We start from the raw sequence: 71540 nt of genomic DNA, 5'->3' as shown, positions 1-71540 counted from the left end.
GAACATATTTCATTTAAACTTCAATATACCAAGCGCCCATAGTTTGGTGCGCCTTTGCCGTGGTGCGAAGAAAGAGAAACACTGCTTTCTTTTTTCGCCATCGCCATTAACGTCGCTCTTGCCATTATTTCCACACGATCAACGTTGATACGCCGCAGACCCCAAAGCGCACACACCTCGAATGCGCAAAGCGTTGGACTGTTGGCCGGTGCTAAAGCTGAATGATCGCAATGCCGGCGCACGAAAGTGTGTTTAGATCATGAAGGTTTTCCGGCGTGGGGCGCCGGTCGCCCAAACTTACGCCGGCCAATCAACGTGCTTGTGCGAAGCATGTGTGTACGCCGTAAAAATAGACTGGCGTAAAAAGTTTTGCGCTTCGTTGGCCATGAAACCACATCGTTAAAACTGCACCATTAATGACAAAGGGTGGGGATGCTGAAGGAACGGATCTTGGACAGCCGCCATGTTGTCCGTGTTTCATCACCCCCTGTCGATAAGTAAGAAGTCACAAAGGCCACTGACAGTATTTACAACGTACCGTTTGGGGTTAGGAGGGTGAAGCGATGTTCGTATTCAATTCAATGTTCCGTGGTCCTTTTATGTCGGTTCGATTCTCTTCTCCGTCGGGCCGGGACGTGATCGGTAAGTGGCTGGGGATTTTATCGTGCATGTTGAGGTGCCCCCGCTGGCTGATGCTTTAATGCGGTGCCCTGGGGACGACGAGGGTCGCTTGGGGCAGGAAAATTTTCTGATTCATAGCTTCGTAAGATAAGACGGCTTTCTTTCTTTCCGCTCAATGGAGGATGTTGGTCAAACTATCCGCTTTCGGCAATCGCGTTTTCGGACGCAGCACGCACATTTCACCCCGGTGTTGAAAACAGCAGCCAATCTTAGTGCAGGCAGCCCAATTGGTAGCCGTTACGAGACGGCGGACTCGTTATTGATTTTATGTTATATTGAACAACCAAAGAATGGACCATAAAAATAAATAATTTCGTGCCTGACTTAACGCAAGCTTCCTTCGGTTTGTTTTTGGCGTGTCTCGTTTTCGGGGGAGGTATCCATTACGCACTTCCACCACGTTTTTTCTTGTCCGAAACCCCACGATGGTCGTTACGCGGGAGCCGGGAGCCCTCGTGCGCTGGGTGGAAGCGAAAAACAATAACATCTTGTTATGATGATCATTTGGACTTTGACTTTTGGAGCCTTACAAAGCGGCGGAAAACGCTGCCCGGGTCAGCTTACGACCGCGGGAGGCCAACGGGGATGTAAAACGAAGGGTAAACGCAGGAAAACGGGTGAATGGAGGGAAAAAGTTTTCCGGGCCGTGTTGCTTGGGGTTTAAGTTTTGCGAAACGCCATACCAAGAGCAGTTCGGGAGTACACAGCACCGAGACACGATTTGTCCATCCCAAAGGAGTAACTTTTTCATCAGGATTCTTTTTTCAACATCCATCCATGGAGCCGAGCAACAAGACATTTCGTCGTTCGAAGGGGGCCCGATCTGGCCTCTTTGCATCTTGTGTGCATCCGTCCCAGGACCGTCTGTCGCAGCGGGACGTGCAGCAGTTTAAGGTTGTTTTCTGCTGTGGCCAGTATTGTTTTTGGCAGCAGTCGCTCCAGGGGTATCCGTGTCCAGCAGTGGGCCCCGTGTTGAGTGAGCGCTGCAAAAGTGATTTGCAAATTAAATCTCAAGAAGCTCGAGGGCGGTTTTCGCGAAACCGATGCCGAAAACTTCACCGGTCTAATCGGGCTTTCGCTTACATCCTGCGGTACACAGCTCTTTTGTCAATCTTTGATGCAATCCAAAGCCTAGGGGTTACTGTTAGTTTATTTAGGATCTCGGAAGACAGACCAAAGATGTTTTAAGGATCCCTGCTTCTTGACACAACGGCCAATTCGCTTGTGACACAGTGTACCGTATAATAAAGGGTAAGCCATTTTGCCCCCTTTTTTCAGACACATATTTGCTGGAACTTTAGCGTTCTTTTTCCATTTTATTGCAGTGTTGAAGCGCGGTTTGCAATTGGTTTGGATTAGAAAATAAAACATAAAATATATTTGAAATCAATCATGTTGTATGTTGGAAAACAACATTCCGAAACTTGTTTTATTTTGGTGACATTTTGGAAAAAGTTTTAAATAGGTAACGTTTGCTCCGTTCTGGGAATCCGTTCATCTGATACCGGCTCTACTCTCGACGACGAGGAACAACGAGTATGGCGAAAAGCCAAACTAGAGGACGCTAGAAAACGAGGACGATGCATCAGTTTTGATGTGCATCGCAGATAAAGGGCCAGTGGACCGGATGAACCGGGCGTTGCACGGTGAACAATGCAAGACATTCACGGGATGCCCACCTGCATATGTTTAGCCACCAGCAGCATGATCGACACGCCAAGCCCAGCATCATCGCGGCAAGCACCGTGCATGATAGATTCGCCGGAAGCAATTGACTGGGAATTTATTGAATTTTATTATTATCCCGATGCAACGTGCCATCACTTTCCCGTAGCACGGTTCCCGCCCGGCACGGAGCGTTATGTTGGCTTCGGTGGACGCGCACCTGATGGCCGGCTGACTGCGTGCCTGGTTGGCTGTGTTATATATTTAAAATCTAATTATGCTCGTTAATTGCTAAGCCCAACTGCGATCCAATCCGATTCCGCACAGTCCGGGTGCGGATATTGGGGTTGGTAATCTCGACGGTCACCACTCGCATCGCGTCGCGCTTGGAGAGAAATGCAAAACATGCGCCTATTAGTAGCCGTGCCGCGTGAGGCTCATGAATGATGGTCCGAGGGCGAGAAGGTAACAGTCGCTCCGAAAACGAGTCGATTCGAATATTCTAGATTAATGCGAGGTTTATACTCTTCGGCACTGTTTTGTTGAAAGGGGAGGCGGTAGCGAACACGGGCGCCGCCAACAAGTGCAAAATGAGTTTTGTCAAATCGAATCCAATCAGTTGCAAACCGAATCATCATCACACGCAGTTTGATTGAATGTTTTGACAAAAAATTAAAATATTCACTCCACGGCGAGTCCTTTTGTGGTTTTCGGTCTGCATCAAATTAATGGTTCAACAACGCGGTACACACAATTCGCGTGTGAAGTTCACTTTAAACCAGGTCAACCCTTGGATGTCAAGGATTGGCACGAGCATCGTGGTGCCGATATCGATTCCCGGGCATCCCGTCAATATCCACCGTTTCCCCGCGAATCGTTTGGCGTTCAGGAAGTTCGCATAGTTTCCACGAAAGTATGCTAACGTACACCTTAAGCAAAACGAATGTTGCATCGTTAAGTCAAATGGCCGGCTTCGATGCGACCGGTGCGTTTGATTGGGTTTTAATCAATCACTTTGAAGCCGGCTCGAGCTCTTAAGTTGGTTGCTATGTGACTAGCAGAGCTCGATTTGGATTGTTGCGATGGAAACGAATGACTTTTGGAGTTTTTCTACTCAGTAGACTTAGTAAGCGTTGCGAATAGTACAAAGTTTTGCTACGGAAGAAAAAACGATGCAACGTTTGTAGGCTGATATCTAGGACATGGTAACATCCTGATGCGCCGGGGATCTGTCTTTTTTATTGCAGTACTTCCGGTTTCCAAACGGATGTATGCAACTCTATGACCGAAGTGTACCGATCATAGGCCGTCCGATTATTTTCGATTCCTATCAGTTGGTGGAAACCGTTACACACAGAACGTTCGGATGTAGCCCTCAACTGTCAATGGTATCGATTGAGTTTGGTACTGGAAGTTGGCCGTAGGATTCACCCCGTATTGAGATTGTCCTTTGGTGTCTATTGTCAAGGCAATCGCGGGATGGTGCGGCATAGTATATGGCATGGCTTGTCCGCAAAAAACCCAAAATCCTACAGGCATGCTTCCGTCCACCGGTTCCGTTATCGGGAAGCTCTCTGTTTCTACATGGACTAGGAAAAGTTGGGCTTTTTTGGCTGCTGATAAAGTTTTCATGGTAAGGTGACAAAACACATTGACGCCCGCTCGGTCCGTATTGTAACACCGGTTTCGCCGGGCTTCGGGCGCACAATGATTGATACGAGCTTTCCCATTGTTTGATGTTGAGAGAGCATATGATTTTAAGCTGGCCCTCGGAACGTCCGCGGTCGTTGTGCTGTTGGACTATAGTTGGTTGGAAGATTTACAATGAACTTTAGATTCTCTTTGCAAAGCCACACAGGGTTGTGGAACAACACCTAAGAAAAAACGTAATATTTTTAAAAGTCTAAATAAGAGGTTATTGCTTGCTTACTTCACGAGAGAACTACTTTTGAATAGTTCTTTTTAAACCATTTGTCGAATGCTTTTTCCCATTCCAGCGTTCCAGGAAAAAATGTTTACAATACCTTTCGTGAAATGCCGGTGAAGGGAACATCCCGTTATGGAATGAAGTAAGTGTCTGGCGGCAGAATGCTGAAAATGAAACAGAGGAGAATGTGTAAACATCGTTACGTTTGCAATTCACCGTTCCATTGCAGCTATCCTTTGATAGCACTTTTTTATCATAGATTCATTTGTCCGTTGGTGCCAGCAACTCTTCCCCGGCAGGATTGCATGAAGTCGTTTAGATCAAGCACATGTCGTGGTCCTTCGTTTTAGAACCCTCAAGTTTAGAAACGGGCCAATTGGACAGATGAATCAAAAAAAGTTGATAAAAATATTCAAGTTTTGGAAACTAAGGATTTGAAGTTTTTGATAATTGGATTGGATTTTTTATACTAAGATAATCATTGTCTCATTATGCTATATTACGCTTAACCGCTAAACCTCTTATTATGTCGATAGAATTAAGTATATAGATTTAATAAATACGGCTCACTCCGTTCTTTAAGAGTAAAAAAATGTATTACCAAATGGAATGTTAAAGCTAAAGCCGGTTTGTTTTGTAAAGATCGCGTTTTCCGTTTCCGGTTCGAACCTTTCAGTCCGGTTGAATGTTTAAAACCGGTGCATCAACTGACCGGAATTGATTGGCTCGGTCATGCGATCATTTGCATCAATTGTGTGCACTTCATAAAAGAAACATACAACATGGTTGAACACTAATGGCAACAATCAACGTCATAAAATGACGGCTGCTGATCAATATTTCCCATGCCGCGGAATGGCCATAGCGATTGTCAATTACACAAACACATTCCTCTAATGGTTCGCTTAACGAGGCCGCTGGGTTTTTCCACACATTTTTCACTCGTTGCTAGAATTGAATGATTTATATTGTAGGGAAAAGATTAAAAGTATAGTTTCCTTCAAAATTCAGGCCCCATCTGGACCCAACAAACAAACATTCTGGACCCATTTCATGATTAACCTTCTTCGCAACGCGTCGACAGTGGCCGACCGGGAATGGTACGAAGCAAATTATTATTAGTTTCTTTTGCTTATTCATGAGAAACGGGCGCGAAAGGTGTCCATAGAAAAAAAGCCTACGTTTCCCGAGTGTATGACGATGATAGTGCATAAGCAGCCCAGCTAGCCACGGAACTAATAAGAGCGCAGAGGCACAATGGCTCAGACAGTCAGCCAGCCAGCACTAGCCCAATTTGTCATGGATGAATCGTTGGTCAATAAAGCATGCCAGTCCCACGCGAACAACATTTAACTCACACGCCCACAACAGCACGTTCGTAATTTATTAATCGCTGCGCCAGGAACTGTAAATAGCGGGAAAACCCGCCAACCTTTCGGCGTTCCTCGGGCCAACCTGAACATCGTCGTAGTTTTGAATAATGGTTGTAATAATCTTCGTGATTGCTACTTCGCCAAGTGTAACACCAGCGCCAGGTTTTAGTGCGCCGTCACTCGATTCCGCACGATAAAGTTCGCACATCCGAATGGATGTGGTAATTGAATTTTGGCTATGCCGAATTTGCTCCCCAACCGTGAAGATCGTAGCACGCAATTAAGGGTCCTTGATGACACGACTTGATGCGATCGGTACACTCTTAAGCGTTTCCCCGAAATTAGCCAAACTTTATCGCAAGCTTCGCCATTTCTGGCCGATGATTGATTGCCGCTATAGGTTGGCCTGAGAGGAAATGGGTGCTGGCCACAGGACCAAAAGTTGGAAGGGTGTGTGTGATTGGTGTATCGGGTGGCCGGCCGAGAGGCTGCCCAAAGTGTAGCTAATTCACCGCGGCGCGCGCATATGAATATTTCAATCAGCAACTTTTTTCATCCCCCGAAAAGCTCTGGGTCACGTGCTTCGGCGGCGGCCTTTTAGCAAGTTTCTTACGAGAGAAGGGTCACAGCTCAGACTGCGGATACGGATGATTGGAATGAACGTTCCTGCACGGGATGGGCGGAACATGGGCGAAGCGGCCAGCAGCTTTCGAAGAGTTGTGAATTGGCAGTCCTCACTGTCGTTAGAAGGGGAGCTGTGGCCGGATATGAAAAATGGGTTTCTATTTGTATTTACATCTGAATTGTGTGTAAATTGAAGTTTTCCATCGATCCGGGGTGAGATGGGCTTATCCTTGTCGAGCCGTTGGCCTACGGCGCCGGCAGTGCCGGGGCGGGGCGGAGCGGGCCCTTTTGAGAATGGTGGCGATTATGGGATATCCAAGCGGGAGAAGGATAAAACCGATAAAAAGGGCGCACATGGAAATATGATGAATTGATGCTGGTTGTGTCATCATTTTTGGAGGGTTTAGAATTTCGATTCCCGCATATTCCCGCCGGCAGAGAGCGTGACGATGTTTTATCGATAAGTTAATTCACAATTCACGGCCAGACGGAGAGAAGGTTCGCAAAAGTTGCACAAAAATCGCGTGCGTTACGTGAGCAGGACATTTATGTCTTTCGTTGCAGTTCGACTATTTGAAAACTTGTACAGTATTGAAAGATTAACGTCCTAACAGAAATTCGTTTCACGCAAATGGACAGCCAACCGTATCAAGCCCTTCGGAGCCGATTTTCTTTGGGTTCAGGCGATCGAATATCGATTCGATCTTTGGCTCAACTTATTGGCCTTGTCGTTCACGTTCGGGCTGTATTTGCACGGAAAGCACCGATGATAAAACTGAATTCTTGCCGAGATTAGAAAAAAAACCACATCAGATAGAATAAAAGTAGCGAATCAGTTTCAACATGCTCCGGTGAGCACGGATCGAACCGGCACCGGCTTTTCCCGGGGAGGCACTCCAGATTGGTATAAAGTTCGGGCTACAAGTGCACTGTCGTCGTGCGTTTAGTTTCATGTTTGCAAAATCCGTTAGCGTAACTTCCGTTTCCCGGAAAAGTGTATTAGGAAAAGAAGCGACAGCAGAGGGATCCTGAGATTGCGCCTCTACCTGTCTGCAAGACGATTGCCAGTTTATGCATTTTTAAGACACTCGGAGAGCCACCGGCAAGGCCGACGAATGCCAACCATGTGGCTCAACACACGCTTCTTTCTGTCTCTAGATTGGCTCGCTTTCAAGATTCCGGTTTCGGGGCAGTGATTTAAATTTGAATATTTTATCAGAGAAAAAATCTTGGCCGATATTCAAGTTGGCCGTGCAGGAGTTGAATGTGTGTTCCACGTACGTGGTACGTTTGGGCTTTTGGTGGTGTGTGGAAAGAGCACATTTAAGTAAGCCATGCATTGTGCACTCGAAGCAGCGGAATTGAGGAGTTGTTTAGTTAAAGTTTCGTCTCTGGCTTAATGTTCAGGTGTTCCGAAAAACTCGCTAACTTCATCGGTAGCAGTTATTCCGCACTTACCGGTGAACAACATTGGCCAGTGAAGAATAATTAATTTCCTACGACCTGTTTTTGTTCCACCGTTCCACCATCCTAAAGTTTCAAGGTTTGCTTCGTTTCCCTAGCTCGGTGTTTCAATTTTTAACACTTGAGCGTTTGAGTTTGGCCACAGAGAAGTTTTTGTTCGTGGCCAGCGCGGCGGCACTCGTTAGTGAAGTTTATCACGCTTTTTATCGAGGAAAGAATACATTTTCTTACCGTTAATGGTGGTTTGATGATGAAATTAAAGAGCAGCAACGATATTATGGAAACGAATGCAACCGCGGTGCAGGCACGGCGTTCCGGGATTCCGGAACAAGTTAATATCCATACAATGGCTCTCAGCGGACAAAAAAGACGGTTTGGATCCGTTCCAGAATCCCCCGGATGGCTATCGGTAATCTGGTGGCCGGACCATGTCAAAGGCTGGCTCGTCTGGCGCCCATCAGTTATGAGCAACAACGCAAAGTAGCACGGAGCGGCGGCGGCAAAGTAGGCCCCGACGCCGCGGAGCCAAATGGAGTGTAATTTTGCACGCTCATTTGTGAGTTCCACTGTAATCTTGCACCATTTCCCTTTTGGGCGTGTGTTTTTCTCGGCCAAATTCGGTTCAAGATGCGCACCAGCCGGGCATTCGGATGGGATCGGTCCGGAATATCCTCATCCACTCTAATTACGCCAAACGAAGACCCAGGGAGCAACTGTTTGAGATATGATGCCGAACCAAAAACCACGATTTACGTAAAAAATGGCCACTATGTGGTTCTGCGCCAGAACTGGGTACGATTTTTTGCCGCGTCTTGTTTGTAATGATAACAGGAAGTGGTGTGTGGTGAAGTGTTTGAAAAAGTGAAACTTCTTCTTCTACTTTCAGGACGTTAGAGCGAACTGAAGAATAATGAACCCAACCGTCCTCTTCGTAACTGTTTTCAGCGCACATTTCTGGGTGAATCTTAGCTACGGGCAGCTTTAATTGTGAAGACCACGAGTACGATGGAGTCGCCCAGTACTTTAAAGCGAGACCGATGGAGTCCCCCGGTGCTCCACGGCGTCGTCCCAGAGTTCATCTTCAAATCGGTACCGTAGCCGTTCCTTTGTGACTGTGCAACGCATCGAAAGAATGCTCCGTAAGCCGGTGGCATTAAAACACTCCAACCGAAGCCGTGCTCTCCCCGAAGGGGTTTCGTTTTAAGCTGGACGTGGACCCGGCCGTGGCCGCCAGCGGCGTTGTTAATATCGATGACGGGAGCGCCGGCGAAGAAGACAAAGTTTGAAGAAAACAGTATCGCTTTCGATGCGTTATGATAAGAGGATCACATTTGCATACTGCGAGGCCATTTTCGAGCTTCGGGCGTAGACGGTGTGCGTAGAACAAGGAGCGAAGCGTGAGTTGTTTATCACACGCAGGATAAGCAAAGGAATATGCACCACTCGTGTCGGTAAAGTTTACGCTCGCGATACTTTAGGAGCCCCGCGGGCTAAAAGAATTTAGAAAAATGACCGAGTTGCGAATGCTCTGTGTCGTAAGGAACGCCAAGGTTTGCAAATCGACAGGTCAGGCCAATCGGCAGCTAAGTTAGTTAGCTTTAGAAAATAAATTGAAGGTCCTTGCCGCCGGGATGCCGCAGGACCCGCGGGCTGGGTGTAATCTATTTTCAAAAATACCAAGCAATATTGTAGCGGATCTCATTAATTTCCAAACCCATTAACGGTGGAGCCCTTCTTTGCCAATTACATCTTGAAATATGCGCGCTTTGCGTTGGGACGCCCGGAAACTCCGGGCCCAACTCCGGGCCGGACCGGAGTTTGCATATATTTACTGACCGGCTTAGTTCCGCAACGAATTCGCTGCCCTCGCCGGTTGCGGGTGCTCGGGGAGCGTGTCCAGTTCCAGGAGGGATTTTGCATAGCCCTTATTTGGACCCATTTCGCCCGTGGACCGCGTTCTACGTACCGAAGTATGATGAACCGAAAAAAAGGGGGCTAACAAAAGAAATGTACAACGTGCGCGCTCCAACGGGGCGCGTGGGAAAAAGGGGCAAACAAACGTCAGAACGAATGATAAACGAAACCGCAAAACCGTAAAAAATGAATAAAAGATGTTGGATTTTCCGTGCCATAACTTTCGGGGGCCGCGCGTGGTGTTGAATTCCACGCTCTCGGCCACAACCGGCGCTCGGCGCGCGCGATGAGCAACGACTTGATTTTAAAAAGCCAGGATTGATGATAGGGTGCAAAAACCAGCATGGCGCAGCGGATGGCGCATCATCCCTGGGTTTGCAACCGCTGTCCCGGGAGTCCCCCCGGGGCGGGGAGCGACTTGGGCGAGATGGGCAAAACAGATTAAACCAAGTCCAGTTCCGTCACGTAACCGGGTGGTTCCGGAAGTGTGGCCATACGAGAGTCATTAGTAGGTGACCACGAAGTCAGCGATGGCATTACCTGGCACCGTTTGTTTCGGTCTTTTCGGTGAATCCGTTGCGACCGTTGCATCGTTCGGTTCGTTAATTAAATATTGTCCGTGGCTTGCAGTGGCTCAAATTTTTCATTTCTATTATTAAGTGCGACTCCGGTCGGTTCCCGCTGTGCAGCATAACGACTCGACGGGCCAGTGCAGTATGGCACCACACGGGCCTCACATGAGGCGGGTGTGGATTTGTTACCTCGTAGCACCGGTGGCCCAGCTGCACGACACACGCCGTGCAGGCGTGATGCGAAAAATGTAATATTTAATGAGATTTTCACTTTTCAATTTGAAGGAAAAATATTACGAAGATATATCAAACACCGGGCCGTAACGAAGCCGTAGCCGGTCGCCCGGCCCGACAGGCTACCCGGTTAATGGCAGGCGGATGCTTCGTCGTAATGATGGTGGCTCTCGCCTAGCGTGTGCAGGGATATGAAAAGAAAATATTAATCAAATCAGACGAGTCAGATAGACTTGCCAGGAGGTGAGAGTTTCTCCATCGTTTGCGTTTTGTTCTAAAAATACTAATTCACAATTTTCTAAAGAATCTATCTCTATTTTCCCGTTTTCAGCGGCAACGATCAGCTCGAACCGATTTATAGTATGTTGATTTCGGTTTTCGATAGTTTTCAGGATGCAAATGGGTCACGCAAAGATTCCCGGTAGAACTGGTAATGACGGATGGGATTAAGAGCAGGACAATAATGCTTCGGATGCCTGCCCTGCACTATTTCAAATGCTTGACTTCGGCGGTGTAATTAATTGCAAGCATGACTGTTGCAGAATACGAATACGGCGGGACCGACCGACACCAACTATTGGGGCTGGATGCAATAATCAGTCGAAATCTTTTTGGCATTATCCGGCGGTAATATTACTGCGGGCAAAATTGAATCACTCCAAACTGCGCGCTTGCCAGCCCCGGTCCTTCATTATTCTTTAACACCATTTTAATTACATTTTCGAATCGCGCAACGAAGTAAAAGTTCGATCTCCGACCGTATTCCGAACGTTCGACATGGGCCAGAGAGTGATAAAAGCCAACCCCGGGTGATTTTATGCGAAATTGCAAAATATGCTTCGATGTCAGATGAGCGGAAGTCGCCGACGGATGTTCATTAATGCGCGGAGATCTGGTCCGGTCTGCGACAGTGACATTGTAGAAAAGACGCGCAGCATGAAGCTTACAAAATGATGAGTTTACCGGTTCCTCTTTCTGCGGCTCTGAAATTCCTGGTAAATTGGCGACTGGAAAAAAAGTGCAGCAGGTCCTCGTGAATCAGGCGAGGGTCAGGTCTTGGAAGGACAGGTTCGTCGTAATCAAGAGCGAATCAGGCGGGTATCAGGTTTGGGGAGCGTAAACGGATCAACGGTTGGGCAATTTTACGATAATTTTTTATTTTTAGGCTCAAGACAGTTACTCTACAACCCTTTGTCGGATGCTATAGGGTGTTTCAACTTTCTATTTTAACTTCCTATCTAAATAATGCCTGAAGAGAAGAAGCAAGACTTCATCCAGTGTCATCATCGCACTCGTGATAGATTTTAACGTTATCGAGAATGTTATCAGCATCGTAAGATGGAGTTTCTAATGCGATTGGTTGACGAGCACGAGGCTTGCGTCTTCATCCTGGGCGCATGGTTGCCACACGGCACATACCAACTTGCAACAAGGTGCATCAATAAACGGACCTTCCAAGGCATCGTAAGCTCAAGAAGGCAGATTACGACCGGAGCTTCTGTGACGACGGATTGCCGATGTTCGTCGAACACGGAATAGTTTGATTTGTCCCGGCTCACTTGCTAGTGCTAGTGTGCCGTTTTGGCATGGTAAAATTAATTCAATTTGTTACCTCTGAGTCTGATCCCGCGGCGATTCTGCATTAGGCGCAAGGCAAAGGGCAGCAAAGCAATAACATCGTGCGTTTACATCGATTTAATTAGTATTAATGATCGTACGGATGTTGTTGTCGCCGCCGCCGGACGAGGGCAATATGCGTGACCATAATCTGATACTGTGCACAAGTGCGCAAAGTGGGCTGTGGTGGCCTTTGAACCGGCCATTGGCGAACAGAGCAAAGGTAGGACGAACGGAGCTTTGATCTTTGCGCGGCTATAAACGGCTATGGCTGTGACGCTCTTTACACATCAGCAGTTTCATTCATAAACATCATTCGCTGCATGGATCACGACTCCTCGTTCATCGGAAATCCAACTAAAGGACATCGAAGCAGTGAAAGAATGCAACCGGTTTTTGAGGTCATTAAAATCAAATTCCAAGCCCAAGGAGAAGGATTGCGTGCCGCATACTAAATCATAAGTCCACAAAAGAACGATCCGAATCCGACTGATGAGGCTGACTCTGATTGGCCAAATTGAGAAAAGATGGACCCCGTGAGAAAGAAATGCAATTAGGCGAAAGGAGAAAGAAAATCAGATACACACAAATGCTTCACACATTTTACAGCCTCGATGTTTATGGCTGCAAATGGGGAGGACCCTCAAAAAAGGGGTCAATTTAATTATCGAAGAAAGGATGCATCAGTTCACCAGCTTGGTTGGGTGTGGCTTTTTCGTTCATCTGCCGGAGCGGGTCTTATCGGCCGAAGCCCCGTTTCCCCGTTTGTGTCTGGGTTAATTTCGATAATGGCCGTTATAGGTCCTGTTCGGTGACTGAATGAAAATTAGGCCCCAGAGAGGGCCGGTCAGCGTGCCGACCCTAGTCCTGCCGGGCCGTGGTTTGTGCCGACAATGGCCATCGGTTGCCAGTAACGTCGTTTGCTGTATGGTGTGTGTGTCTGTTGACCACCGTTGTCTTTGTTTACGCGAAAGCAAACACGTAGCGACGGTCGCGCACATGTTCTAATCTTGTTATCAATGCGAATACTAATGCAGTGACAAGGTCGTAAACAGTTATGCTGCGTAACGGGACGGAATAATCTGACGCACAAATATTCACCGCCATATTATACACATGCCACGCGCACTCGGTGTGTGGCACTCTATTGCTTCGTACCTTCGCCCACCGAACGTGCCCAAGGTCCGTAGTTTATTTTTGCCCACGGGCGGGTCCCACGTGGACGGGGAATGGCTTGTTTGCGAAATTGCGGACAGACATCATGGCGCCGTGGCTTAGTTGGTTAAAGCGCCTGTCTAGTAAACAGGAGATCGTGAGTTCGAATCTCGCCGGAGCCTTCAGAAGCTTTCTACTACTACGGAGAGAGAAACTAATGAAGTTTTTTACCACCACAGACACTCACACGCTCTACTATCCTCGGCAAGGTTTCTGTGTTTACGTTTATGAGAGGAAAATTTAAATTTAAATGAGGGAAATGATAGTCGAATTATGTCGATATGAAATGAGTTTCCCTCTCGCGCCCCCTTTGGCCGTGCTTCCCATTTGCGGACGACCCAATGTTTTTGGGGGATAAAAATAAACTCACATTGCGCGCTTTCGCCGAGTGCCGGGTGCACTGCCATTGCCGACAAGAGTACGCATTGATTAAGAAACTAATTAGGTATCCGGCTGCGGAACGATAAATCGTACCCGAAACACGGAATGGTTCGTTCGTGGCCGGGTCGTTGTTTGTTTTGATGTCGTTAGCGACCTCTGCCGGAGTGCCGGAGTGCCGTACGTGCCAACGAAACGTTGCACGTCTTCGATAACAAAATGGCTGTCGTCGTCATCGTCGCGCGGCGTGGTCGGTCTTCCGCAGGGTAATTCACGGAAGCTGGCCGTTATTTATGAAAGTGGTGGCGTATATTGTGGCCGGAACATCGGGTGCTGCCCCTCGGGTGTCATAGTCAGCCTTCGCGTTCGCGGCATGGCGGGACAATTTATGCAGACGAACGGACAATACACGGACGTACCGGGCGCGGACTTTACATTCATCAAATGGTTCATGGTTCTGGCTGTCCCGGAACGAGGGACGCAGGGTCCGTGCGGTCGAATATTATTGGTATTTGGTCAGTGATGAATGATAATCTGGGTTCGTCGTAATTTATGAAGTGTGACCAGTGCCGCTGTAACGATATAGTTCGTTCGGCTTAGACCGTTTTGGATAGGATTGAGAAATTATTAAAAGCGCCCACGTTTCACCCCACACAGATCCGATCGGATATACAGAAGCTGTTATTGTACACGGTAATGTTATTGAAAGTATCAGGTTGTGAAGGCACCGCCACGTTACTGGGGCACATAAACATCAAAGAAATGCGCCGGACGGGATGTCGAGCGAGAGGCGGCGCTTTTTAGGAGCTTCCACCAAATGGCAGCTGTTGTCGGTGGCTTTACGGTACACAGACGCCCTCAGCCGCCGCATGACACGCGTGTGTTTTTAATCATACGCCATGTTGTGGGAATTGAAACAGAACGCGCAACAGACGTATGAAATGCAACACCCCACATCAGCGCTGCAATTAAACGATGTTGCCACTTGCTCCTGGAGGCGCCCCGGAATGGGCGTACGTGTGACGTACGTGACGGGCAGGAAACCTCGTTATATCACGCGGGACGATTATTGAGCCAGGGACGGTGGCCAGCTTAGTTGCGGTTGGCCGTAGAGAGTGCGATAACAGTCGAAGGCCGAAGAGAAGCGGAGCCGAAATAGCTCAGTTGGGAGAGCGTTAGACTGAAGATCTAAAGGTCCCCGGTTCAATCCCGGGTTTCGGCAAATTCTAATGTCCTTTTTTTACACGCAAAAACTCATGCTGGCGAGGAAAAATAATTCTTATGCTCTCCTTTGTAACGAATGGCGCACTCTCTAAGAAGGGCGCATTAAATGGAGATTAAACGACAAACTTGAAATGGACTTGGTGGAATGGAGTAGTTCCCCGAGAATAAATCTTTCGCGAGTTTGCGAGTGGAAAATTACAATCGTTTGGAAAGTAGTTAAGTGCTTAACGTGTATAGAAAGTTCTTATCCGCAGTCCAAAGGTTTGAGAGCCACCCGCCCATCGATAAGGTGCTTGTGTTTTTGCGTGCAGGAAGTTTTTCATTAAACGTAGAACGATATAGGTTCTGGTTGAATGGATCCGAATATCGCCCAACTTCTGCTAGAAATGCTGCTGAGAGAGAAAGGATATTTTGTGCAGCGATGGGAATAAGTAGAAATAAATTATCCATTTTCTTTACCCTTCACCGGTTGTGGTTTGCGCTGGCTGGCTGGCGGTTGTGAATGAAGTGGCGCTTTCGGGTGCGATAGTGGTGACGGCGGTGGCTCCGGGTTTAATAACATACGATGCACTCTGCCCAGCCCTGGTAGGAACCGTGGGCTCGCCACGTGTTGGGGGTCGAAACGATGATGACGAAAAAAGCCGGTGGCCCTATGTGGCCCGCTCTGGTTTGGGATATAATAACGATGTTTTCCGTGCTCTTAATAACTATATTTTTAGTTTCGAGCTCGGTGCTCGGATGGCGAAGTTTTTCCCGGCAGCACTTTCGGCCCCCGTTGCAGCGGACGTTACCAGAGTGCATCTGCACCAGTGAGTTCCTGTGCGCTACACGAAGCATTGTGCAAAGTGTTAATAGGAAAAATCAAATGAGTTTCCGTCGCTCCTTTTCGCGCCGGAGTCCTTTTTTTCGTAAAGTGACCACGGCCGTCGCCCGAGGAAACCATTTCCAGATCGATTATCGTGCGTTCCATCGTTTGTGCCGGCGGCCTTTTGGCCGATTGGCCGAGGCAGCGGAGAAAGAGCATTAAATGTCTATTACAGGAAAGCTGAAACCATTGCCCCGCAATCGCTTCTTCGCCTGGATTGCGTGAACGTTCCGAGAAACGCCTCGGGCAGCAGATCGTTGGTGTCATCAATTATCCCGATTCCCGATGCAATGGCCGTAAAACGATAGGGGGAAAAACAACGGTGGTAAACCCGAAGCGATTTGTGCGGGATTTTCGACTGCAGTGCCTCCGAGGGCGGGGGCATTCACAAGCTTTCGCAGGCATTTCTTGGATGCATCTTGAAAGGCTTATTACGATCGAATGGCTTTCGGTGGACGCGCCCCATCCGGTGGCATTGGCTTCATAAGACCCGGCCCTTACTAAGTGCACGATTCCTGTGCGCCAAAATATTCTTTATCCGTAATGGAACCGAACATGGAATGTACGTAAAAGGGGCTCGGAGGTTTGGAACAGCTCCAATAATCGACCATAAATCGTGTTAAAGGGGGTCTCCTTGGGGCCAACACACTACTGCGGGCCAAAAAGTTTGGAACTTGTTAAAAGGGTGATTTTGGAAAAGGGAAATGGAATCTCTCAGAAAACAGGAAAAAAGGTTTATTTTTCTCTCCCCGACGGGGAATCGAACCCCGGTCTCCCGCGTGACAGGCGGGGATACTTACCACTATACTATCGAGGACTTAGCGTTTTCGGTCGCGATTACTGTAGTGTCTCAGTGCACGTGTTTTAATAATAGATTTCAGGCCGACTGGATGAAATACTTAATTTACTTGCAGGACTTCAATTCGGTTCCACCAACCGTTGTAGTAAACATTAGTTTACAGCCCTCCATTTTTGTAGTGATGCTAGTTCTGGTTGATGCGACTCCTAGAAGGACGAAAACCCGTTCCAAACATATGTTACCGAGAGGCAGAGGTGGTTACAGATACTGCGCAAGTGTTCGTATTACAATTTAAAACTTCGTCGGTTCCTTGGATCGCCCGTCTGTCGGATGTGAAATTCACCGCATCGCTTCGCATATCGGGTAATAGACGGCAGAATTCGCTGGGGTCAACTATGACCAATATGCGCTTGTTAGACATGACCCCCTGCACCAACGTGGCGGCCGGAGGCGACAGGTTCGTGGCGGGGCATGATTATTTAAGTGCCGGATGCCGATGCATAGACTGCACATTTTTCTTTCGCTTCCTGTCTCCGCCGCCTTTCGGGTCCTGACACTCGTTTAAGGCCGTTACACGAGCACGAGAGCAACGTTGCAGAGGTTGAGTGGCCTGGTTCGATTCAATATAGCACCACTTGGGTGATTCCCGTGAACAACAGCTTAGGCGATAGGTAACTGATATACGAAGCTATTGGTTTTCGCTTGCCACCTGCAGTCACGAGACATGGAAAGTTTTTCCGCTTTTGGGAGGCCCCCGTGTGTGCCCACCCACTCGGCAGCACTGCAGAGCCTGCAGGGTGTACGTGCGAAGCTGTGACACAAGCAAAAATGTGACAAACTCAACGATTCGAAGGAAATAAATGGATGGTACTTAAGAGGGTGCAACTCTGTGCAAACGAGTTCTTACAATGTGTCGTGCGCCCCGTGGCCGATGAGGGGCAGGTGGATGAAAAAACTGGTCATTTGCAAGGGATGTCGCCGTGCTTCGGAAGCGATTTGTGAACAGATTCCGTGTAACCGAAGCTCACCCGGACCGGGATAGAAGAGAGTGCCAAACGGTACGGAACATTGCAATCATCCACCAGCTTGCAGGAGTAACACTCGACAAAGCTTCAAGCAGAGCCGAGAATTTGTAGTAACTTACGGGGTCAAATCACGGTGCACTGTCGCGCGATGATGGGTGGAATTGGATTTTGAGTTCCTTTCGCAGTTAACGCACGAATGGGTGACGTTTGTAATATTTTAACGCTAACAAACGCCAGCAGCAATTGATTGATGCTCCGACCCAGGCCGTACCAGGTTGGGAACCGGTCGTGAAAGTTACAACATAAAGTTCGCCATACTCGGAATGCGGGTCAGTATGTGGGTCAATAAAGATTAAAAGGTTGCGCGGTAATTATAAGTTTGTTGGCATCGGTGTCCGCGTTTAGATCCCGAACCGGTGCATTCGGGGGGCGCCAGGTTTCAGGTTGTTCCAGGCGAAACGGTTTGGCATTAGCCGCTCGTTGGCCGACTATTGTTGGCTTGTGGCCAACCGTTAGGGTGGCAAACGGAAAAGTAAACAACCGCCACCGCCAGGATACATCGAGCGGACGGAGGCAGATTATAGGATTAATTTAAATTCGATTATCCCGTCCGCTAGTTAAGGTATTCGAAAGCGAAACGGGTAGTAACATTTATCTTAAACGAAAGATTTGAAGGCCTTTTTCATGTTTTTAAAAATTACTTCCGAAAAGAAGCTTTAGCAGTCTGTCTGTTGCCCTTCACCCATCAGTGGGTAGTGGTCTCCATCTGTTAAAGTCCGGAATCCGGTTTGTTTTACTTATCAATCGATGGAACGATTCATGCCAGCTCGATCCCGGCCATGTCCTGAGGGCCTCATGTCTTCGCGACTGACGAGGGGTAAATTATAACGAGACCCTGGGCAGGTAAACGAAGGAAAAAATTGGTTTAATGAAGCATCCTGAATCGGTGTGCAGCGGAATTTTAATCAAAACCTCGTAACGTAACGAGAATCGATAGACCCTTTTTGCGGGTGGGAAGATGCCGTGATCACGGCAGACTGACCGGTTCCCGCGGCGAATGTGCGTGCAAACAAGTGTACTTTGAAGAGCCGAGAGAACTCATTCCTCAGCCAGAAAGGATCACGCATAAAAAAAGATCTCGGCACTTTTCCAGGCACTGTTTGACGGTTTCGCTCAGCTTCGCTCTAGTTCTTGGCCGGTTTCCGAAGCCGGTACGGTAAATAATGATAGAGAAACAAGACGTGGGGATGATCAAACGCGCAGTGCGTAACTTTTTGTAACATTTCCCCGGCGGCCCCTGTGGCGCAGCGCCCTTTCATTTCTGCTGGTGCAAAATGACGAAGGAAATTAATTTTAATTTCATAGGTTCGTGAGGGCTGAGGAGGGTAAATTTCCCCCGTAGAGAAATTACCATTAAGAACAGAGGCGTGTTGCCGCATACCGGTTCCGGCGGACAGTCCCACGTCCCACGCGGGTTTAACGCTTCTCGCCGAAGTGGCTCCGAAAGGGGTTGGATCGAAAGTAATTCAATTCGCTGACTCTCCTCGGCAATTTAACTACGCTACTTCGGGATGGTGGTCGTTGCTGTCCCAGAGCTCCGTCGTCCGTCGCAATGACCGGCACTGGAAAAGTAGCCCCGTTCCGGAGCTCCAAATAGCATACGGAGCACGGTTTAATTCGACACGCTGTGTGGCTGTGTGAAAGCTCAAATGTATCGGGCGAGGCATTCGGCCGGAAAACTAGGCCTCCGATTGGCAGACAAAGAAGATCTCGGCCACTCGTTGCCCACATGGCAATGGAGCACACGGCTCGACGGACACACGTTCCGAGCCGAGTATGCAAATCGAGTCCCTCAGCTAGACAGTCCTGTCCCGGGGTCCACCGGGGATACGGAAAACAAAGCAGACGATAAAGCGCGCCGGAGGAAGAGACAGACAGCGCGACAGGAAGAGAAGTAAGTGGCCTACGGAACCGAATGATGAACTTCGCGACGCAGGATTGTGGCAGACCGACGTATTCCCGGCGGTACTTCCCGGTGCTCCTCGTCCATCGTCGGAGTTTAGGGTTGAGTTTGGGTTCCTTCATGGTCGGCGTAGGTAGGGGCCTTCATTCTGACAACTTTTCTGCTGGGACTCGTGGTCCGCTGGTCAGCACCCAGGCACCCGGATCTGCTGGCAAGTCACACACGGCTCCGTTGGGTCGACGTTGTTCCGGTGAATTGCGGGCATCTCGCTGGGGAACGCCAGAAGCAAATTCAGTCACCAACGGCGCACGGGTTTCGGCCGTTTAAAGGGAGTGGCTTTCGAAGGTGCCACTTTCAAGCTGACTCCCCTATCCGGCCGGCCAACGAGACAGACGATGGTCACGCTACGATAACCCGGCTGGCTATCGAGAAGCGGACTACGATCCGCCTTCGTAACCGCAGAACACGATTCGCCTCGCCACGAAAGTTATACAATTATTTTGGGCGTTATTGAAATGAAACTTTTGACGGACTCCTTCCGTCTAAATCCGTATATTAAATATGCCTCGCGGTCTATTGTTATGTGGGTTTTGTAAATAAATGTGTTATTTAGGCGAGCGGATTCTGTGGTGCCCGGATAACTCTTGCGCTTTTCATTGACAACCGGACGGAATATTTTCGGCCAAGCACTCGCTGGGAGCGCTATTGTTGCAATGCGTCCCCAGCACGTACCTGCGCACGTAGTTGGCTCTATTTTATGCACAGATGCAGCCCGGGGAAAAAAAGGATTCTCCAGAAAAAAGGGGCCCGGGAGAAAAATAAGCGGTCCGCAGCTGAAAAGCTGACATCTGCAAAAACAGAGCCGGTGCAAATGCAAAATAAATTCAGCCCCATAAGAATGGCTAGCGGCCATTTTGATCTTTCGTAAGCAAAAAGATTTGGTTATGCATCACGCTTTTTACCGAAACCGAAACGTGTGCATGGCGGATTGGACTTTTTTTTTGGACTCGCATCTGAGCATCGTCGTGAAGCTCTGCTCCCGACAAACTTATTGACCGAATCGGGATCGGGAAGGCCGAAAAAAGGCCGAAATTCGGGCAGCAAGGAAACCGCATCACGGATCAGCACTTTTGGAACGGTCTAGGCGCTGGATTTGTTGTCATCAGTAGTTCTTGTGGTGCCGAACCGGTAGTCCGTATCGTCTCCGAGATTGGTTTATTATCTGGAAAGTTCAATCCGTTCCTAAAATCATCCGATTTTAAGTGAACAAACCCTGAAGACAACATTCTGAATCAGCGAACCAGCAGTCCGCACATGAGTATGTTGCCGGATTTCTGGCGAACACCAGTTCCAGGACCATCTGTCTCCTCTGCCTGACGACTTCCCCGAGCACGGCACGGAACGGTGGAAGCAATCGAGCACGTAAGCCGATCCAAGGAAACCATGTTTTCAGCACCATTTAACACGATAAAAGACGCCATTGTGACCGGTGGAAGTAACGGTGGCAGTAAGTGCGCCGAGAATATGCCTTTCCGTGGCGTCCATGCTTTTGACACTTTTCGTGCTTCCCAATCCCTTACGACGTTACAGGTCGGAAGTGCGTGTTCCTTGACCCGATAATGCCAGGTTAGTCGGTGCGTGGTACGAAAGCAATTCCGAAAATTCGGTGTGAAAGAGCGATTAATCATAACTAAATTATGCGTGACAGCGATCGAGGGGACATTAGTTGGTCTAAGGTGAACATTCGTCGGTTAATTTAAATTATCGTGATGTTCAGCACAGTCGATTGCTATCAATTATATGCCATCGTTAAACGGACATGAAAACTAGATTGGCTCAAAGGTGAAATGGATTTTAGGTTTTATTCGCTCCGCGCCAATTTTCGTGGTAAGTCCGCATTTTGGTGCAGCCGCATGAACCGCTGAATGTACAAGATTATTAAATTGCACCGACAGCCACGCACGGCGGGTCTTAATGGCATTATCTTGGCGCATACCGGTGGCGGCGATTGCGCCCGGATCAGTTCCGGTTCCGGAGTGAATGAGTGTTTCCTAGATAAACCAGAGCCACCAAATGCGCGAATTTAGTGTACTTTGTCGCTGCGCTCCACTCCACTAGCGGCACATGTAAATGGAGTAGCGGTGGGCGTCGGTGGTGAAAGCGCTTGAAATCGATTAAAGTAATTTATTTGGAAATTAATTAAAATTCAGCGCGCTCGCTTCCAATCCGCGAACTATTCACACGCCAATTCGCACTGTTCCGGCGTGAAACCCGGTGCGCCGTTATCGGGCAGGATGGTCGACCATCCTGGTGCTCCCCTAGGGAATGGGGTTTGCGGTGTCCACAAGCGAACGGGCAGCATGTGGTGGCTGGCCAGTGTCGGGGTGATTTCGTTACGCCGGGCGTGGGCTAACTCACTTCCACGTTGGATGATAAAACGAAATAAAACCCACAAAGACCTCCCGTGGGGACCAAGTGGTACCACTCAGTCCAGTGTCGGTAATAACCCGTGGCCGGTTGCCCCGGTTGGGAAGATGGTGCGGATTTGCTGCGGATCCGGTGCACATGGCCAGACCGTTTGGCGATGTAAATTGCTGACCATGGACAGCAATTTGGTTGTTTTTTGGTTCCCGAATTTGCTCCACTCGGTTCCGGGTTCCCTCCGGACACTCCGTTTATTGGATAAACGTTCCGGGTCTTAGCACTGTCCGCATGTCCGCTCGCTCGCTCTCTAGTAATGGGTTAGTCAAACTCCACGCACCGTGTTCCGGCGATGGTTTTCGATCCGAATGATCCGTAGCGTGGCGTGGCTCGTTGTGCTAATGTTTGCATTTTTTGTACCTGCAAATCGAATTATGCAAATCGCTAAATGGGGCCAGTGCATGTTCGAACGTGAAGTGTGGTTAAGAATGGGTGTTCTGACGCTTGCGAGGGCCATGTTCCGGGGGGGCGCCATGAATCGAATGTTTCGGGGGCGCCATGAAGTCTGGGAGGCTGCGTTCCCGGGGGGAGATCCATACTAAAATCATAGAAATATTAAATGATTCAGTGTTAATCAAATTCAACCCGCGGTATTGCTGCGGTTTTCATAGTTATCGAAATCCCTACCAGGGAATGGCTAGGTAAACAACGCTATCGACGAGTATTGTTTCGCAACCGCGACAATCCACGGTGGACTTGCCAGTCAGCCATAGTAATAATTAAACTCCTGTCTGAGTTAAAGTTACGGTGTCATTCCGTTCCGCTCGGGCGACATCAATCGAAATCCACGCGATGTCAAATTATTGCAAAACTTTAAATATACATGGCACCGGGAAGTGCGATATTGTTGAAATCCGTAACCACATTGTTGATCCTGCTCGAAATCTATGGACGCGTTGGTACATGGGAACTGAGTGTGGCTTTCGATTGTTGTTAGTAAACAAAACGGGTCATGACCACGAAAACCACCGGAAAGATAATTGATGCCATTGTTGAACCTTTGGTGTGAAAATCGATATCGTGTTTTGGGTGACACGAGGCGTACGGTGGTCCACAGGTCGGCAGGTCTAGAAACAACATATTGATCGACTCATTAAACCGCCACATCAACCGGGAGCATGTAAATAAACCGCCCAACGATGACGTTTGCGGTTGTTAGGCATCTCGTTGCTAGGTTACTGATTAGATTGACTACGCTGATTGATTCGGCAAACAGATATGAGATTTCGCGACGGTTTTTGCAACGGTCACATGATGACCGGGAGTTGTAGCTTATGTGAAGTAAAAGTATAAGGATATTCCGTTGATTTTAGCGCCATTTTATTTTGTGTGTAACTTTTGCGGCTTGGGATGACATCTGCTACTACATCCGGGTTGTTACGGCTCGCACTTGATACCGTCGACGTTCGGTCGGTCGGAGATAAATTCTCCCTGATCGAGGACTAGCTTGAGCGAACCAAGGAGATCGACCAAATCGTAGCACCGCACCAAATTGTTCTGGATGCCGAAGCTTTGGAGACTTTTGTTTCGCGTCAGTTGCTTCGCGTTGACGTACGTTATTTTGTTTCCGTGCAGCAGTAACGTTTTCAGGTACTTGAGCGGTACAAACACCAGGAAGTTCATCTCCTTGATCTCGTTGTACGATAGGTCGATCTCATCGATCAGGTCATACTTGCGCATCGAGAACGTGCCAAATTCCACGTGCCCTATGAGGTTGTGGCGAAGGTTTACAAAGTTGAGCGACTGGAGCTCGGCAAAAATGCCGATCGGTAGCTCGGTGACCAGATTGTGCGACAAATCTAGCGAAGTGAGCGAAGCGAGATCGTCGAAGATGTTGCGTGGCATGCCGTCGAATGAGAAGTTCATGCGGGACATTTCGAGGCTGTACAGATACGGCAGGTTGTGTAGGAAATCGAAATTCTTCAACTGTACGTTGCCAGAAATGATCAGCGTGCGCAGGTTCGTCTGGTTGTCGAACGCATAAGGACCGACACCGAGCAGCTTGTTGTTTTGAAGGTCGATCTTTGAGGCGTGCATGAATGCGTTGTTCTCGATGATGCTGATGCTGTTGTTCGACAGGTTAAACTTTATCTCCAGGCCGTTGATAGCGAAGGCTCCTGCAGCAATTTTTGCTATCGAATTACGGCTCAAATCGAGCGATTCGAGGCTTGTGAGATGCGCAAACATGCCCACCGGCACCGTTGTGATGCGATTGTCGCTCATGTCTAGCCTATTCAATTGTGTCATCTTCGAGAACGTTTGGATGTCGATCAAGTCCAGCTCGAGCTTCATCTCGGACATGTCCAGCTGCCTGAGCCCAGTAAGTGACCGAAGGAAGGCGAAGTCTTTGAGCGTTGGGTTGCCCTTTAGAGTGAGCTCGTGGAGCTCCTCGGGCCACTCGAAAGCTTTCGGAGATATTTCGCGCAAACGGTTGAAGGAAACGTCGAGGCCGTTGATCGTGCTGAAGGTGTTTTCTTCGATGCGCACCAGATTGATGGCATTCGCTTTCACTTGGCGGATGTACGGAATCGGCGGCAGCGTGTGAATGTGGCTATCGAAAAACTCAATCCAATCTTGATACCCTTCGTTCCGAATCTCCTTGAAGCGATCCTCGTCGGTGGCGTAGATGTTTTTGAGCAAACACTTGCCATCGACAGCTTCGCACGTTAACCGGATGATGGCCGGTTCCGATGCTGGCAGCAAAGATGCAGCCAGCACAACGATGATGGGCGCAAAACACGCGAACCACACTCGACACATGTTGCGGATGTACTGAGTATTCTGTGGAATGGCTTTGGAAGAAGATTACGAGACCGGTTTCAATCGCGCTCGTTATCAGCAACCGAGAACGTAAACCATCGGACGGCTCTCTTACTAGAAAGTGGGCTATATTTTGAAGTGATAACACCTTTGAGGCGCGTATATTATGTAAAATAGAATAATGGGAATGCAAAACGAAAAGAAAAGTCAATTGTTTATTATTAATTTTCATTGTTTGTTTTTTATTTCTTACTTCTCGACTCGGCTCTAATGTTTGTGGTTCACATCTGAATTACAAAGTAACTTTCCTTTGGGATTTGTGTTCTGCTCGGCTCGGCTAGCGATCTGACCGCTCAGCATTACTGATACTCTTATATTGCCAGTTTGCCGGTAGATTACTTTTATGTTTGTCCAACACTCGTGCAAACTCGGGTTTGAACAAACGTTTCAACTTTTTCGTTTTGGGACTGCGACTTTCATATTTGAAAGTATCTGTTTCCGTGGTTCCAGCCAACGTACTGTTTCCTATCGTTATCGTGAACTTTTTACTCTTGATCCGTGTATCGGAATGATCCGTGTATTTTGTTTCGTCTGTCCATTCAGATCACATGTTGGTATTGGACGTAAGACATTTAAAAAATGTCCATCGACTGCCCGTTACCAGTGGCGTCCTTGCGTTCCTGTTCATTCGCTCTGGTCTCCAAATGAGTTTTCTTCGAGTTTTTATTTGGTTCGCTTCGAGTTTTATTTGCGAGCTCAACTGCTTCTTGAGCAACACGGGATTGAAAACATGGCGAAATGGGATTTCTTCGTAGCGTCGTAGGTTGCTAGGCAACCGTTGGGGTAGTCACGATCGATTGCGTTGACAACGGTGTTTTTTCTGGGTTGACAGAGATTGTAGAGAATTTTATGTATAACAATGACAGAAACTCTGTCCGTTTCAGAGTTTGTTCCTGGTTTGTGCATTATTCGCGATTGCTACGCGATTGGTTTCGAACTTTCTCTCTCCCGGCCTCTATTCTCCTGTGTCCGATTTTTGCCGCTCCGCGCTTCATTACCGTTGTTTTCGATTTTGTTATAATTTATTACCAACTTTCTTGAACAGCGCCCGAATAGTATGCGTTCCATAAATTTCCGAGCGAATAACCATCCGCTTTGTCGAACCGGTTCGACATTGGCAACCGCACCCAGCAATCCCATGGTATGCAGTGGCGAATGCGTTTGATTTTTCCGCGCCATGGACCGCGCCTTATTTTTAATTTATTATACAAAGTTAAAACCCGGACCGAAAGCAAACATAAAACAAAAACTTTCGTTTTCAACTATCGTTCCAGCGCACCAACCAGCCAACCGAGCTCGGTGCTCGATGCGCCATGGAGCACGTCCGTTGGGGCGGCAATTGTTGCGGCATTTCGTAAGTAATAGTTGAAACACTAAATGTTTGCCGTTGGCCAGCACCGTGCCCACGCCGGGCCGATAATTTGTTCGCCTTTCGAAGGGAGAGGCGTATCGACGAAGCATGCGACGCCTCGTGATTCACAACGCTTCCCATTATTTGATATGTCAACAATTGTTCAATAGACAAACATGGTTGAGATAGTTTTGCTGTTCTTAACCGTGCTTTCTTCGCAATAAAGTAAACTTATCTGGTCTTTGCTTTCGAAACAACGGTAGACGAAATCGCGTCATGTAAAAACTTTTAATTACACCATAACGGCCAGTTCTTAATTCGTTTTGCATGTTCGATGTGAACCGGAAACAGTACAAATTTGTCTATCTTAGGTTTGTCATTCGTTTTAACCAAATTGCTCCGCATCACAGTACACTACCGCAATACTGGTTTCAATCAACCGAAAGTAGTGTACTAAATCAGTTACGTTTATTTACATATTTTGTCATCTAAGCGATATTTATATACACATGGTGGTTCTGTACAAATTAGATAATTGAAATAACTAACCCGCCCGCCCGTTTTCCTTCCGTGGCCGTTCTCATTTTTGCAGTGTAAAAGAGGCGAGCCCGGAAGTGAACTATTTGGGCTCCTCTTTGGTGACGCATTTTGCAAGATGATATTTAAACAACTCTTGGCCAAACAATTAGTTATAAAACGAAAAGTTATGTAGTGAAGTTATGTAGCATGGTGAAGGATTGTAACACTTTGGACGCATTAATATTAGATTAGATGATTGAATATCTAGACTTTCTATATCAAACAAATATACACAAAAAAGGCACATGAAATGAATGAAACAACTGAAAATCTGCTTTAGTTAATTTAGATACAAATCTACATTCTATTTCGCATTTTCCACATTCAAATTGGTGACAACCAAGAAGAAATAGATTACAAAAAAGGATTCGAAAGTACTGTGTGAAAACAAGCCACACACAACGACAGTGGCCAGTACAGTCTGGTTGGCCTATCAGTCTTTATCATAAACAGTAACTAAGGCTGTTAACAAAACGTTGCACACGTCCTATCTGAATTCAAACGGACAACTCATTTGAATATTGTGTCGGATCAGAGTCAGATCCCGATGATACGACTCCAGTCGCTGTAGTCGAAAGTTTCGGTATCGAGTTCGGGGCCCGGAAAGCAGTGTGCAACAGTGTGTACACGGGGGCGGCGGTACGGTTTCCGGTGCCATGATCCGACTTCAATCAATTCCAAACACTTTCCCGGCAGGGTTCAAAATTAAGGTTAGCAGATAATCCAGATAATCCTCCTGCCACCGGAGTTCGGAGTCGGAGAGTGGGGCCACAGACAGTTTGTTGTTTGCGTGCATTGTGAAAAACATGTTTGGTTCCAAGTTACTTAAACGATGTACGATGTTGGCTTCATTTGTTGCTTCAGACGTCAGGGCAAAGGGCAGGGAGTGTTTGATGTTTGATGTTGCCAGCGTCGGTTAAATTCGATATTCCTTAATGCTCGTCGTCGTAACGTTACGCCACTCACATGCACCGGCCGCGTCCTTCGGGCTACTTCGGGCACGATGAAAAACTCGCTGTGAGCCGAAGCATTACTATGTCAGCCGAAAATCCTTCCATCGGATGCTGTGGTGGTAGAAGAGCAGAATCGTCGACAGGACGAACGCCACCAGGCTGGGCCCGGAGAGGATGGTCGAGATGCCGTGATGCATTGCCGCGGGGTGTTCTCCTGGAACGAAGGGGAAGGGGACACACCCGGGGGGGGGACTTTTCACTAGCCAGAAGCACGCACGACGATGCAATGGGACCGCGAAGCCACATGCAGACCGACTGGGAACCGTGTACACTTACCATTTAGTATGTGCACCCGCACGGATGCCGGATTGGCGTTCGACGGCTCGCAGGTGTACTGGCCCGAGTCGCTGGCGATGGCCTTCTGCACCAACAGACGGCTGGTCGTCAGGATGCCCTTTTCGGTGACGAGCGAAATGCCTCCCCGGGGCGAGTCGAAATTAATGTCCTGCGTTGGAGAGCGAAAAGGGCGAAAAGGGGCACGCAGATCGAGTTGACAATTGGCTTACGCTCCGGCGGCTCCTTGGAGCGCAAATTACGTGGCCAATCCACGCAGGACTTCTTTCGGGGGGCGGCGGCGCCGCTGAGCTTACTTACATCACGATTGTGCTTCCACACGACGGCCGGCGGTGGCTCGGGGGAATACTTAACGATGCAGGTGAGATTGATCGTTGAGCCTTTATTGATAAATAAATCAGGGCCACCGTTAATCTCTGTCACTGGTTCTTGAAGGAATAAATGTTGGCCATCGAAGGCAGCGTGTTTGGTGTGTACCAATGGAGTCCCCAATGTCGTCCATCAACCGAAGCGAATCGATGAGTTTGAAGGTTTGAAAAACCGGTGGGACCATCACAAGCAGGCGACGACAGAAAGGTGTGAATGAGAGAAGGGAGGGAGAGAAACAAGATGGCTTATTAAGTTATTTGTTCGATCGCAGCAACAAATGCATGGGGGTTATGTGTCAGGAGGTCGAGTCGATCGAAGATGGCGTCGGTCAAACACCTTTACCTTCTTCAGAAGTTGCGCCATTGTTACTTTACTTTTACTTATAAGTTATTCCAGTGATCCAATTTTACAATCTAAATCCAGTTATAGCAGTGAGTAATGAAATGTCGTTTATGATCTTCCAATTTGCTTGTGTGTTTAACAAACCGAGGGCAATCAATGGACGTGAACAATGTTTTGCGCATTAATTTTATTAATTCAAGCACTCGCCATGAAAACCCCTCTGGAAGTTTATTGCACGATGCACGATGGTCTTTATCATAAAACTGTGGACCACAGCTCGATGAATTGCTTATTTGTAGATTGTTTATAAAAATTAATAACTCACTCAACGTCATTCCGATAGCAATAAAGCTCCCGTGCGTTCGTTCCATGGAAAATATTGCGATTCCGCAACATCGAAAGGGCATTTTATGTGTCACCATATAAGAGCTTCACGCAGCGTGCAGAGAATTATGGCATTAAAATCAAAGATGATAAAAACTCCCATTCACTCTGCCCAATCGGCAGGAATTGTTGGCAACATATTTATGGGCGAAGATCTTGCTGCCGCCGCCGCATGTCGACGACATAATTTCGCTCCGCAAACATACGGCCATTTCGTAGGTTTTGTCGGTGGAGAGTGAAAAGCAGTTAAAGTTTATTTCTCCTCCTGACCCCGATGGGCCAGCCAGCAAATCGTGAATCGTGCGGTGCGGTTGAAGCGCGCCCATAAAAGCAACAGTACGGACCGCACCGTCCGTGTACCATATCAATGTGATGTTTGGCGTGTGCTTGGATTTACTCCGGAAAGACACACGGGGGACATGGCAATAATGGCAGGTCGGAACGTTCTCTCCGCTTCGCCACCGAATAGTGTGTGGCGGGACAGAGACGGACGCAGCAGGACGAAAATACACCCAATCCCCGTGGGCACGAATACGAGAACTGTCAGCTGCTCATAATATTGTACATGTTCTACATATTTCATAACATCCGGAAGCCTCCGTTACCGCAGCGCGCCCGGGTTCCGGTTTCCGGTAAACTGATTTGTCGATGGCGAGCCCTACCGGAGCCGGAGCAGCCGGAGATTCTGCAGGCGGAGAAAATCTTTCCTTTCGCTTTGGCCGACTGACGGTGATGTTGCAACCGGCGGACAGAGGAACGCATTAGAAGGAATGCTTTTAATGTTTTGCTTTTTACCATTCCGCTCGGAGCGGCGGAAGATCATAAGAATCCGGCATTCCGGCTCTCGGATGAAATCAGAGAACCACCGTCTTGTGTGCCAGTCTCGCAACGCCAACGCGGACCGGTCTCGATTTCTCTATTTGTTCACCAAACAGGGGCGCGCCCGGCAGTTTGCAGGCAATTGATTATGATTTTTTCTCCAACTTTGCTCGATTCCTCAGAAATGGCTGCAAACTTCAACGAAGCGCCCGCCCGCCAAGGGCTTTGTAATTTTGTTCATTTTAATTTTAACGAAACTTCTCAGCTTACTACGACTGGTCGGGTGTTTCGACTTTTTGGAGTGCCCATCCAACGCTTGCTGGGGATGTCGCGGTTCTCAGCCGATTTGTTGCCAGAGCAAGCGCATTTCGAAGCCAGCGAACTGGCAAGTGATAGTGACGTGGCCGAAGTTTTACTTGCCGTCGAGAAGTGGCTGCCAGCGTCACACTCGAGTGGCCCTTCGGTGCCAAAAGTATCGGAATCGTGCGCCAAAGTTGGAATTAAAGTTGGTGGCTCACGGCGGGGCCAAAGGGCCAGTAATTGGAATTTCTCTCCGATTCGGGCTTCGGCAGCGTCTGGTGTGTCGTAGTCTCGCCGCAACATGCCAGCCGGCCGGCCGGCCATATCACGTAATACTCACCCACTATCGTGAGATAGACAAAGTGTCCGATCGGTGGTGTGGTCGATATTTGACACTCGTAGGTGCCGGAATCCTTGCGCTGGGCGTACCGTATCCGGAGTGTCCACTCTTCCGTGTGCGGCGAGTGCATGGCTTCGAAGCGCTGGTCGCTGGTGTAGGTGTAGCGCCCGACCGTCAGCAGGTGAATGTCCCGGTGCCGCACCCAGGAAACCTGGAAAAAGGGAACATCGAAGGGAGCGGATAAAAACAAACTCACCGAAGGAACCAGCGGGTTGCTTCGATGTGAAGCAGGACGCGAATCGGTTGCGTTAAATCGGTGCCTCTCGCAATCGCAGACTGCTTAGATGTTGAGGTTAAACCACGGAACAAAGCATTGGCCCGCGGGTTACAAAAAGTCGGAATGAGCCCAACACGAACGGTAAAAAGCAGCCAAAAAGTGGCTTGAATTCAAAATACAACTTTGCAGTGATTGCATAGTTTGCTAAACTTTTTCTCTGCTCTCTTTCTCGTAGCGCATGATGGATTTGGCAAATCGGCGGTCCGTTCGGGGGAAGTTTCGATTTGTCCTTCTTTTTCTGCAGTCAAATGGCCACATAGTTATTTTTCAATTTCACCGTATGCAGTTCTGAAGTTGGCTTTCGTTTACACTAATGGCCAATGGGTGTCGCCGCTGCATACGGGTTTCAGTTCTGCTGGCGACAGCTCGAGATTGGAACGAGATTCTGAACCGGGGAAAATAACCGGTTCGGCATCGATGGAATTCGGTTGAAAACATGTTGCTAAATAATTTGAACGGATTGAACTTTTGAATGAGTTGAAACGAAAAAATAAATAAGCTCCTTTAGAAAGTTGCTCCTCGAGCCAAACATTGTTCTTTATCAGCTTTTGAGATAATTGGATGTTCCACCGTACGGGTACGCTCTGGCGCACTTTTGTGTTTCACACACAAAGACGAAAACATTGCCGTATTTTCTGATCCGTTATCCGTTCCGAACTCATTCCCCCGGCGGGCGCCTGTTTCCGGTGTTCCGGTTCATGTGTTGCGGAGGTGTAATGTACCGTCGTCGTGCTACCGCCGCCGCCAAGGTGTAATGCAAATGGCTGGGCGCGGTTTTGGGCGCCACACACTCGTGGAAATCTCGGTATCACGTCGTTATTTTCCGTAGCACCGCATTCGCCCGCCGCGGTTGTTACGCGGCTCCTCGTCGTAGGGACAGTAAGCTATTTTTCCTCATTACCCGTACGTTAGACGATGAATTATGGTAAAATGAACCGAGTAGCGTGGCCTTACGGTAGGGCCAACCCTTCCCGCAAGTGTGAAAGCTGCACCATTAGGAATGGCAATCATAATAATAACAATGATAATAAGAGGGTAATTTCTGTGGGTGCGGGTTTTTTCCTGTTTTTCCGGAGTTCGCCACTTGAGCGGCGCTTCCTTCCGATGGTTGGCTTAGGATGTCGTTGCGGGATCATGAAAAGTGTAAAAGTGATGCTTTCAACAGCACGCCGGAACAATGGGGCTGAGTGGTCTGCTTCCGTGTGCGCACAGAAAACCCTTCTGGCGGACAGGTTCAAAATGTCACGCTCGTGAGTACGGGTTGCTTTCTTTTTCGAAACTCTGTTAAGAGTGGAAATATGCTCAAAGTTTAGTTCCAATTGTTTCAAGTCGCTCGGTACACATTATGTGCCTAGGACTAGCATTACATGCTTCACTGCTTTGCTGGCCGCTTCAGATTTTATCTGTCTGTTTGTCATCCAACACAATCAAGACACGATACTCGACCGGCCGTACCCAAATCTAACCCTAGCATTAACCCATTAGAACAGATTTAACAGCGGCTTTCCGTTGGATGGCCACTGGGCGGCGTGTAATTATCGTCTGCCCTTAGCCTTTTGCCTTCTGCTCGGCGCAGGACGGCGAGGTCGAAAAAAGTTTGACAGGAAATTGGGGCTTTACTCAACTCCGGGGCCGTTGCCGTTGGCAGAAGTCATCATCATCGGACGGTCGGCGCACGGTCAGTTGTAATCCGGAAATCGAAGCACCGATATGGCGCTAATTAGGTCAGGTTTTGCGAGGCTCCAATTCTAGCAAATCCTAAACACAGGAAATACAGTCCCAGTTTTTTGTGTCCCCGTGTGCCGTGAGTCCGTTTTTCTGTCGCAGACGATGGTTAACGATTGGTGTCGCAAACGGGACACGATGCCACCGGGCGCTTACCGTGCGATTGCCGAGGTTTTTCACCTTGCAGTTCAGCAGAACCGTTTTGCCGACCAGTCCCGTGATGTTGGTAGGAACGGTTGTATCAAAATAAGGCCCAGTTCCCGGCGTTGGCCACTCCTGGAGGAATTCAGTGCGAAACTTTCTCGAACCACCAGCTCCTAGTTCACCTGTGCGAGAGAGGGAGAAAAAGAAGAGCAGAGGAATTCTTTAGCATGGCCTTCAGGGTGTGGGAAAATGGTACGGAAAAACGAGATGACGCCCGCGGAAATGCGCCGGAAAAACGGGCCTATCCGCGAGGGAAGAATTTGTGTAATATTCGCCCGCGCGAAGGTGGGTGATGTTAACAAATTGAAACATTCAACATTTTTCCACAACACGCACGCACCCCGCAGCTTCATATGGCCGGGGAAGGGCCATTTCGAGTGCTCTGGCATTCCCCGAGTGGCGTGTCTGGCTTATGTCGATAATTCTGCGAGAAGTGGAATTTAAATATTAACAAGTGCCGGCGTGTCCCGTGAGAATGCCAGACGCACACGGGAAACATGCCAAATTCACATACGGCCCAGCCACACACCTTGACGGTGGCACGCACCTCTTGAGAGAAGTCATCTTTCGAGGACACAGCACAAGTGGAAGTTGTCCGTCGAATCCCGGGCCCGGGCCGGGGAAAAGTTTCGCCCCTTACAAACATCTTGGCGCGACAGTTTCAAGCGCTTCTGAATGGCCTAGCGTGTGTGGGGGGCGCCGGTTTTAATTCCATGTCGGTCGTTGACGCTCTAAAATGTTGCAAAATTTTACATAATCGTTCCGCCGCCGGATTGTGTGTCGACTCAGGAACACAAAGGCGGAACACTGCCACACGAAAAGGACATTTAAAACTCTGCTGAAAAACGGTTTTGGAATCGCATTTAGGAATCAAGTAAATGGCACGGGAAGAGAATTGTTCTTGTAAGTTTATTTGGAAGTTAATTTTCGGAGACAGGTTTGTTTCGCGGGGCGAGGGTTTCCGGTGGCGTGTTAGGCATTTTCAGAAGCATGTAAGACGATGCCGTGCCCCGGGGCATCCGCATCTTTGCGGGGTGTGAAGGCGTTACAGCCATTGCTGAGATTCGGTTGGTTGTGTCGAGAATGCTGAACCTGACCGAACGAAGACGGTGCACTCGAGAACGGACGAAACGAAGGATATCAAGCCGAAGGATGGAAAATGGCCCGAGAGATTTTACGGGTCACTTACGGCGCGCTGTTCTATCAATCCCGGGATCGAAAAGGTCGCCTAGTTGCATTCCGTGGCTAGCGCCGTGGAATGATTGATCTGATTTGGCCAACCCATTTACCCCAGCCACCGGGACCGCCTCTGCCCCATCGATCGGCTCGGGTTCCACATTTTTTTACGAAAAGGAATAGGCTAAAGTGGGCCGTAAGTGAAAAGAGCGAGTAATGGCTAAATGAAAATGTTTGTTATAATTATCATGCGCAACCCGGCGGGAGGTCACGGGGCGAGGGGGCCGTCCATCCATCATCGTGCACGATAAGCTCCCTTCCAGGCTACGCCACGCTTGACGGGCCACAGCCCTGTTCCGGTGTTGAGTCACGAGATTAACATTAAATGAATGAACCGCCCGGCCGCCGCCACCCGTCGGGATTAAATCCTGATAAAGTTCGGAAAAACCGGAAAGTGAAGGCCGGAGCCGGGGTTGCGTGGCCCTTTAAGGTACTCGGAGCCGTTGGGCAGGGGTCACCACCGTGACGCGGGGCGAATGTGAACAGTAATTGGAAAATCTCCCGGCATGTGGCGCGGACGTTGGCCGCCGTGAATTTGAATTTCAGGTCCCGCCCCGCCGCTTATTGGATCGTTGGCGGCGGGTTGGGATTGTTTTTATTTATTTTATTTAAATCCCCCGCCACACGCCACCCCGGGAACCCCGGTGTGAGGGTTGAAAGGATTTGCTCCCCAATCTATCTGGGCCGGGAAATCGGAAATCTGTATCTTAACCCGGGTGCCGGGTTTTGATGTACAACGTCCCACCCAAACAGGGCTGGTGAGTAGTTTTTTATCCATTCGGTCAAAGTTTATCGGACCGGTAACGGGTAACGGGTAACGGGTGACATTTCGGCATTTTAAATCTCGCGCATGTTTTGGGCATCGGATCGGAGGCTTACATTGCATGTGATTAAAATTGCATCCAACGGCCCCGCCCGGGACTAGGCCGCGAGGCGGAGCTTTTCCTTTTGACAATGTTCCGTTAATGGGGTCCGCGAAAGGCATTATGGAATATTTACATAAATTCAATTTCGTCGGCAATTTAAAATTCGTTTGCTTTTACGTGCTCTGCTCTCGTGCTTCGATCACTTTACAGTGGTTTAAGTCTTTTTTATCAATTGATTAAAAGAGAAGCCGATTTATTATTCGTCACCCAACTTTGTAGTTGTACCAGGGAAAAGGGTGGACATGGCGTCAGACTGAATTCCTTTTGACAGCTCAGATAAAACGTTTCATTTTACAAAATCTGCCCTAGATGTGCTCGTGCTGGGATCGTGCTGGATATCATGGTTCTATCCCTGAACTGGCCGGTTATGTTCGCGTGACGCAACGAAAAGGAAACCTCTTATGAAACGGGAGCTCCGAAAGCGGCTCCGAAGTCACCGCGTTGCAACGACGGATAAAATTGAAAAGGAAATAAGCCACATTGTGGTGTTTCCTGTTTGGGGCTGCCTCGGCCACAACACAGAGTCAGTTGGGCACGAGGATGACAGCTCGAGAACACGACAACGGGTTGGAAGAACAGTTTATATAGCGACACGGCCGCTGACCTTTGCAGGAAATGAGAAAAGGGAAATCTCTATAATCTCTCGTATGACGATTGAAAGCTGTTATAATAAGGTTTTTGCCAGACAGCGTTTGGACCTATGAAAGAGTGTAAACAGTCTGTCAAACAGTACTCTGTTTGAGTTGTTTCACATAAAACTTTTTATTTAATTAAAATAAGTGCTCGTCATGTTGTTTAGTTTGTCAGGAAACAGAATAAACATCTGTTTCTAATAATTCTGTTGAACACTAATTTGCTGTCTGCTTATCATCAGCAACGCGTCTTTCAACGGTCCAACCTTCAGTTACACGAAGCTCATCATCTTAAATTAGGTTAGCGTGTCTTAGCCTCAGAGGCGCGGAACTCACCGCTGCAGCAGATTATGTTTTTTAATGTCCATGTTAACAAACAACGTAAAGTGAAAAATTCCAAGGAAGCAGGTTTGGAATGTGACCCAGTACGGCTTAGTCCTATCGGGCAACACCGGGTGTCGTAGTGCGGAGAAGGTAATAAAATATTTGTGACATAAATTCGTCGACATTTATTATTCAATGGCGCTGGCGCTGCGCTGCGTTACGCTAAGACAGACAGAAGTGAGGCGAAGCTGATGAGTTGCCTCAAAATGCCTGTCGAGAAGCTGTTGGATTTTTGCCCTTGCCCTTCGGGAACGGTAATCTGTGTTTCATGCTTGACGAATTTCCTGGTCTTGCTGGGATTTCATCGCAGTAAGCTGTCGAGAGGATTGCTTTCTTTCGCTCGGTCGCCACCGCTTTCAAAAACTACATGTCGCTCTGATAACACCGACTATTCGAAACGTGCCACTGACACCGAAGGCGATTTTGTCCGGGGTCGGTTGACATGCACCGTAAAGCGAAAGGGCTGCACTGCCGAACGACTTTCTTCGAGCTATAGTGCGACCAAGTGGGACCTTTCATTCCGCTCGAGCCGGTCCTTTGATGTGTGTCGCCCGATACGGGGAAAAGTACCTGCAGCATCCGGATCCGTCGTCGTCATCTTTTTCGGAGAGCGCATTATGTCGGTCCGTTTGCTATTTTCCGCATCACTGCGAGTTCAGCGCGCGAGTTCGAACACGAGAAAAAAAGTGTTTTTGAAAGGTGACATTAATTGATTTATGTGACAGGCCATTTCCGTTGCACATGTCGCTCTCTCCGGCTGCGAAGCCCGAACTCATCGATTACGGCATTACTACGGCGCGCGCCATGCGGTGCAAGGAAGAAACATCCGGCTTCCGGATGCGATCTGAAGTGCAGCCAACAACGGACAGCTGCTCCTCCGGTGAAGCGGCGACGGGGACGGGACGAACATCTATCAATCGATTTGGGGTGATTTCGACAGATGATTTGGATAGCCGTCCGTGCGTGCGTGATTTTCTATCGACGTCGGATTGAATTTATTGCATTTCACTAATGGATCCACCAGCCTTGCCGGTCTATTGAACGCCCACAAAGCCTTTCTACGAAGAAAGGAAACAAGGTTTGTTGACGGGGACGAGCAAAAAGTTATGACGACGACCTCCGCCGAGCGTTGATCGTCTTGCGGGAGGGCGTACGAAAGTGATAATAAAATGTTTCCCAGGATCATGTCAACGAGCCGAGCCTGAGTGCTTAAGACCGCCAAACAGTTGGAAGCCGAGGAAAGTGGAAAACCCCTCGGTCGGGGTTTTCCTCGAAACCGAAGGAGTTGCCCGGCGGCATCCTCCCATTCACACGATCCATTTAACTCTCGCCAACCAAACTGATACTCTAATGGTGGTCGCGTGAGCAAACACGATGTGTCTTTCTGTGGCTCGACGGCAAGTTCTGCTCCTTTTTTTTTCGTTCACCGGAAAAGAAAATACCGGGGGCTACACATGTCTTCAGATGCCCGCCTCTCTTCGCAGTGGCCATATGTACACAGAGTTTAAAAGTATCACGACTGTTTCGGAGGTTTGCTTTGGTTAAACCGCCACCGCGGGGTTGGGTTTTGAAGCTCCGTTCAATTTTCTCAGATCAAAGTGACCCCAAGTTTTGCACGAAAATCCATTAGAAACCCATTTAGAGGGTCACTATGCCCGGGCGCGTCCTAAAGCGGCATTAGTTTGGCCGCTGGTGGCCGAATTTGCGTTGATCCTTCCGAAGGAGGGCCTGCTCGTGGTAGGATCACGGGCTTTGGACAGCCAGGAAGGGTCAGAGACAATCAAATTACACTTGAGGGGCCAAAGGCACACCGGCAAGCCGACTAAGCCGACGTGCGTTTCGCGTGCGTTTCTGCGGCGTTCTCGGGTGAAGTTTCTGCTCGAATGGCATTTTTAATGGCGGGTAGCACGTCACACACTCAGAATAAACGATACGGCAATAATCATAATCATATACAAATTCGCCCCGATCCCCCATAAACTGTCGGGTCGGGTCGGGTTGCCGGAGAAGTGCCCGTGGGGGCTTTTTGGGAACCGTTGCGACACCTTGGTTTCACGCTGGCTTAGGCAGAGCACCCGAATTGGCGTCGATTTGAACGCGTCGACCGGGATGACCCTCGAAATACGGAGGTCGAGCTCCGCGCCTTTGTATCGCGAGTATCGCGCCTTTGGCAGACATGGAGGCGCCTGGTCGGGGGTGGCATTCGGTGCAAAGAAAACGGAAGATAATTATTAGGGGCGCAGGTAGAGAGACCCAATTTTAAACTGTTTTACGGCGCTCATTATACATTCCGCATTGCTGAGTGCGGGGTTTTTTGGTCCGAAATTTAGAATGTGTTTAATTTTTACGACGTTGTTTACTGAAACAACACCGGAAAGTTTGTGTGGCAATCAGTTCGGTCGGTTATTGGCAGCCGGAATCGAAGGGTCGAGTTTCGTTTGAGTTGACCTAAGGAGATAATCACCTAAAATAACCCTCAACTCTTTGCTAACAATTGGGCATTTAGTGAAAAAGGCTCCCTCTAGCGGTCGATTCAACAGTTACGGAATGAAGTCAAAATAGTAAATCAAATGTAATACGGGAAACGTTAAGGAGATAGTATCAATATTTCAAAGTGCATGCCGACATGGCCGAACCGAACCACCGTGTGGTTCTGGAAGACAAAGTTTATTACTTATTGCACACTGAAATGCAGTGCTCCGTTACTTATGACTTGGAAGCGGGTTTCAATTAACTTTCCCGCACCGAGCGATGGTATCACGATACGAGGAGATGCATCCGTTTTGATAGCAGATAACGGACAGCCTCAGCCTCAGCCGTGAAAGCGATTCCAAGAAGGATGGCCACTATTCGACGGAAAATTTATTAAACCCGCGCCATTGGGGAGCGATTTGCGTTTTGAGTGGTTTAGCCTGTGTTTAATTAGTTTCCAAAATTTATGGTTTTGCAACGATTCACAGGAAACGGCGGCTGACAGCCTTTCCGACGTCAGTTTACTGTCATAAAAGGGCTGGACGTCGACAAATTGACAGTTTGATATTTGACGCTTGCTTTGATGATTGAACTTTTGCTGCAGCTTTTCTTTTGTGATGTTGAGTTCAAATTAAATTGAGAAGGGTAAAATATTGAACCTCAGATTCTCTTTAAATTGAATCGTTAAAACTCCCAAATGAGTTAGAGAAAGTCACCGACATTGACGAACTAGAAGTTATCGGCGATGCCGGTCAATACCTGTAATAGATTGTATCACCACCGCCGCCACAGGTTGTAAAACATTCTGTTTGTCTGTCCTGTTTTCAACATTTCCAATCAAACTGTATTTACATATCACCTGGCAACAGCGGAACTCGAATCGAATGAAAGCGGCAAATTTATCACCCGGATCCCGGTACGGGTGTGCAAAATATAATAAACCAAAACACGTAGCCATAAAGCCCGGTGCCGGACGTATCCATAGCATGCTTTGCCGGACCCTCGTACTTCGTGACAATTTTACATACGGCGCTGATGTGGGTTTGGGTTCCCAACCACTTCGTAACGAACCACACGCCGCTACGGTAACGATGCACTCAGCTCGAATCGACGAGAATCGAGGAGTTTTCGAGGAAAATAAAAAGCAAACGAAAGAAACTTTGTCGGTGTCCCGAAATTTATGTTCCAAACAATTTCAAATTGATGTCGTCCCATGTTGTTACAGAGCATCACCCTTCGAGCAATCCTGGCCGACCTTTGACGACACGGGGCGTATAAGCATGAAATTATTAGGAAAAACGAAACAAAAATCATCTCCCTTTGCGACGTTTCGAGGGACCTGCTTGCGATAAAACGTATCCATGCGAGGAGTGTCGTGCGTGCTGTAAGAAACCCCCCGACCAAGGTCCTTTCTTTTTTGCTATTCGATCGAGCGAAAAAAAGCGAACGGGATCCAAATTCATTCTGCTCACTGGGACGGTGCGAAGAACTCGGATGATTTTATTTCTCCGGCCCGAGCGTCCCAGGTTCGAACCGTTCACTTATACTTCTCACTCAGACTTCTCTCAGACACAACTCGGAGGAGGTACATGTCACCTTCTGAGAAGCGAGCGATGTCGATGGTAGCCGTTTGATAAATTGCGTAATTTCGGGAGTGAGTCGAGTTTATTACGTTTATGTCTGAGACATTTTCATCGTGTCCCTTCGCTGGCGATGGGTTGGAACAGTGGTGGAGGTTCGAGGTCGAATGGAAGGCGATGGTTCATTGCGCAAGAAAAATACTTATCCCCAGCAGAACGGAGAGAAGTCATACAAGAGAAGAGATTTGGACCAACCGACCGATGGCACAAACGTCGGAAAGATGTTTTATCTCTATCAATTTTGTTTGCCCCGATGGAAGGACGTTGTTGTGTACACGTTGCTTTCCCGTTTGCTTTGGCCCTGGCCCTAACAATACAGGATATATTCCTGGATTCGGTATCGGAAATGCGGGACACTTTTTGGTGGCAAACATTCGGGAGGAAGAAACATCCGTCCGTCCGTCCGAGAAAAGAGCAACTGAACAGCAAGGCGGAAGCGGATCCGATATTGGCCGTATTTTTAGAGAAGGTTACTGCGAAGCTTTTACTTACCGCTTGGCTCCGCTTGGCTTCCCGCGTGACCAAACGGGTCCCTAGGGAGCTGCCGGTTCGAAGCCTGGTCTTAGTTAGTGAGTGGATGCCTCGATTTTTATGAGGCCCACTTTCGTCAGCTTCGACGAACGCGCGAGGGTGCGCGCCAAAAGGTTGATCGAGGTCGGTGCCTTCGATTAGAGGTGAGTCCTTGAATCGGAAGGCCTTCGCGACAGGCCGGCTTACCGCACGGATTTACTTATGAAAAGTCCCACAAACAGACAGAGCGATTGTCAACTTTATCATAAACGCTGCTCGTAATCATAATGGTTTTATTGGCGGCGGGAATTTGTTTGATTGGCGCTTAGTGGCGCTAGATTGACAGAATTAACAACGGGATAAGCTTATGAATGCTTGATGCGGTATAAATTGTGACGCTTAACCGAGGCATTGTTAAACACAATAGGATAACCAACCAGCAGGGTTGAAGTTCGCTTCATCTTTTAACAATTATAAAATCCAATTAGCCGCCACCGCCGCCGCCATTTTAATTCTATTGTTGTTTGCTGATTAGTTTAACGGCCAAACTCAACCGGAACCGGAGTTAGCGACCGTGGATAAAAACAACAATGTGATATGATTCGATTTTTTAATTAAAATGTTTTGCACAAAGCGAGCTTAGCGGTAGGTTTACCTGGTCTGGTTTGCATTTTTTGTGAGACGATTGTCGCCACTTTTCGCGCCGCTTCACAGGAAGTACGCAAAATTGCTGGCCATTGCAAACGATTTTATAACAACAAATACCACGCACGGTGTGTGTGTGTGTGGTTTGGAAAATATTTTATTCCTCACGACCCGACACCCCGTCTGAAGTTGATGAGGGAAGCGATGAATTTTATGTATTTTTTCCTGCACCCGAAACGTGGTTTTTTGCTGCCCCATCGTCAGTGGCACTCTATGGATTGATGTGGTTTTGTGGCGCAAGTGGTCATTTGCTCGTGCTTCGTCCTTCGTGGTGAACCCACAATGCTTCGAGCGATGTTCTATTGTCCGGGCGTTGCGAGCATGAAAACAGGAGCGGCAAAGTGCTTTCAATGCTTTAAATTCCGATTGAAAATGTTTAGCCCAAGCACTTCAACGAGCTGCATTGAATTGAAATCATAATTCCTAACGAAATGGTATGCAAATTAAAACCGCACTGGGGAAAAGAAAACAATCGGAGGGTGCCGGTTATAGACTTTTAACGGAAAATCTGTGTTTGATACACCGTAAATCCCGAAAATTAGATGACTTAGTGTGGCGATCGTAGGCAAAAACCACGGCACGGCTGGCGAAAGCCGCAGGACATTAAGCTTGTTAATATTTTGGCCTTATTTAACTGTACCATAAAATCACCGGCGACCGGTGCGGAGTGTAGGGATAGAAAAAAACAACTTTTTTAATGAGATTCCATTGCTTAGTGCTTAACTTTGTTCTCCGCCTTCGCGGAGCGGGGGTTCCTTCGGTAACAATGACCCACCACCACCAGGCGGCCCATTGGTGTTTGGAAGTAAATTTCATAGACATCCCCCGTTGGGCGCTAGCTAGTCTCGGCGCGCCTTTCGGAAGTTATTCGCTTGTCGTAAATTAGAGAAAACGATAAAAATCCTGAAGTTAAGTTAACTTTTTAAACCCTCACCAGGGTCCCGTCGGCGCAACTTACTTTCTGGACACTTGGACCCGGCCGGCAATAATGTGGCGGCGAAGGTGGTCATCGTCGCACACCGCAACGCCAGGCGGTGACCCCATTGTGTGCGGAGTCGAACCGGGGTGAAAGTTCTGTATGAATGCCTCGTTACCGGTACTAGTCGTAAAACGGTCCGAAGTTGGCTAAAGGAATTTTGGAAACCGGTGGACGGCGGCGTGTCTTTTAAATGCGCTGCGACAACCGACAATTGATCGCCTCGGTATCGTCCTGAAGGGCGAGGCGAGGAGCTAAAGGTTACTCCTCCGTTCGAAATATGGCGCCTTCCCGTGGTTACTACGAGCCGCGAACTCGCTCCTAACAACGCGGCCACAGGAGCGACAACTTGTCCCTGGAGCAGTGTCAAAAGTTAATGAAACATAATGAAGTTAGTACCGGCTTTTTGGTGGTTGAAACATTTATCAACAAGCTTAAGAAGTTGACGGAGAACTTTTTGCTCCGGTTTGTGTGGAAATCTTTATCGGCCTGGCCTAAGAACACTGACAATAAATCATGATAAAGAAAATTTGGAATTTTGTCTTCAGGCCCGCTTGCCTCTCGTATCGATCCGCATTAAACAACATTTTTAGTTATTGGCGACTAGCGGAGTTTTAGATTATATAAAAAACTTTTCTCATTACCATTGGATATGTTTGATGGTTTGTTGTGTCGGTTCCAGTCACAGTTACTTCAAAATCTTTTTTCAATCATTTCTACAGAAAACCTGTGCCGGTGTGCACTTTCAATCCTGCAAAGCGATCAGCTCAGACTGATCATAGCAACCTTCCGTCGGTTGCTAAACTCAATAACGATAAAAAGGATTTCCGTCGCGACACGAAGACCACACCGGGACATGGCGGGCAGTGAATCGAATCATGTCTAAACATACTACGCCCGAAATAAGAGCAACAACCTGGGCAGGAGACTGGAGCAAAAATTTAATATTATTGATGCCTCGTGGACGTGGGAGCGTCCAAAGTTCATTGTTATTTTATTTGTGCAAAGTTGATCCTGCTCCGCCTGGACCGCCACCCCCCGGCTGCCCTATGACGGGTCAACAGAGAGTGCACACGAGCCTTGGTGTGCTTGGTGTGTGTGTTTATGCTAGGTTTTTCTTTTTTTGCACAGAAATTCAACAATTTCTCCCTGCTCACCGCTCGAGGGTCGTAAAGTGAGCCAAAGCGGTATAGAGTATGATAAACATCATCACATATTTTGTGATGGATGGAAATAAATTTTATTTGGCGTAAACTTTCGACGGAAAATTTACCGCTCATTTCCAGCTTCCGTTATCTGCACTGCCGTGCACCGCGCGCGCTCATATAAAAGAATACGGATACGTGGCGCCGGCGTCGAGCCGGGTCGAGCTGGCCAACCGGTGGAGGATTTTTGCAAATTTTCCGTTCAAGTTTCATCGGGCATGAAGCGCACCGTATCTCCACACCGCCGCCGCACCGGAACTACCGGAAAATCAAAAGCCCACGTACCCCGGCGAGAAGAAAGCCGTCAAATTTTGCTTGCCAATGCAGAAAACGTAAAATTGTCAACGCCGGAACGCCAGGCCAGCAACTTTTTAGGGCACCTCACTGACTGTGCCGGGGCCCTGGTGCTGATGATGATGATGCTGATGGTTGCTGTGGAAATCGGCACGAGTGCACGTTTTGAGATTTGCACACATGTTACTACATTCCGGACGCTTTTGACGATCGGAATATCGCCGTCGTAACACACCGGGGCTCCGTGTGAAGAACCTGTACTCGGCCAGGTTTGTTGGTTAATTTTTTTTGCCTTTGCCGGGCAGAACGGAACGTGCCCTGCTGATCTGGCAACAAAAACGGCCGACGGGGAACGGTGCAAAGCAGAAGAAAATCGAATGACAATGATTCCGGGCCCTTTGTGCGTGTGTGCGTGGCTCATTTGGCTGTAGCCCATCCATGTAACCATCGGCAACGGGCACAAAAGGAAGAAACGTCGTTCATACGCATTTTCCTCGCATTTGGCGGGAAAAGCCCCTGAATGCGGAATGGTGGAAATGATTCGAGAGCGTACCAAATACGCAAACAGCATACCGTACGTAGTACAATTACCAAATGGAAAGTGTAAAATTCGTTCAGACTCGGAACGGGAAACTGGGAACGAACGAGACCGCAGGGTAAGTGGGCCAAACACCTCGTTTGTAAGTGCACGGATGTAGGGCGGTTTATTGGCGGAAGTTCCCGAGAGATAACATTGGCTGAACAGTGTTTTCGTTTGGATTGTGTATTTTCAGTCATTTGGATCGAAAAAAAAGCGTGTGGTTGGGACAGGCGCGATAAGCAAAAGAAGCGTGACCGAGGAGCCTAATTCGATATCGTACGAAGAGACGAGCAAAAAATTTACCATAAACGAACCGAAGAGGGACAGTGAATAGGTTCACGAGAATGAAAAGCTTTTGCGATTCTAAAGCTATTTAGGAGTACCCAAGGAAGATGCGCATGGAAGTTTGCTAAACGGAGTCCCATCTGTAGTGTTCGGCTTCAAAACTACTTTCACCCAAGGCTCCTTTACCCGAGTTGGCTAAGTTGGTAACCATAGCAACCAACCCTCCTCTCAGCACAATCAAAGCAATCAACATATAGTTTTCCCGCAGACAAGGGTTGACATGTTATTCGACAGCTGACAAGGGAGCACCATTTTAAAGCCCACAGTTTCACCACGTTACTTAATTTCGCATAAACAGGTTGGCGCTACCCCAAATGGGGTATGCTATCTACCGCAAAACGAGTGGTTGAACAGAGACAGTCAGGTTTATACTTTAGTTTTAGTTAAACAACCGTTTATAGCACCCGAAGCAACGCACAATAATGAGCCGTAAAAAGCTCTCACTCAGTGAGACGACTCAAACTTTGTGAGCTGAAATGTCAAACGAAAAGAGATAATTCAATATGTCCAACTGTTGATATGCGCAGGACGAGATGCTATCGTCTGTGTTTTGCTTTCGTGGCTGAACAACCTGACTGAAACAATAGACGCTTCCTTGCCAACATCATCATTCTTTTTGCCTGATTTGGAACCCGATAGTAGTGCATTAAAAAGTAGGATCACTTGCGAAAAGGGGCACCGCCATGATAACAGTTGTCAAAAAGCTTCACAAGCTGTCGACAGGCTATAAATTCTGTGAACGCGTCGAGATTAAATGGAAAAAAATAACTTTTTTTTGCCGAACTCAACGGACGAACATTAAAAGATATGCTGTCTCATTATGAAGAGCAAATATTGCCAACTGTCGGCGTTCGCTTTTTTCATTGCAAAACGGACGACAGATTTGTGCTCCCGTTCCGGCGGCCGTATCTGGCAGTGACAACCACATGTCCGAACAAAAGTTTACTAAACCAACGCATTACACCGGAGGCCAAGATTCAACAGTTTTACGAGCAATAAAACGGAACGCCTCGGCCGCTTGACGAACAGAAAAAGGATCTGCTCGCAGCCGCAGCAAGGATAGCAAAGTTTTGATGGAGCAGCACCAAACTCTGGCTTCACTTTAAATATGATGGTGGGTCCGAAAAACATAAAAATAGACAATTAAATAGTTATTTTATGTTTCATATTGGTATAATGATCGTGTGACTGAGGATGATATAAAGCGAGATTTATTTTGTGCTATTTTATTGGCACAATGCGTGTGACTTTGACAGGAGGGAATAGGCAACAGGGAATTAGTAGAAACTCCATGCCTTTGTAGTAAGTATTTTATCTTCGCTTGAACCGCTCCGTTATTCGGACTTCGGGCGTAAAAAATAAATGGATTGCAACAAATGGAGCAAGTTGTAAAAGCTTTGCAACTTATTTACGCACCGGTAACCTGCAAAGCGCCGTGCTTAACAGGCAGACAAGCTGTAAAATCCAGCCCAGCTCCCTAGGCATTAGCCTAATGGATGGACGTGTAATTTGTAAGACTTTCCGATACAGTTCGAAGGATCAGCGTGATATTTTCCGTTCATTCATCAAAGACCCCCGGAACGGTCTTAGGAGATAAAGTGGAACAACTTCTGCATTAGTTCGACAAGGGTGCTAACGTGGCGGCCCTCTTTTCGAACAGACAGTACAAGAGTTTGGTGTTCAACAAGAACCACTGTCCAGAAATGAATACTTTTACTAAAATAGTACGAAACACGCTCCTTCACTGGTTGGTGAACGTAAATCATCGAAACCATGGTAACCGCACCTTGCCTTGCCGTCGCGTAAGTCACACGGCACACTATGATGCTCGGAAGTACGGCGGGCACTCTTTACTAATCATCACAATCACGTCTCGAGGACATCGGTGCTTATTATTTATTCCGTCGTTGATTATTTTTTCGCCCGAAGGATCCGGTGGAACGTGCCATCGTTCGGGTTTGCGAGGTGCGTCCGTTGGGCTTTTCGGTGGTTTCTTTTATCCGCACATCGGCTGCCCAGGTACCTGGGGCCCGAGCCCTCTACCGTCTCGAGGGTAAAACCCTTGTTATGGGAAGGTTAGTGAGTAGTAGGGAAATAAATTTATCACGTCCATCGAGAAGTCCATCGTTAAGTGGTGTTACGGGCGAAGCTCGTGAAACGAACACACGACCTGATAGACTATCAGAGGTCCTTGTGGTGTATTCCGTTCCAAGCCAAGGTCATATTGGCTTGGGCTGTGCACGCCCGGCCGGTGTGTGTTTAATTAATCGCATTATCCTGACAGAATTGCTGCTGAACGATGACGACGCAGCCGCAAGAATTGGTAACTGAAGTTTCCGATGAATGATGGGACACGGATTCCGTTTTATGCCTCGAATCGGTTGACCGGTGTTGCCCGAGATTGCATTACCTCTTCGTTACGGCAGGCAATAGATTATCATCAACTATATTTATTTCACTGGCTCACCCAGCTATCCTTTATCCTTGAGCACATTACTCATTTTTGACTAATGCACGGCCACGTGTGGGATTGTGTTCGGGTTCGGGATGAAATTGATCTGCCCGAATGGGTGTAATTACAACGAAAGAGGCTTATCACACGTGTAGCCGGGTGACTTATCGTACTGCTTCATCTTACTCATGATTTTTCGACGTTTGTAGCTTACAAATATTGTTTAGAGTATATTCTTCATCTTTTCTGTGCTCAACGTGTGCCACTTCCATTCCATCCGCACGGTTCGAAGGCACACGCCGTAACATGTTTGCTGATGAGCAGCGACTTCGCGTTCCGACTCTCCGCCGATCGCCTGAAGCGACGTCCTGTGCCTTATTGGCAGTCGATAACTTTATTTGCAAATTCGATGCTTCCTTTTTGGTGCCCTCCATTTCGAGAATTCGAGATGCCCACACGATGCCCGGGCGCACAGGGCCCTCGGCTGGCAAGAAGTTAGTGGGCGATGTTTGGCCAAGATGTTTTTGTAAGCCGCCAAAGGGCATATCGCTTTCCGGCGAACGATGCGACATTTGTTTTACTTCCTAATCCAATTCTCGAGAGGTCGAGAGGCTGGGGCAGGGCATCGCAAATAGTGCTCCGATGCTGAGCGTCGCAAAAACAGATCCGAAACCAAACTATCCGACCGGGAATATTTGCAAGTTAAGGAACTTTTTTAGGTGGAAAAGATGTTTAAGTAACACGGTGCGGTTTGTGGAAAATTTACCTAAAATATACCAAAGGATGGTGGCTTATAATTAATCACAATTATTAGTTGTTTTAGCTATCTGTTTTAGATCCCGCGATATGTTAGTCCTTTTCCGAGCGGTGCAATAAATCAATGATAATGGTATTGACTTTATCAACGAATCGAGCCCTGGCGGCTGTGAACGAACCCGACGCAGGATGCGGTAAGGATGGAAAAGGACGGAACTGGAACAAAGAGTGAAGATGAGAAGACAGTTTTTTGGGGGCCAGCTCCGAGGACCTTTCACAACCATTCGAACCATTCGCGGTGGGTATTTCGCTCGAACAGCCCAAGAAAAGCTTTGAATGATTAATTATGATTCGACGACGATGAAGTCTAAACATCGACCCACGCGGTCGGTATCTTTAGCTTTCATGACTTCGGGGTCACATTGTTCGTGTGTTCGAGGGAACGCACTTTTCATGTCGAGAAAATTAACCGCAAATTCTCCGAAGTGGGCGCTACTCTTTAAGGGAAAACTATTTGAAGCCTTAATTTTGTGTGATTCGGTTCTGAAAGTTTATCCGAACCACAAGAGTGCGAAAGAAATTGAAAGTAGACCGATCACTCACTGCGGCGGCCGGCAAACCGATCCGGAATCGAGCACAAAAAACGAGGGACAGGATGCGAGATGAAATCGAAATGCTGGTGCCCTATTTTTGCCAGTGGTCATCAATTTCCACTCAGATTACGAAGCACACCATCAATTATAATCCCAGCGCTCCAGTGGCCGGCTTCGCGGTGGCCCCAAGCGGACCCAGGACCCAGATGGCGATCGATTACAAGCACTTGAAGCCGGAGCTGGAAATACTTCAAAGTTTGTGGCCACATTGTGAGCGAAATGAATTCCGACAGTAGTCCGGCCAGCAGTCGGCAAGAAGTCGGAGCGATAGTCGGAAAAGAGTTGCCGGAAGTTTTTCTACCATTCTGCCCGTTCGGGGTTGGTTTGTGGTGTGCCTTCCGTCGTTTGGCTTGTTTTGGGGCCATTTTCAAATTCACAACTTCCGCGGCTCCGGACGGGCTGCGTGTGTGGCACTCGTTTGTTGTTAGCAGAGCCCCCGTTTCGTTCGCCCCCGATCCGATCGCATCATGTTGGATGTTATCCAATAAATCTTTCAGAAATCAATTTTGCGCTCCCTCTTCCCCGGGCGCGCCCGGAAAATTGAGTGAGTTCCTCACGGGCCGTGGCTAAAAAAACTTCTTAAAACACTTTTCATCTTCTGCGGCGGACAGAAAGCCGGAGCTGCCCTGCCGTGAGGAGTTGCCAAGTGATTTCCGTCTGATAGATGTGGCTTAATGTGGTTGAAGTGGAGTTTTTGCCGCTGCCCGGTGCTGTCTTTCGTTACGCTGGTCCCCGTGTGTCGGCCGACAAAATATCAGCCACCGGAAATAACGTTCTGTTGGTGTGTCGAGTGGTTGGCCACTAAACCGGGAGGGAGGGGACTGGCCGGGTGAAAAGGTTTTCGGAAGTCGAAACAATATTGTTCGGTTACGGTAACACGACGTCATGATGGTTCCATATCTTTTAAGGTTATGTGGCCTTCATCCGATCCTGGCTGTGTGTGACATAAGGAGGGCCGGGCCGGCCGAGTCGGTCCCAGGAATCCAATTTTAAACAATGACAAACGGTTATTTAAAAGGATATCCAAGAAGTTGTGCCCGTTAACAAGGCAGTAACATTAAATTGTCTCCATTGAGCAGCGGCATGTTTACTACACGTTTATTGTTCCACGAATTGTTCTCCGCGGGGTTCAATTCCGAGATAGCATTGTGTTCCAAGGCGCACTCTCGTCTCGTCTTACGTCTCGCTGGCCGTTCCACGAACCGTGCACCTCGTTCGGTTGATTACACTTTCGATGTTGTTTTCATGCTTCAAAGTCGACAACATTATGGCCGTTTGCGCCAGAAATTCTCATCACACCGACCGGATTCGGGTCCACCGGGCAAACCGGGCAATCAGCTGGCTGGTTTATTGAATAATATTTATGCCCAATTTATGCTAAACCCGATTCCTAATTTCGGAGGCCCGCATTTAGTTGCTACTGTAAACAATCAATTTTCAGCTCCGCACGCAATTTCTAATAATCGATCGATCGATCCGGGATGCGGGCGTGCAGAATGTTGAATCGGCGTCGAAATGCTACTGGCCGCAACACTTCAGGCTCTTGATTGGAGAACTCCGTTTGTGCCGATTTATTCATCCACAAAAGTGGTGCGGTGGGACCCCTTTTCGCACAACGCTTTCGCTGGCCGTGTAGTAGATTGAGGTATATGATAAGCGTTCGCCCGGGCGATCGGTTTTTGGCCACAAAACTGAATTAGAAGTTCGTTTCGAGGGCAAAACGGTGTGAACGGTGTTGAAGGACTGTGAAAATTGAACAAAGGATTGCCCCCGGAACGGCTAGAGTTAAACGGAATTTATTCTCCGCACCAGCAAGACTTGGACCTGTAGTTTGGCACTATCTGGTGCAGTTTCTTAGACTGTGGATTCGCTGCCCCGAAGACGGGGCTGCTGCTGATTCACTTCCTCTATCGCGGCGTAGCATCGGGAGGGCTCGCCCGGGCACGATCGGTATTAAGACCTTTTGGGAAAATGGCTCGAATCGAATAAATAAAATCCACTTTAATGTCTACCAGATATCAGATCATCGTCAGCCCGGGGTTTTGTTCCTTGCGCGCGCCCGGGCTGTACACACCCGGAACGGGACGCCCGGTGCCGAGGTTGTTTATGCGTTCCGGAGAGAGCGTAGGTCTGGTGCGCACTGTTGAGAAACCAGGACGAAGCATCCTGGCTATTAAGTGGGTGGTACCGGGTGCCTTTGCGCCGTTGCAAAGAATTTTCCGTGGCCCCTTCCCGGCCCTCAGAGAGCAATCCAGCCGCGCGCCGCCCAAAATTGGTTTTGAACTTTTTGCGTGCAATTCGTTATGTGTGTGGGGGGGGCCACGGAGCCGTGTTGTGTGAAGTACTGTACCGTGGTTCTCACGTTTCGTTTCAGAAGTTATTTGGCCCCGCATTTCTTATCTCTTGCCGGTCGACGATGCGTGTGTGTTAAAAGGGGGAAAACCCCGGGACCGTAACCGAAGATCTCTTCGCGCCACCAGATAGCATTGTTTTGTTCCCCGCGTGGGTCGTTAAATTAATCCTTCTTATTAATGGTTACGGCCGTGAGGAGAAGGTAACTGCGGGAAGGAAAAATTGATTTGCTGTTTGATTTGATTAAAAAGAAAATTTGTCAAATTCCGTTTTTAAAAGGGTACAAAAGGTCCTCCGTTCCGTTCGTAGGTCAGTTGGGGCGTGCCGAAATGAGTTCCAGTCGCCACGGTCAGTTAAAGGCAAACTCTCCGAAAACAACTTTAAAAACTTTTCGGCCAAGCAATTCGGGTGAGCTGACTCGGTAGGTTGACAATCATTTACCATTTTATGCACAATTTGGAACAGAGAGAAAAGTTTTTTTTATTCATTCTCCTCTTTTGTTGATTATCTGTCTCTTTACGGTTCCCGAGGGCCGTCCGTGGAGCAATATTTTCACCATTCATCTGCCCGAACTGGGACCACTACGAGTGCGATTGTCATCGGCTGTCCCTTGTGGGGTGAAAGAAATAATGAACTGCGATCCATTATCACTCAGCGCAGCGAAGGACCACCGCATCTCAATTAAGCAGGTCAGCTGCGGAAGTCGCTCCCGCCGGGGTCAAGTTATTAGCTGCGGCATCTGCACCACACCAAACGTGTTCTTTGTTAGGGCCATGGATAAACTCAAGTTCCTAAGTCAAAACCGGCCGTGGCGTGGTGGGGCATAAATTTAGGAACTCAAGAACGCGGTATGTAAATTCGCGGGGCGAAAAATGATTCTCCCTCGTGGGTGCGTTTTGGAAATCAGGAAAAATAAATTGATCCCGCGTGGAAGCGGGCTTCATAAACTACACGGCCCCGGTGCCAATTAGGCGGAACGAAACGCGAGGAAACTTTTGGCCATAAGTCGATCGGCGACGTTCGGCGATAAGGCTTTCCACGTTCGGCTTTTACGAGCCGAACTTGGCCCCCGAGAAACGTTCGGTGAAAGCGATGATAAGCGACCCCATGCCACCAGGATCCACGCACAAGAACGCCGCAGATTAAAACTTCGCCGCTGCCGGAAGTGGCCCAAAGGGGCCCACTGCCTGCGGGCGTTACTTATCGCGCAGCTGTTGGTTTATTAGTTCGTATGCTCGTGTGCCTTCGAGACACTACGGCACCGATAATGGATGGCGGATAAAGTCACAAAGTTTGACGGGGCGTACAGGATCACGTTCTTATCTTGATCCGGCGTTCTGGCGTTCCGGCGTTCCGGCGTTCTTTTTTCGTTCTGCCCTAGGCTCTGAGTCGATAAAGATGTCGCTGGCGTCCCATTCGTTTGGCGATTCAATAATCATCGATGGGGCGTCGCTGATTAGTTTGCGCTGCGGAGAGGGAACCAACGCAGGGACAATGTTCCGGGGCCCCCACAAACAATCGTCGTTAACGCTTCACGGGAGCGCCAGGCAAAACAAAAACACGTCACGGATCGTTTGGCGAATTGTTTGACCATCCGTAACCGCGTAGCCCGTAAAGCCCTGTTCCGCGGTGTTAATGGTTCGCTTGAATCAATTACCATCGCGTTACGCCTCGGCTGCCGGGATGCGTCGGAATGATTTACACACTTCCGCGATTATGCGAGCTCTTCCGGCTCCGGCCAAAGCCGAGGCAGTATCCACAATTCATCCCCGAACCCGGCCCGGCCAAATTAGCCGGCAACAAATTCCATAAATTCAAGCGATTCACGACTGTATTCATCATTTCCGTCATCGTTCCCCCAAAACCGACCGAGAGACCGAGACCCGAGAGAGAGGCCCCGCAGTGTGGAGGCCAACTAGGCGGCCGCAGTACGGCGAGGTTTCGCACAAACGTGTCGAGATCATTACGATAGATCATCATGGCGTTCATTAAATTAATGGTTCCGCATGTGAGCCTTGGTACCGTCGGCTCGGCCGCGCCGTGGCCGCGCGGCCTACAAAAGGTTCGCCCGCTTTTTCTCTCTCGCAGCCGCCGCTTTGGCACATCCCTTTTGGGTCAGTTTTGGTGGCCGGGCTTCTTCGGGGCGAAACAAAAGGCGTTGCGCTTCCTGCGCGCGCCAAAGGCCACAGAGCAATAGCAGCGATAGGAAGGCCGGAAGGAAGGATATACGCATGAACACAGTATTTGCAGGCACCGGAGCCAGAATGCGGTCCGGTGTAGGGGAATTCGTTCCGAGCTCACCGTGGTTCCGGTCCGGGACGCCAAGCCAGGAAGCGAACGGTTGCGGAGGGAGCAAAGAACAATTATCCGAAAATTATGGCCGTAAATAAATCATAATTATATCCCACTACTCATCGTGTGGTCCAGGGAAACGTGTTCGAAGGGGAGTCGGTCCTCCTGCGCGGAAAGGTGACGCCGGCATGGGGCTCCTCGTGGCCGTTGGGGAGCGCTTCACATTTGAATAGCTAATTGTACGGAAATGTTTGATCTTGGTGACACAGGAGTAGAAAAGGAGTAAAAAAGTGTAACAAATCAGTTCGTGGGTCACTGCCGCTGCCAAGAGGATCGTGGAACTAGTGGTCGTAAATCCGGCTTTTCCGTAACTCGCGCTTATTGTGTTCGTTAGTGTGTTTATCGGATTGTAGCGAACCATTATCCATAACTCAGCGAAAAGGGGCCCAAACGGTCTCGGGTTGGTCTGCTGAATATTTGAAGCCGAGCATTCCGAAGTATTTATCATTCCTTCGTGCGTTCACACTTATCGTCATCGGGGTTACTCGTTGACCTGCGGTCAGTATACAGTAAGTCCCGCGTCCTGAGGAAGACCTCCGAAGGCGGCTGGGTTGGTTTATCGAGGCAGAAAGTGGATTAAATTTGATAATAAAATATGGATTCTTGAATTTATGACCTGCAATTTAGCGGGTGCCTTAAAGGAATCGATCTTTTGCCCTCCAAACGGCAATAGTTCTTTGTCTATGGTTGCACATTGAATTGATATTTTATGGAGAAAACAACGCCTTCTAGTAAACGCCTGCTTCGACTTTGTGATAAATTATGAAAAACTAGATCCAAGAAGGCGACGTGATGTGAGAATAGAAATGGTTTTCGCACCTAAGGCAGAAAAACAAAGCAATCTATGTTTCTGGCATATTCAGAAGGGAGAAATGGACAGAGGGACCTAGGGGCGATAGGAAGCGAAAGAACATCTTTCTGAAGGCAAAAATAATTAACAAGTAACTTTTATGAATGTAGAAATTTCGTAGGTGTGTTTCCAAAATAAGCCATTTTTATAAACTGATTAATTTATAGAAACACGGAGAAATGGGTTCCATTTGGCTTGGGTCAGCCTTCAGGTTTGGCGAGTGGGTGAGTATTAATAATTCATAGCACTACGAATACTTTGCGAATACTTTAAGCCTAATTTTCCAGCTTCGAGCCGGACACTGGAAAACTTTGATGGCGAGTTAAGAGTTTCGCAACATTGAAGATACCTCACTCGACGTCCAACCAATCTCTCGGTTGGAACTAAAGGAAATCGATCCCAGTAAAATGTTGCTCCCCCCGGGGGGCGAGCCCAAGGTTCGTGTTCGAAAGACGAGCCTAATGGTTTAACATTCCTGCCGCAACGACGCCATGACACACAGTAGAAGGGAGCAGGGAAAGAAAAACAGAGCCAGAGCTTCGGAAACATCGCATGGCCGTACTGAGCGCGATCTGTGTCAAGGATCGCGGTGGCTTTCGTCCGTTCCTCTATCGTGCGGATTTTTCCCCGTCGTTGCCCGTGAAAACGGTACACGGGGCAATTGTTGAATCCGGTTCGTTGAGTCCCTCCAGGGCCTCGAGACGGGACGAGATCGCATCGACGGCGGTCGCCGGAAGTAGTTAAGTAAACTTGCATGTTTGTAGCGAGTATTTTTGCTATTTCTCGCAGCAGGAAGTTCCGGGTAGCGTGCAATGAATTACTTTGATTCAAATCGTTGACGTGCCGGGATAGCGTTGAGGCCGGGCGTAAGAGACAATGGCAAGTGATTTAGCACAAAAGCCTTTTTAAAGACACGCCTTTGCTTTAATTGATAACAGAGCATGAACGGTGGAACCGCAACGAAGGAATGTTTGTAAATGTTTCTATGCTCCAGAATACGGGCATCAAAAACCCATACCGGTCGATTTTCTGTTCTGTTTTCCGAACAGCTTTGTGCCGAAATTCAGTAAAAAGTATTCTCCGTGGGTTGGATAAATATTTTCCCCGTGACAACTCAGGTGAAAAATGGCCCCTGGCAACGGTGAATCTCGTGCACGGAAACATCCCGTTGTTTACTCGGTCCAGCGACGCAGAGCTAGAAGAAAGGATTTGGCTGTCCCACCAACATCATGGATCCACATGGAGAATGTTCAACCACAAGGCGAAGGGTTCCCTTCGTCCCGATGATAATAATGATGGTTTCTGTTTTTCGCTCGTGTGTTCAACGGATTCTTTCGCATATTTTGCTTCGTGCCAAAACACGATTTCGCAAGTGTATCTGGCGTCGGGCAATGGACTACTGCGATGCGATGCAGCGGATGAATGTATTCAACCCCACCAAGGAGGCGTTGTGTTGTGTTGGCTTAAAGAACTGTCAAGACTAGCGAGCGCCGTCCGTCGAGTGGAGCCGTCGTTGATAAAGCGGACACGGCGGACGAAACCGGTCTCGTTTGGTTTACTTTTCAACAACAAAAAGAACAGAAACATCGTAAACTGCTTTTAAAGCGCGATGCTGTTTGCTTTAAAAAGTGGAAAAAAAGCACCGCCGCATGAAAGGAGCCGCGGCCACACAGGAGCAACCCGCAATCTGTAATCAGTCGTTTGCGAGATAGCGTTAACTTCCCGGAACCTTTCAGGTAAGGACACGTTCGGCAAAAGAAAGCCTCGACGTAATTAATCACGCATTTTTTAGGTTAACCAGGCAAGAAAAAGGATCAACGGCAAGAGTTAGGGAACTGCCTCCTTCAGTCAATTTTAATAACAACTTTATTCCTAATCAAAGAGGTCTCCTTAATCGGTTCCGATGATTTATGGTATTCTTCCGACAGGCTAAAAATACTTTGCCCGACTTACACATGAAACTGTCATTAGCAATTGCTCTACTCCATTTTCCGGAAGGGACACAAAAAGTATTCGTCGCAGTTTAGATTATTCACCCTTTCCAGTTTAATGGACCTGCAGATTAATACTTTATTGTGACCACGATGCGAGCACTACGCCAGTACTAAGTTAAAGCTCTTGTCCTAGAATGTCGGCCCAGAGAATGTCGGAGTGACTTATGTACATTTACCGGTGTTTTCAGGCGTAAAAGAAATTTTATTGGCATTCAAATTAAGTAGTCGTTTCTGTGGCTGTGGGCGGTCCCACAGTTTGGCCACTGACCCGGAAGAAAGTTTTTAATTAACAAAAGAGGGACAAAGAGAACGGAGCTTAGCCGAGCGGTAACCCGTAAACGGTACTTGCTTGCTTACTTGCTGCTCTGAACTTGAAGCGGTAAGTGTCTTTTAATCTGCCCAGAGAACAGCGGAACCCTTGCCCCGGAAGCCGGTGGCTTGAAATAGCTCGTGAAGATGTATTTCACCCATCCGGGCGCTGTAACCGGGCCGGTTTGCCCGGTGGGAAAGGATTCAATGTGCTCCGGTCTCCGGTCCGGTCGGATCCGGTCACCAGAAGCCTACGCAGAAATGTAGGCAAAAGGTTCATTAAACAACTGAACAGGACTCTAGGACGTTACACGGTGATCCCTTGGCCGAACCCAAAAAGTGGGCCCGAGCTTTTCCCGGTGAATGGGAGGAAAATATGAATGTTTTATTATTCCGGATCCACTCCCGCTGGGAGTTTGCGGCTCATCGAAAACAATTTGGGCCTGAACTTGACCGACGTCGAATTAGGTAAAATTTGAAAATCGAATTAGGATGTTGCATCGACCGGGACTCATTTGTGACTCATTCCTGGCGGAGATTCGCCTGATTTAATAAGTTGATACGCAGCCCGCTCGCCCGCTTGGGAGGATTTAGTGGACGAAGCCATTGCGTTTTGCACAAATTCAATTTATCCCAATAGTGTTCCGAAAAGGGACAACCTTGGGCCATTCAGAACTGCGGAGCACCACTTTGCGGGGCGGAAAAAGCTTGGAAAAAGCTTAATTGTAATTCGTTCATGCGTCATGAAAAGATGCGGTGCCGTGCCATGTTATCGTCTTTTTGCTGTGTACGAACTTAGTGTGTAAATAAGGAGCGTAGCGTCTTCCGGAGGCAGTGTCCCCGAAGAACCTTTTTCACTTACAAATACTAGCGTCGGACCGTCCCCATGTTCGCCAGTTACGCCCGATTGGTTTCGGGTACGGTTTTGCTAACGATTTGATTTGATTCAATTTAGTGCTACTTTTTTATTTACATTATCTGCTTACAGGCGAAATGGCGCGCCGGAACGTGGCGCATCGGACAGCTTTTTATGGCAAGCGACAAAATTGAATCTGGGGCGACTGAAACTGTGTGTGTCCGTTGAGATTACATATCACCGTCCGGAACGAGTGTGCTTTGTATATCCGGGACGCCGGGAAGGTTTATTGAGTGTTTTGTAATTGAATTTAGTTCGGACAAACTTTCTGCAAACATCAAACTTCGTCAAACTGATGAACCTCGTGTCGTAGGAATTAGTGAAGGAACTGGCGCCGGGACCGGTAGGAATACGTGACCAAATCCTTGCCCTCAAGTGTGTCGGGGCCCTTAAGCCGAACTTGGCAGGTAGAAGAGGATTCATTATTTTGGTGACTTTAAGAACTATGCCAAGCCGATATCAGTTGATGCACTTTGCACGGATCGGCACGTTCACGATCGGGAGTGATAATAAAAAGTAAACACGTGTATCGATGGCAGACTGGCGGCAGTGTTTACACTGATTCTGATACACTGCTCGTCTGATGTGCGGCCAAAAATGTGGCAAACAAACATGACTGACGGCAACGAATCAACAGCACAGCAACGATGGAAACGAAATAAATCCAAATCACAGCCAGACACGCACACATGAGGCGCGAATTCAAACATTTACTCAGTACAGTGGGCCGCGGGCCGCGGAGGATGTGCCGATCGCTTTTTATTTATTTTTAGTTTGAGCCGCGCCAGAAGGCAGCCTGAAGGGTCCAATCTTGCATAACCCCCAAAAGGAGGAGACACATTTTAGTGGTGCTAAACATTATCGATCTCTGCAAAACTCCGGCAACCTTCTGCTTCGTGCTGCGAATTGTACATTTTAATCTGTAGTGAAAATCTCGAACCATAAAGTTGTTTGCTTCTCGGCATCCATCTCGTGTTGGGGTCTCGGGTCCTCTGTGCTTCGGGACGCAACCACACAGACGTGCCGCAGATAATCCTTCTTCCAATTCCACACTAGGCCTGGCCCTCTTGTGTTTCTTTCCGCTTTTGAAGTGTGTCGTACATACGCTGAATGAATGTAACGCATGTTCCCTGTTCGTCTCTTGCCTCTGCAAAGTCCGCAGACCGCAGCGGTCGTATTTCTCGGCCCCCGATTCTGAAGTGGTGATGAAAGAGGCAAAGAATAACGGTGTCTGGTACGCTTCAGACATTTTGCCTTTCAGCAGCTTTTCCGGCACTCCGCACACACCTTTCCCGGCCACTTTTTGCGTCAGTGGCTGCCAATTTTTCCACCCATGGGTTTACAGGACGAAAAAATCATGATGCAAGATGATCGCGTACTGCCGACGGCCCTTTGCGCCCTTCGGTGGCACCGAGAGATATGAACTTTAGATCCCTCGGTCGGTCGGTCGTTCGGTTGGCAGAAAGGTTGGCAGAGGCTGTATAGGCTGCAATCCAGCAGGAATCGCAAAATTCATTCAATATTCATATAGCGATTCCATTCGACCGAAACATCCGCCGGCCCGCACTTCGGGTACGGGTGTGTTCTCCCGGGGATTGGGACAGGATCGTGGGTTCGCTTCGCTGGCCTTCGCTGGCCTTCGCTGGCCGGGGACTGCGTAAGCGGAGGGAAGGCGATGGAAATTCGATCAGATGACAACCCGGCCAACGGGCAGTTCGGTGCTAAAGGCTTCCACCGGAGCATATTTCACGGATATTGGAAAGATTTGTTCCCGAGCGTGGGCCTGCGGAATATGTTTCCGTTTTCTTCGCCGCTTTAAGCTTCGCCCTGCCCTGCGGCCCAGATTCGGGGAGGGTTTTTTATTTCGACCCCAAAGGGATTGCGGAGCGGTTGTGTCGCATTCGCTTCGTGTCTTTCAATCTGCAGCGCCCGTGATTCAGCTATTTAAATTTGAGCCGCCAAGGTCCATCCGGGGCCAGATTTCATCGCCAGCGATACGATAAAGGAGTTTACTTTTGATGGAAATGATTGCCTCCATAAAACGATCTGTATCGGCAAAAAGCCCTGTCCCCGGTCCGATTTCATTCATTTTAAATTATTCTTGTAGCGTAAAATCCGGCGACCGGACGGAACATACACACGGCATAATTATTACGGCATTTTTGTACATGATGAATATTTGACAAAACGGCGAGTGTAATTGAATAGTAATGAACCGGATGCAAAACATGGTCCTTTCGACAACGGAATCCGAGAGCCAAACAAAACAAGTACCGATTAATTAAGGGCATTACCAAAACGATTGTACTTTGTTATAACTTTGGCCTGGTTTTTACGCAAAATTATCAACATCCTCAATGAAGAGCGGATTCGGGGGGAGACAGCGAAAAGTATCCACTGACCCACGGTTCGCCCCGAAAGGACATTCGTCTTAAAGAATACAAAAGTAGTTTTCCGACCCAGCTGCCGCCCCACGAAGGGTGCTCCATTCGTTTCGGTTGCCGGCGGCAAGTGGACCCAAACGAACAAAAAAAAAAAATGTTTTGAGCAACTTTTATTGAATGTGACCAATCAAGCTGCGAAGAGAGGTCGGTCTTCTCTTGAGAAGCACTTCAGCATCAAACGAGTTTAGAAGGACGAGTTTTTTGTCGCTCTTCCGCTCCGTGCTCCAACTCCGTGGTTCGGGCGGGGGCTCCGCATTTAAAAGGAAGTGCTGAGCTTCCGTGATTAATTGTGCATGCCACGCGAAAGCACCTGATGCGCGACGAAAGAAAGAAAAAAACCCAAATGCCACCCTCTCGGAGCACCGTGTAATAATATGGCTTCTTTGCAATTTGTTTAATTGATTGAGTTTGCCCAATTTTCTAATTCGAAATGGGGCCTTTTTGTGAGGCATTTGTTTGCGATATTTGTGTCCCAAATTGATCCCCACTCTTGTAGTGAGTGGCGCTGTGATTCGTCTTTCCAATCGGTCCTCGGTGTGTGTTTCGATCGAGACATTGTTGTCATGCATAGTATCGATTTCATGAATTTCGTAACGGCCACAGCATCCCCCGGTAGCTAATGTCCCGTTGCGAGTACGGATGTACCTGGCGTTCGGATACATATCCCGTAAGCTCTATCGATAGCTCGTTTGGTGACATTCCTTACCGACAAAGTAACAACCGATGGACATCCCGACGAGTCCGTGTGGAGCGCTCTGTGGACCGATTGGACGTGTGTAGGTCAGAGTGTGGTACGGTTTGCGGATAGAGACGGGCGGTGAAAATTGATTCCGCAATCGAGTTGCTTTCAAATTCAGTGCGCCGCAAACGTTGTAGCGTGTTGTAGGTATCGGTGCCTTACCGAAACGTGATATTGGCGAGACTGCATAATATAAATAAATACATGCTCCGGGCCGGGCCGTACGGGCTGTGAAGGTGCCGGTGAAATGCGGCTGGAGCCGTGATTGAAACGATGATCTCCGGATGCAAAAAGTAGAGGGCCGCTGCGTTTTGTGGCTCCAGTTTCCATCGTTGAGCCAGCGTTGTACGTAGCGTAGCGGGACATACTAAGCCAATGCAGGTAAAAGTATTTTATTCATACATTATTTAAGTGCTTAACCAGAATTTGTATCTCTGCTCTATCAAATTGGCTCTTGGTCCTCGGAAAATATTAGAAAAGAAACAATATTAAAAAAATATCGAAAAATCGCTCGTAGAATTCATCGTTGGTCACACATACCAGGTCTAAAACTTGAGAATCGGAATTTTTTCAAAGAAATCAAATGTTTATGAAATTGAAATGAAAAATTCTAAGTATCACGTCGTAAGTATCTCGTAAAGAATTCTTCGTCTTTTTAAGTAAACTAATTAGTTATCCAATTTCGACTTCCTCGTAGGAAACGAAGCTCAGCCAATACGTGTCCCATCGATATGAAACTCCCGTCCAAGTGATTTGATAGTATCCTGAACCAGTTTCGCTTTTTGGGGACATGGAAGCTTCAGGCCACGGGCCACCAGGCGCCTCCATTTTGGACAAGAGAAACGGCTTTTTGGTCGTTTTTCGATCAATACATGGTTCAAATTGATCATTTGTTGTCAGTAGCCATCTGAATTAACGTTTTCATCAGGTTTTAGGAGCTTGTGATGCACCACACCTTTCTGGTGCCATCAGAAAGCCCTTTTTTGTCCGACACAATCCACAAATGCTTACAAACGGAAATACGCCAAAGTCAAATTTATACTGACAACAATCTGACAAAATATTCTTCTTTTTAGTCAAACTTTTGGCAAAATATTAATTATTTTACTCATTGCCCATTGTTTTTTTAACTGAATGAATTATAGGGGCCTCAACAACTATTTAAGGAACCGATTGATGTTTTCGGTCGTTTGACGATGTAAAAGTCGTTCCCCGGATTGGATCGTGAAAACATCTTAAAAAGGACCTTGAAAAACGGATTCCTGGCATAATCGAAACCCGGCTATCCGACGATTGTGTGGTAGGCGTTTCATACAACTTCATCAATGTTGACCGTTTGAATTGCTGCACATCCTTGACCGCTTTGGTTGACTCGAAGAAAGTCATCCGGCTGGGAAGGAGCTGATTGAAAAGAATCAAAAACTAAGCTCGGCAAGGAAGCATTCCACAGATCGACGGATGGAAATTGATTTTTTATGGTGGCCTCTAAATTAGTTTCGATTACTGATGGGTGCCGCCGAGGTTGATGAAGTTATGGATCGGGGATCCGTTACGAAATACGGAACGAGCTTCGCTTCGGTCTCGTTTTCTGTGGAACAGATTTAATGAAAATCAATTGCCCGCTACAATTCGGCACTGTGGTACAGAGAGAACCTTTACGCGGATGGAACGGCACGATGGCAACGATTGCTTTCGCCGGGACATGTGTTACTTCCACCTACGGCCGAGCTACGGCGATTATTTTTATTGGTCATTTGGCTTTGACCCGGATCAGCAGCCGCAGGCGAATCAAATATCGGTGCCATAATCATTGACTATCAGCAAGTTGTCCGCGGCATCCGCGCTAATGGAGGAAACGAGCAGCAATCCGAACTGTTTGCGGCCACGGGCCAGGCGATCATCTGCTACGGTAATCATCATAAATTGTGGCCGCTGAAAGTGACTGTGTTTCGCGTAGTCAACATGGTCGTGAACTTTTGGTGCACTTAAAGGGGCCTGCGACAGGGAACCCTTTTCGCTCCTGGCCAATCCTGTTGCGGTGGAAAGGGTAACACAGTAATGGGAGTGAATTTACCATAAAACAACGATAAATTATTGTTTCGGGTTTTTCCTGTTCTGTACGACAAGCTTACTGTGCGCATTGGTTGCTAGGAGATCAGCTTCGAACTTGGTTCGAAGTAGGCACTGCACTGTTCGTTCTTGTCATTCTTGTGAAATGTGTATGGCCGAAGAGAGTGCGAATTGCTAAAGTTTCACTGAAACGATGCTCCCAGAAATTGGAAGATTTAAAGTCGGTCTTACGCTTCGAAAAATCTTAGTCCTATTCGGCGAACCGTGCTCGCCATTACGCGGCCGACAAAGAGTGAACATTGCGCCAAAACGGTGTTCGGGTATTTACATATTACATCTTCGGTTGCCGTTGCAAATTCGCAAACCAAGGAGTCGTTTGTGTCGAAAGCATGACGCCGTTCCTGGAACCGGCCACTAGTCTGCCAGTAAAATAATAAGCATCCCCCCGGTCAGTGGCACGTTTTTGGCAAATGAAAACGACCGTTGGAAAATAAATTTAATAAATATGAAAACGATTTTAATTACGTCCATGTCGGATACAGAGGGCGGCGGGCCGTTCCGCTGTCGAAAGTTTCCTTCGACGCTAATGAGAGCCGGCCGGGCACATCGGTTCCGCCGGTTCCGTTTTCGGAGTACAACATACTTTCAACGCAATAAATTGATTGTCCATGTTTGTCTGCGCGCACTTTCGGGCGGAAGCATCTCACGCAAACCGGAACCGGGAATTTCCATTGTCGAGACCATTTTTATTTCCATTGTCGAGACGCTCGCCAAGGCGTGACACAGAAACTCTCTCTCGCCGGGTGAAGTGTGAAATGAAATTTGTGCTCTTAATTCTATCACATTTGGCTCGCCTTTCGGGTTCCAGAACGAGTATGTCCAAGCGCGCACGACAAGACCGAGATGCCACACACACACACACATCTCCGGCGCCGGCAGGATTGCACAATTGACATGCATAATCTAATTAACGACTAAATTAAACAAGCGAAAAAGTTTCGGGCTACGGGGTTTGTCATAAATTTATCCGTCGCGAGTGGGAAGTGAATTTAAATATATTAAACCGGCAACAAACCACCGGCAACTCCACGGTGGAAGAAGTTCTGCGACGTTCCGTCCCGCGCAAGCCCCGAAAGGTATTCGGCTGCTAACCCGATCGCCGGCATCCGGGCTCTTGCGTGAACCAGGAGCCGGAATGTCACCGGCCCCGGCCGGGAAGGAAGTGTTGAAATGAAGTTCGAAAGGGGCTCAATTTGCTCAAGACTTTCGAGACCGTGGCGGGCGGGCTGGCGGGCGGGTGTGTGTGTGTGTAATAAGGGACTAAAAGGGAAAACTTTTGTCGTCGGTATCTACTTGGCACTCGGTTTACTTCCGTTCCAGGCAAGATGCGTCCTCCTGCAACGAGGCGTTTCCAGCAAGCTCTTTTTCGTAAGATAACGAATTAAGCGAAGATTCAGACTGACAGCGTACACAGCGATAATGTAGACCGGCAGAGAGACCGAGAGAGCGGGAGGCCATAATTCTTTGAAGCCTGCCAGTGAAAAATTGCCATGCAAAGCGGAGGGATGTTTTCTTCTGCTGATTGTTGCACCGGAACTCCGTATGCTGGGCCGAAGGTGCATCTGTGAGGACGATAATTATGTTTTCCACCCTGGCTACCCTGGCAGGAACTCGTTAAGTTTACTTCCGTTGCGTAAGACACGACACGAAGGTGACCGCGGCCGGGCGCCCCGGCGCTCAAGATCTTGCTCATCTTTTGTTCGGTGTAAAGAAGAAAGGACGAGAAATAATGGCACTAACCGAGGACGTGCACACGGGGGGGATGGCTTCGTAACTAGTTTTAGTCCGTCGGCAGCCACAGTGTTCATTTAGTGCAGTCTCACCACCAACGCGGAAGGAACACGGAATAGGTGTGAAAATGGGAGCATCATCTGAACTTATTCTTGTCACTCGCGCGCGCGCTCGGCTACGTGACGGTGATGCGGCCATGATTAAAGCTTCCCACGCCGTGGTCGTGCGGTTGCTCCACTATTTATGCTCCAGGAAATCCAATCAAAGGTGTGCTCCGCGGCGATGTGGAGGTTGCCGATATGTTGCCGGAGCGCTGACTGCACGGTACGGTAACCGCGCTGGAGGAGAGTATGTTTTAAAGTAGCAAGAACGAAAGAATGGCTACAACGGTGCAATGACTAGCGGTGGTTGTGGTTTGCTGCTTGCCAGAGTGCAGAAAGATGTCACTGGCAAGTTCCGCGCACGGAACACTATTTCTGTGGTATCATCCTCCGTACCTAAGATTGTAAGATTTAGAATGATTTAAACAGAGTGAATGTTCCGTTTCCGTACAAAGCACGATCCGTAAAATGGTGCCCCGGTTGTGCTTTTGGCCCGCCCAAACCAACAAAACCGATCCGATCCAGCGCGCTTCAATGGTCGATGAACCGAAACGTTATCCTTTGCGTTCCATTGTGACCTATGCGCATTCTATTGTGCTTTGGGTGGTGAAACAGGGGGCTCCCGGGAACTGGAGCATGTTTGGTTTGCCCAGGAGCGAAGGTGCACCATGTCCTGTCGCTGTGGTTCCGTACCGTATTGTTGTGGTGTTGGTTTGCCGCTTCGGTTGAGCTTCCGGCGTTTTTTTTGCTCCTCTTCTACTCATTTCAATTCGCTTCGGGAACTTTTCCGGTGGCTTTCATCGGAGCATCGGAGCTCGGCACATTCGTAAGCATGTAGACATGCAGGTCTGCGTGCTTTTCTCTCAGTAACCCCCTCCCCCCCCACCCCCCCCCGTTTGTGGCCACCACCCGCCTTGAGTAACGATGTATGGGGGCGACATTTTGGCGCTGCGATCCGGCCACACCGGCGGGTTGTTTCTCTGCCCGACCATTCTTCTGTGCAGACATATTTTTCATGAAGTGTTTTTACTCGCGGGGGAACAAATTATATCGCCCATTTTTTCGCAGAACCGTCGCAGGTCACGTGGGACTCAGTGTGTGTGGGTGCGGGCGAATGCTGAAAGCAAGTGACGCAAATAAAATCCGGCTCCGGCTAAGGGAAACTGCAAGCTTATGGTGTCTGGCCGCGGGGAACGCCGGGGCTCCACACGAAACAAGGAACCGAAATTACCAAAGTCAGGCTCAAAAGCAGCGCAATTTATGATGCCCGGCACGGGACGGAAAGAGCACGGCCAAATGCAGTCCCGCAGGAAAGGACAGGAATGGGAGAACATAATTTCCATGTTTAAAAAGGCGCATCAGCAGAACTGCGTTGTGTCACGTTGGCCACCACCGACCACAATAGGAGATGATGGTGTCCCAGTTCTCGGGTTGCGGTTCTAGAATTTAGGTTATCCAAGAAACAAAACACCCAAGGCCAGGCCGCCGTACTTTAGGCAGGCTTACCAGAAACAATTAAGGAAATAATTTTTATTTACCAAACGCCACAGCGCCCATATTGGCGGTGAAGCGGCACTGCGGGGAACTGAGGAGGACGAATAGATTGGGCGGAGACGGAGTGGGACAAAGAGCATTTTCGAGAGCCAACAGGACCGAAAGTCTCCGGCCAGCACAGAGAATACATGAATTAATTATCATAATCAGTACCGTTAAACGGCCGGCGCCGCCTAGGGTTGCCGTTTTCGGAACAGCTCGGGCTAGTTGGGCGAAGAGGGGAGGAAAGAAAACGCCATAAGGATCACTTTTCCGCCATTCAACACCATTGTCCGTTCCTAGGAGTTGTTGGGAGGCCAAAGAAATATGATACGTCGACAATTTCTGGTGTTTACGATTTGTTTAAAGGAATAGACCGCAATTCATCCGGCTGGTGTTGGCACATGTCGCTCGGAGAAGTCGCTTGTGAATCATGATATGTTTTCCACTTTTTTATCGCTGTCCGTTATCACTTGTTTACGGGTATCATTTAAGAGTTTTGGTTTGAATTGCTGATGAGATTGGGTGGTGTTTCATTCCATATTGCATGTTATTTCGTACTATCTACAAACTAGAAGAAAGCGGAGAGTTTAAACAGCATTCTCATATGTACCTTCATTGTTATCCCCGTTCTCTTCGATTCTAATGCTGGCAATGGTCAATTCTGAGAGGGACGAGAAAAGGGAAAAAGACCGATAAGAAAAGATTGTCGTCTTTTCGCATCTTTACAAAGTTTGATCTAAAAAATTTACATAGTTCTGTGATATTTTTTCATATGGTGCTTCCTTTTTTGCTATAAAATCGCTAGCGGAACGAGGAACGAATAGTTGAACAGTTTCTACCTTAAATCTCCTCCTTTCCGAGGAGTCGTGCTTGTGCTTCACGGCGTGCTCTGAATCCCGACTAAATGTCCCCTGGCGATTGCGAAACCGTCCAAGTTTTTGCGTCTTCCGGGACCGCTTTCTTGTGAAATCAAAATTGTTAGCAAGTTTGCTGCGAGCGCCGCAACTTGCCGAACACTATCAACAACATCTCGCAATTTGTATGCTCCTCTGGGCTTTTGGCCCCACACTTCGGACAATTTCTTGGCGCAAAAGCTTCAAGGCCGAGGAAGCGGTTGCCCTCAGCAAGCGACAGTTTAGTCGTGGGTTGGCCTTTTCACTTCAAATCTTTCCCCTGGTGAGGCAAAAAGATTAGCATAGCTGCTGCGAAAGAGGTGCGGAATTTTCCGGAACCTCCTCACCGTAATCAATCAGAGAGAAAGAGAGAGAGAGAGCGCGTTTGGAGGGAGCACGGTTTTCGCGGGATCTCTCAAAAGGAGAATCGTGGCTGGGAAGAGGGCCTATTAAGGCTTAAAATTTACCATGTCGTTAGCGACCAAGAGGCACCATTAATCATACTCCTAACGGCATATTGTTGAAGGAAAAAAGCACAAGCACGTATCATAAGCCGTCACCAGACACGACAGGTATGCGTGACTGCCGTTCACTCGGAATTCCAACCTCGACCATATTTCATCGCAAAACCGAAAAGATGATTCCTGGAAAAATCTAATCAAATGACGGGTGTACCCGCAGCTGTTGCGGAGCATTTTGGACGTTTCTGAAAACCCTGTCCATGTCGTTTCGTTAAGAAAAAACATTCCCGAGCGGACTGTTTGCTTATTATCTGAAAGAATGCAAACGATAAAGGATAACGCAAAGGACGTAACATTCGTGGCCAAACGGGGCCGTTCTTACCTGTACTAACTATCAGCAACAAGACGGCCGTTGAAATCGGGGCCATGTTCCACCTCATTCTGCAGACCTGCGGATCGCACACTGGTGACTTAGAAATTCCGTAGTAGAAATATTCCTCCGGAAACGCGCCTTTGAAACACCCTTCAAGCACTTGTTTCTCGAATTATGCCGTGTGGTTCCTTCGGACTGTTGAATGAGGAGCTCGGTCGAAAGGAAGAAGTTGCTATCACTCGTTTTAACGCTTCACTTGTCGATATTTTGCCTCGTAGGCCATTTTCGGCTTTTCTTTTTCACTTTAACGCGGGCCTACGCGGATTCCAGCTGTCGATAATGGCTGGCGAAAGAAGATGACAGGTCGGCGCTCGGAATAAACCCTCTGCTTCGATTGCGTTTCCGGCGGGTCAGTTCCGACGGGGGTAGTAATGTACACCGCCCGATGGGTAATTCGACACTCCGCGGCTAAGTGGACGATTATTTTCCACACCCGTCACACTGTTAATGGTGGCCCATCGTTGGACTTCATGCTGCACGCGACACGAAAATTATCGGTTGAAAAAATCAAAGCTAACTCGATTAAAGAAATGGCAAATCGACGGCACATGAGGGCCTGCTGTGCGTTTGAAGTGAAGGCAAATTCTCTCGCCAGATTCAGCTCCGACTCCGGCGTTCTCGTCTAGCGCTCGGTGACGTCGAATGGCGCGAACTTGCCAACAAGTGTTGATAGACTTTGCGGCTAGACGTGTCTGACTGATCGACCATGCTGACGGCTGGTTTTTTGTTTTTCGCCACTTTTTGCGCGCGGAAAAACTGCGGGCCTAGAAAATAAGCCCACGACGGGGGCTTATCTGCTGCCACGGACCGGTCGGTCGGTCGGTCGGTGGCTGTGGCCTTTGTTTAGACCGTTGTTTGCCTTACACGTCCTCAGCAGGCATCATTTATCTTTGCGCACACTGTTTCTACAAGACACCGTTAATACGACGGGGATACTTTGCTTTATCTCCGCTACTTAGCCATTTTGCCGCTTGTTGTTCGTAACACCACGTAATATCCGAGAGCCCCCTCATTGAGCAGCTTTTACCATCACGGCGCTATCGAACAGTATACTTCTTCGTCTTGGTCCACTCGTTCTTGCTACACAATCACTAGGCACCGTACTGCTCACTTTCTCGCTCATGGCTGGTAGGTCCCAGCCAGGGCTGCACTTCAGGACTCGTTTCTTGGAAACCGTAGGCGTAACAAACACCAGCTGAAAAAATCCTAAGAAGCGAAAATTGGCCGTCAGTTGTTTCGTGGAATCTGTTACATCAATTTTGAAACTGTCACTCCCTCTCCCGTGTCCAGGTTTTACTGAATTAGCCTACGGCTACGGTTTTCCTCATTTCGATCACATTCGATCTTTGCCCACGACCCGCAGATGTAGTGTCAAGATGTCGTAAACAATTGGCACCGGTCCTTATTTTAGGACCTATGTTTTCTAAGTGTCGTTGAGGTTGGATTGATTTGAACTTTTTGTGGTCAGTGACAACCTTGGCGTGATTATTTCATGTGGGTAACGCCACACACTTGGCATGCGCGCTTGCTTTGATTCAGTTTTTGTGGCAACGTAGCTAACAAAATCTCAGAAAAAGCCGTTCGAATGCTCACTCTCTGTTCCGCAGATGACATTATTACAGGAACAGTGGTAGTAAAACGCCACGCCATGCTGACGGATGCCGCGGCCGAACCGCCGGCCGACGAGAAAGTGGAAACCGTTTAGTCTAAATGATGGGGCAAATAAAATAAAAATCAATTTAATGGCTTTCCACGCCGAAAAGTTGGTCCCTGATCGGCCATCGGTTGGTCGGTAATAAATATAAATAAAAGCACTCAATCGCATCCACTTAGACGATTTTTCCGTTGCTGTTTTTGAGGTTCTCTGGGCCAACGGGCGGGCAAGGGCGAAAATGCCAGGCGTGCAACGCCTTCGTTAACGTTTTGTTAACAGGCGGTGGAAAAAGTTTTTGATATCTTATTAGATTAAATCATTACTCCGCAGGGATGGCCAATGCTCGCCGGGAAAGCCTTACAAATTTGTATGTTTTATTAATAAAACTCCGCCGTCTGTTGCTTGTGATTGAGGAGCAATCATATTGTGGAAAAGGAGAACCAATGGTGGCTATCAATAAAACTTTTTCGCAATGGTACTTAACACAAAACAAGCAATCAAACTGTGCACCATGGGTTTATTGCTTTTGACCTCGAATTATTAGGCACAAGAGCTATTGAATTGGCTGAAGGTTTGTTAGAGTAACTATGAAACCAATAAAACATTCATGCCGTGTCCTGTGCCGAGTTATGATATCCTTTGTTGAGTTCGTTCTAAAATGATCAAAGATTTTGATGAATGCCTAACCTGGTACCATGGCACCTTTCATCTATTCAAATATCTATTGAGCCTAATGAGTGCGTCAAATTCGCTTGTCTATTGAATTGATTTTCTCTAACTAACATGAGCTAAAATGAGTTTTGATTGGCACGGGCCAAACCCTCTTTTCAAATCACTGAGAGTTCAATTATATTCAAATATACATGAATTTGTTTTCGTATGAAGTAGACGGGACGGATGAAATAAAAACCAACAAAAACCAATTGAACAAACCGGTTCCGTAGAAACATCGGAAACGCCACCGAAGCGCAAGAGGAATTTAATCAAAGTTTGATTCCACAAAAACCCTCGAGGTGGGATCGCAAAAGTCCGTGTACTAAAAACATCCGGAAAACATCCTAAAGTTATTTTTTACTTCGTTCGAGGACTTTCCGATGAAACATTCAAATAACCAGTGTTTTTCAATTTAGGTAGAGCTGGCATTCAGGGAATGAATTTAAACTGTATCTTGAGTAAATATGGACATTTCAAAGAGTGTGTGTGTTTAGCTACCGCAAATCGGGTAACAAGAGCACCCTTCTGCCCATCGGGAGAGGTGTAAATATTATACAAAAAATCTATTGGATTCCATTATCCCCAGCGAGGCCTAACAAAGTGTCTCAATCCGCCACTCGAACGGTTTTACTACAAGACATTTTCGAGAGATTTTCCCAGAAAACCGTTCCCGGTCCCTTGCCCTGGGGGCGCCAAGGCGTAAGAACCGCTTTCAGAGCACACGTGCTGAGTGGTGCCGTGCCCACGCACACGCCCAGAATTCGTTGAGGTCCTTGGTCCTTGTTTTCTCCACGGACCATGGCTACAGTTGTGTAACGTTTTGATGGAGAGCGTCCACATCCCGCTGGCAGCGGAGAGCGAACGTTTTTCGCATCACGATTACGACTGCGTTCCTTTGGCCGTTTCCTCCTGCAGCGATAAGGACTCGAAAGAGAACAACGACCAACGCGCTGGGTTCGCGTGTTGCTTCTACGGGAGACCGACAGTGGCCGTGAGGTGACAGTGAATGTGCCGCTAACCTGACATAGTGGCTGTCACTTTGCGCCACTTCGCCAGTGTCAGCAAGGACTCTGACCCCCTCCCGGGGCTGGACGCGGACGGTGGAGTTCCGCAGAAGTCATCACGAGTGCGCTGAAAGTTTGCAATAACAGGTTCGTCGGTGTTCCCATGCGGCCCCTTTTGCTTGGCTGTAACCGTTTGCGGACTGTTACCGTGCGGTAATTAAATTTATTTACGAGTACCAAAAACCGGTGGTCGCCGATCTGCG

The 71540-nt window shown here is 48.2% G+C and overlaps 2 protein-coding genes and 3 non-coding genes across 5 annotated transcripts; 2 read left to right on the top strand and 3 right to left on the bottom strand.

Annotated features, from left to right (window-relative positions):
* Positions 1-13334: 13334 nt before the first annotated feature.
* On the top strand, positions 13335-13408 carry Trnat-agu (transfer RNA threonine (anticodon AGU)). Its single transcript has one exon. It is a non-coding gene; the product is annotated as a tRNA-Thr (tRNA).
* Positions 13409-14813: 1405 nt separating this feature from the next.
* Positions 14814-14886, top strand: Trnaf-gaa (transfer RNA phenylalanine (anticodon GAA)). The gene has a single exon. It is a non-coding gene; the product is annotated as a tRNA-Phe (tRNA).
* Positions 14887-16498: 1612 nt separating this feature from the next.
* Positions 16499-16570, bottom strand: Trnad-guc (transfer RNA aspartic acid (anticodon GUC)). The gene has a single exon. It is a non-coding gene; the product is annotated as a tRNA-Asp (tRNA).
* Positions 16571-23339: 6769 nt separating this feature from the next.
* Positions 23340-24781, bottom strand: LOC128272630 (leucine-rich repeats and immunoglobulin-like domains protein 2). Its single transcript, XM_053010467.1, has one exon. It carries the CDS (start codon positions 24779-24781, stop codon positions 23399-23401), a length of 1383 nt encoding a protein of 460 aa, XP_052866427.1. The 3' UTR covers positions 23340-23398.
* Positions 24782-27804: 3023 nt separating this feature from the next.
* On the bottom strand, positions 27805-67900 carry LOC128271633 (zwei Ig domain protein zig-8-like). The gene is made up of 6 exons (XM_053009235.1): positions 67855-67900; positions 32851-33020; positions 30633-30843; positions 28379-28506; positions 28061-28229; positions 27805-27938 (listed from the first exon to the last, which is right to left on the bottom strand). The coding sequence occupies exons 1-6, from the start codon at positions 67898-67900 to the stop codon at positions 27805-27807; spliced, it is 858 nt and encodes a 285-aa protein (XP_052865195.1).
* Positions 67901-71540: the final 3640 nt, after the last annotated feature.

The sequence above is a fragment of the Anopheles cruzii genome, chromosome 3 (genome assembly GCF_943734635.1).
Source record: "Anopheles cruzii chromosome 3, idAnoCruzAS_RS32_06, whole genome shotgun sequence".
NCBI classification, from domain to species: Eukaryota; Metazoa; Arthropoda; class Insecta; order Diptera; family Culicidae; genus Anopheles; species Anopheles cruzii.
This window is presented reverse-complemented; position numbering and strand designations above follow the sequence as displayed.

Bases quoted from the DNA above. Each gene is read 5' to 3' on its own strand.
- LOC128272630 (XM_053010467.1), bottom strand. From the start codon at position 24,781: ATGTGTCGAGTGTGGTTCGCGTGTTTTGCGCCCATCATCGTTGTGCTG.
- LOC128271633 (XM_053009235.1), bottom strand. From the start codon at position 67,900: ATGGCCCCGATTTCAACGGCCGTCTTGTTGCTGATAGTTAGTACAG. The intron at 28,230-28,378 runs GTAAGTAAGCTC...TCTCCAACGCAG, and splicing joins TGTGGAAGCACAATCGTGAT to GACATTAATTTCGACTCGCC. The intron at 27,939-28,060 runs GTAAGTGTACAC...CCTTCGTTCCAG, and splicing joins GCGGGTGCACATACTAAATG to GAGAACACCCCGCGGCAATG.